General features: G+C 36.0%; 3 protein-coding genes across 3 annotated transcripts in view; all 3 read left to right on the forward strand.

The window, feature by feature from the left end:
* Window positions 1-16111, forward strand: part of LOC113510678 (cytochrome P450 6B1-like) — a 22185-nt gene extending 6074 nt beyond the window's left edge. The window contains exons 3-9 of the mRNA XM_026894176.3: window positions 986-1285; window positions 2941-3059; window positions 3538-3642; window positions 9234-9449; window positions 10547-10686; window positions 12463-12568; window positions 14689-16111. Of these exons, the coding sequence (XP_026749977.3) occupies window positions 986-1285; window positions 2941-3059; window positions 3538-3642; window positions 9234-9449; window positions 10547-10686; window positions 12463-12568; window positions 14689-14885 (1183 nt within the window). The 3' untranslated portion in view covers window positions 14886-16111. The remainder of the gene's footprint in view (window positions 1-985; window positions 1286-2940; window positions 3060-3537; window positions 3643-9233; window positions 9450-10546; window positions 10687-12462; window positions 12569-14688) is intronic.
* Window positions 16112-17625: 1514 nt separating this feature from the next.
* On the forward strand, window positions 17626-38953 carry LOC113510773 (putative uncharacterized protein DDB_G0282133). Its single transcript, XM_031907229.2, has 4 exons — window positions 17626-17865; window positions 26512-26683; window positions 28330-32990; window positions 38659-38953. Exons 2-3 carry the CDS (start codon window positions 26521-26523, stop codon window positions 31599-31601), a joined length of 3435 nt encoding a protein of 1144 aa, XP_031763089.2. The 5' UTR covers window positions 17626-17865; window positions 26512-26520; the 3' UTR covers window positions 31602-32990; window positions 38659-38953.
* An 11897-nt stretch (window positions 38954-50850) lies between these two features.
* Window positions 50851-58877, forward strand: LOC113515067 (uncharacterized). The gene is made up of 6 exons (XM_052902441.1): window positions 50851-52123; window positions 53016-53316; window positions 53892-53988; window positions 54565-54672; window positions 55321-55479; window positions 57029-58877. Exons 1-6 carry the CDS (start codon window positions 51625-51627, stop codon window positions 57068-57070), a joined length of 1206 nt encoding a protein of 401 aa, XP_052758401.1. The 5' UTR covers window positions 50851-51624; the 3' UTR covers window positions 57071-58877.
* Window positions 58878-72089: the final 13212 nt, after the last annotated feature.

Genomic DNA, 72089 nt, shown 5'->3' on the forward strand with positions numbered 1-72089 from the left:
TCATCATCGTCATCTCAGCCATTATCTGTCCACTGTTGGACATGGGCCTTCCCCATAGACATACATATATTAAATGCACATAGACCATATTCTAAATTAATATATAGGGTACTTTGTTTACCGATTATCGCAAGCAAAGACGCGGAATAGAGCTATTATAAATGACATTTCGTAAATTATAACCGTTATGGGGAACATTATACTGTATATATAATAATAAACCGTATCTGTAAATAAATAGAGTTAATAATTAAATAAATAATACCTATGGTTTTTGTTACTATACCCAAAGGAAGTTATGTATTTCTTTAAATAATATGCATACGATATTAAGTTTTTCTACACTTCAGGTTAGCTAGCTCTTTATTTTATAACATTGTTTTCCGTCCTTTATTATTTTGAATTAACTTTTAAAATTCGAATTACTATTAACACTTTCAAAGTTTTATTTTTAAAATTTATGTTAATTTTTAAAAGTTTTTGTATATAACTGGATAAAGGGATTTTTTTTTAATTTTTTTTTTATACAACTTAGAATGGCAAACAAGCTGACGGCCCACCTGATGAAAAGTGGTAACCGTCGCCTATAGACATGAGCAGTATCATGGACATAATAGAGTATGATACCCCCATGCGTTGCCATTTCTGAGGACTCAGATGTTATTCCTCCGTAGCCAGTAAATTCACGCGTAAATTTAATGAACTTATGTGGCGAAACGTTAGCCACTTCGGAAGGTCGTGAGGTTATCCATTATTTCCGGAGTCTTTCGGGCAATCCGGCAGGGTTGGCAACCCTAACCTTCGTACTAGCTACCTTACATGGTCTCGCCCGCATGAAGCATTATATAAAATATCCTATGTGTTAAATTAGGATTATAGTGTATCCATGTGCCATTATCTATTAGTAAAGAAATATCCTTTCATCCATACACCTCACAAGCATTCATATTATATGTTACTAAAATTTTGCATTATTATATTGCAGCCCTAACAAACTGCGTGGAATGTATCCAATCATTGAGAAAGTAGCCGACAAGTTTGTTATTAAAATAAAAAGTATGTTAAACAAAGACAATCGCAATGGGAACTTTGTACGTGAACAAGGAACAGCTGAAGACAATTCTGTCCTGGTGAACGGGCAGAGGTTCTTCGAGGGGTACACAGCTGATGCGATAGTGCCGTGCGCGTTCGGTTTCAAGAGCGATGTGATGGACAATGAGAACCATCCTGTGGCGGTCGCGCTGCGCTCCTTTTATGAAATGTCACTATTCAACATTTTTCAAAAGTAAGTATATATATATATATATATATATATATATATATATATATATATATATATATATATATATATATATATATATATATATATATATTCTTTATTGTAATAAAACATACAGTAATAACAAGAAGTTAATAAAGTTTTTTTTTTGATGGGTGAAAATGGTATGGTAGGGGGAACCGCGAGGAGGTCGACGTGCTTGGGTATATTGCTAGCAATGGGATTCTCAGTCTCTATTACTAACAATCCCTTTCCCCCCAGTTAAGTTAATAAAGTTAGTAAAGACGAACTTATCTCTAAAAGAGATTTCTTCCAGTCAACCTAACACAGTGGTATAGGAAGTAGTGAGTGGGCAGTAGTAGGTACTGTAGTGTAAAACAGAAACTAAAATAAATATTTACATAAATTACAAATATATTATTCAGTTTAAATATTTTTTGTCACATCTGTGTTACAAAAATGTAAAAAATGTTGTCTGTAAGAGATTGCCCTAGCGATGAGACCGCCTTTTGTACCTTTATGTGTATATTTCAATCTGTATTTATGTTACTGTATTTCACTTGAATTGTTCAATTGTCATTGTATATTTTTGTTTATGGTGCAATAAAGAGTTAAATAAATAAATGTCCTCGTTGTAGGTATAATTAAATAATTGACTTGAATTTTGGAAGTGTTAAGATTATCATAATATTAGTTGTCAATTGTCCACTGTTGAACATAGGCCACTCCCATATGGTTTTGTCAATAGTTGCCGTTAGGCATGGTGATGTTTTGTGAGGATCCCTCAACCATCAAGTTCTCTTAGTCGCCTTTTACGATACCCGTGGTATAGGAAGGGGTGGCCCATTCTATGCCGGGACCACACGGCTCGAATGTTACGATAAGTTAAGATAGTTATTATTTATTATTTTTTTATCATAATTGTTTTCTAAGATAATTTCACTGTTAAAAACTGGTCATTTGGAGAGGATGGATGAAAGAAGAATTACGAAAGAGATATATCGAGCAAGAATGAATGGAGATGTCGGTAGGGGCCGCCTAGACGAACGTATGTCGGCCAAATAGGCGACGTGCTGAAGAAGGGCCAAATTAAAAGTACCCGTAACCGGCGAGCGTGTATGAAAAGATTGATAAATGTGGAAGAAGCGAAGGAGGTTTGTTTGAATCAAAGCATTTGGCGTTCCATTGTTTCTGCTTACCCTAATGGGAGACAGGCATGACAGATATGTATGTATGTATGTATTTCACTGTTAAAAACCTGTGAGTCAATTTTATTGAACGAGATGTAGTTTAAGTATCTTTTTGTTTTTAAAATAGAGACTCTGTACAAAAGTCGTGTGCTTGAGCACCTTTGTCCCATTTGTGTTTCTACCGTGAAGCAGTTGTGTTTGCATGGTTATATTTCGATTTCAAGGGCATTTCAAAGATATGGCAGTGAATTTAGCAGTGAATTTAAGGTACAGAGGAATAACACCTGAGTCCTCAGGAATGGCAACATGGGGGGGGGGGTATCATGGGCAAAACAGTATACTTTATTATGTCCATGATACTGCTCATGTCTATAGGCAACGGTTACCTTCAGCTTGTTTGCCTTTCTAAGTTGCATAAAAAAATAGAAATGGAATATATTTTTAAACCGTATTTGATTGTAATACTTACAGAACCGTCCAACAATTATGGCCGGCATTTGCGATGTTCTTTCGCATAAGGATTATACCGAAGAAGACGGAGAACTACTTCTACGGGCTCATCGTGAACGTGCTCAGATCCAGAGAGAAAGGTCAGGGTAAAGTAAATCAATTGTCAGCTTGGGTACATCTGTCCCACTCGTTCTACCATCAAGCAGTGCTCGGTATGGCTGTTTCAATTTGAAGGGTGGGGTGTCATCATATCAGCCTTTAACTGTCCACTGCTAAACATAAGTCTCCCCCTTGGAAGGGTTTTGCTAGTAGTTGCCACACTTGGCAGGCGGATTGGCAGCCGCAGTTAGGCTTTAGAGATGTTTCACCTTCCCTTAGTCGCCTCTTCAACACCCACGGGAAAGAAAGGGGTGGTTTTTCTATGCCGGAACACCCTCGAAACCGAAACACAGCCATGTAAACACAACTGCTTCACGGTGTAAACGCGAATGGGACAGAGGTGGCCAAAAAACGACTTTTGTACAAAGTCTCCCTCTGGTAAAAGGCCTGTTTAATTTGGTACTAGATGGCAATGTGTTATAATACCTAGTGGTATTTATTGGTGTATATATTTTGCAGGAGAGCAAGTTAGGCGCAGTGACTTCATAGAGATGATGATGACCCTCCGAGAGGACAGTAGCAACAATAATAAGAAGAGTGTGGAGCCAACTGATGTTGTTATCAGTAAGTAACTCCTGAAACACAGGTTTTTTCATACCTACCTCAGAAGTTAGGGGCTTCAAACTATGTTGTAATAAAGAGTGAAATAAAGATTTATTATTATTTTATTACAAAAATTCTCATCTCTCCTCTTAAGGAGAGGAGATGGCGAACTAACCCCCGGCAGAAGCACAGTCGGCCGGGGTTCAGAGTCCCAGGGAGAGAAACCGAAAAAAAATCATATTAATAATAATAATTATTATTATTAATTTATTGAGTGGATGTCACCATACTGCATGACGAGAACCTCGTGAAAGCCGAAACTGAGAAAAAGAGAAGATATCTCGACCTGGCTCACGAGATGACCGAAATTTGGGAGATGACGTCCACTGAAATTATTCCAATGGTTTTGTTGGTGAGAGGTCTTATCCCAACCAGTCTGGAACAACATCTCAGACGGTTGGGATTCCGAGGCGGCTCACTCCTGGGAATGATGCAGAAAGCGTTGCTCTTAGATTCTGCCCGCATTGTACGCCGGTTTCTCTCCCTGGGGCACTGAACCCCGGCCGACTGTGCTTCTGTCGGGGGTTACTTGCCATCTCCTCTCCTTAAGAGGGGAGATGAGAATTTTTGTAAAAATAAAATGATATGAAAAAGGATTTCCGATGCAAAGAAATGAAACCCGTACATGGTCATCATTCACTTTAATAGATGCCCACACCGCGTTCTATATCGTCCTGCTGGTTTCCCGGCTCCGATATGTATGTTAGATTAAAAATAAAAAGATGACAGTGCCACTTTCTAAAGTCGGCACTTATTGTAGAAAGTCAATTCCATACAATCGAAGAGATAATTTTTTTTATGCAATTTAGAATAGAAACAGGCTGACGGTCCACCTGATGGAAAGTGGTAACCGTTACCTATAGACATGAGCAGTATCATGGACATAATATAGAATACATAATAAAGAATAATGTGTCATCTATGATACCCTTCATCCGTCGCCATTCCTGAGGACTAAGGTGTTATGTCTCTCTACCCTTTAATTTTATTGCCATATCCCACCCTTCATACCAAAACGGTCATGCAAACACGACTGTTTCACGGCCGTAACATAAATGGGACAGAGATGCCCAAGTAAATGACTTTTGTACAAAATCTCTCTCTGGTACCATTAGTATCATTAATTTGCATACACTAGCCAGCCACTTTTTTAGGGTTGTCAGATGTGATTTTTTTATTTTTAGCAAAATGTTAAAATTGTTTTCTACAAATTCGTTCACATTTATCTAATTAAAAATTTTTGTCAGTTTTCAATATGTTTTGCCATATAATCAATACGCAAATGAAGAAATTAAAGCCCTTCTGGGTACCTGACTTTCGTTTATGGGTATTATATGAGGAGTATACAGCTTTACGGTTTCCTAAGTATTAGAACATTAAAAAAAAATTACTCCAACTTCTCCACTCCAATTTAATTTATCCCAAATTTAATTCATATCAAAAATGTTTACCTAAAATAGTGAAAAAAAAAACCCAATCGTTGACAACGCTGGCCATCTTATTTATTCCTAGAGCAAATAAGTATTTATAATCCAAAATATGTAATGGCTCAAATACTTGCATCCAAGCCAAATTCCAAATTTAAAAAAGAATTATTCTTATTGTTTCAATGATTTAATTTGCCTAATTATGTAACAATGTGGTGAAACGCCTATATATGCTGTCGATATGTTTGGTATATTTATTTTAGTTGTTTTCTTAAATTAATTTTTTATTTATACTTATATTGTTAACAATTTCAAATACACGTTACATATGTATGTTTAGTCGTTTCTAACGACATCCACAGGAAATAAAGGTATGACCTATTCTATGCCGGGACCATACGGCTAAGATCACTTATTATGTATATTTATGTAGCTATATACATAGTCTCAGATTATTTGATACAAATTCCTCCTATTAAATAATTTTCGTGGAATGGAATGTTTCATTAGGGCCGCGATATCTAGACTTCGCGTTGCATGTTTTCGTTTATTAAATAACTAGCATAATTAATAATAAATGTTCTTTCAAGGAATCCCTAAATGCCGCACGTTTACTAAATATTTCAGGTTAACGTTTATGATGAAACTAGCTTTTATCCGCGACGTCTTCCGCGTGATCGGCATATTTTCGTTATTTACTTAGTATACTTAGACCAGCTTCGTACGGTTTTTTTTTAAATAAAATACATGTTAATTATTGATAATACAGTTTTTGTAGTGAAGGACTTTATTTGTATTAGTATTTTCTAATTGATATATTACAAAAAATAAAAATCATTTTTCCTAATTCAGACATTCCTCATTTCATCAGTTTAGACAGATTTTTTTTATAAAACTTAGAATAGCAATCAAGTTGATGGACCAGCTGTTTTTTTTAATGGGTGATAATGGAATGGTCACCCGCCCGCGCTATCGGTATACACTGGCGGAGCACCAGTGAAGGGTGATAGATGAGAATGAAAACAGGCCAGTTAGCTCATCGTGATGAATTCATCAGGAATTAACCATGATAGTTTCCAGGGAGAACCGCGAGGAGATCGACCTGGTTGGGTATATTGCTACCAATGAGATTCTCAGTCTCCATTACTAACAATCCCTTTCCCCCCGGCCCACCATGATGAATTCGACAAAAATTAACCATGATGGTTTCCAGGGGGAACCGGGTGGAGTTCGGCCTAAAAGGGTATATCGCTAGCAATGGGGTTATTAGACCTCATCACTAACAATCTCTTTCCCCCTGGCCCACCTGTTGAAAAGCGGTAACCGTCAGCTGTAGACATGAACAAGTAGCACGGTAATATGGTTATCATAAAAAAAAAACTGTTCTTTATACGTTTTTAATAAAGTTCAAATATTTTAATATAACTTCTTACAAAGTGTCTAACATAAAATTTAAATAAATACATAATATTTAATATATCAATTTGAGGGTTCAACGGATACCCGACGAAGATAATTAACAAGTCAATTTCCCAAAACGACATCCCGGCCTTAGGAGTTGGCCCTAGTTGTGGCAACTTGGAGGCGCATAAATTATTATATTATTATGTAAGTTCTGAAAAATGTCTCCCAACTCGGCCGACTCGTAACAAGTTTAATCTGAACCGCTGTGTTATTCTGTTAACATTAGCTCTCGTTTCGCAACTCACTTCACGTTCGCTCTCACATAAGTTTTCACTTCGTCTAATTTGTGCACTTCTAGACTTTGTACAAGTCATTTCATAGGTACTTCTGTTTCACTCGTGTTTTTTTTTAATAGTTAATAATGTACCGATAACCCCTCCTGCACTACCGGTATACGCTGTCGGGGCACCAGTGAGGGAGGATAGGTGAGAATGAAAAGGCAGGCTAACAGTCTGTATCAATCCTTTCCGTTGTGTCACTCGTGTTTTTGCCGTGAAGCAGTTGCGCTTGCATGGCTGTTTCAATTTGAAGGTATGGCAATAAAACTACAGGGTATGGAATTGTGAACCGTCAGTCTGTGTGACATTCTAAGTCGTAAAAAATATTTATTTAATATTTATTAAATGTTGTGTTAAATTTATGTTAAATGTAAAAATTCCCAAAGAGGGTTGACGTCAAGCAGGCTGCCGGTCGTAAAACTATAAGCCAAATCTTTTTGTAATATGGATAAAAACATATTACGCCGACCCCAAATAATCATTGGGATAAGGGTAGGAAGATGATGATGATTTATTAAATGTAAGTCACTCGCGAATCCGCTAGTGAATTTCGTGTTTGTATTTACCGAATAACGCTATTGCCCTACTTGGGGTAGCAGTATAGACTGGTTAGAAGTAACAGTCTTGAACTAATCAAAGCTTACTAAGATTCTAAATGCGAAAGTTTGTGTGTATGTATGGCTGGATGTTTTTTTTATATTCTTTCAAGCATAAAACACTGAATTAATTTAAATGGAATTTAGTACTTGGGTTGATTATATCCTAACTTAAGTACTTTATATTATTCTCAATTTCGTGTATAATATAGTATATGTTATATATGTAAGTATAGTTATATATATATATATATATATATATATATATATATATATATATATATATATATATATATATATATATATATATATATATATATATTACTACTTACTAGTACCGCATTCGAGTATTCTGACACTTCCCTATGGTTGACTGGGAGAGAATGCTTTAGCATTAAGTCCGTCATGTACACATATATGTACTAATGTATAAATATAATAAATAACTTAGTACTAATTCACTGTGCGGGTACTAATAATATAAAAACATAATAACATATATAATAACACTTAGTACTAATAATTACTAATCATCTATTAAAAAAAAACTTTGTAAATTATAATATAACAAGTAGTGGGATTGTTAAATTGAAATTGTTTGAAATGATGTCCATAACCACTTCTTATCATTTATTTATTTATTTATACTTTTATACATTGAAAAATGTCTACAACGGACATGCCTGATGAAAAACGACAAACAGAGAGAACAAATGGCGGTTCACAGATTTAAGAAAATAGTAAATTAAATAAATATTTTAAGAGATAACAATTTATGATAAATAAACACGCAAACATATAGAATAATATATTATATCGCATCTCCCATATTTAGAACTAACAAAATTTTTCATCGTGCCTCCCACCAAATTGTTTATAATTACTCCTCTCCATCCAAAGGTTGCCTGGAAGAGATCGCTCTTAGCGATAAGGTCGCCCATTGTTTTGTCATTGTGATTATTTCTTGTAATTATTTATATTTATAATAAGTTTACTATTGTAATCTTTTGGAGGAAACAATAAAGAGTATCTATCTATCTATCTAAAATATACTTACAAAAAATATACACATATAAATCACATACAATACATATATAAATAACCATACATAGTATAATATATACTAAATTAATAAATATATAAATAATAACTAATTATATAACAGATTAAGGCTTTTCATTGTTATGATAAATTGTAGTAATGTATCGTCACACATTTCGCCATCGACAAGAAATTCATTCACACACGCTTGAACCTGAATGGTCAGTATATTCTCCCACGAACGCTCAGGCTGTGGAATCAAAGGGCCTACCATTAAGTATTTTCCGAAATTTCGGGGACGAACGAAACAGAAATTTGATGTTAAAATTACATAATACATGCTGTTTAAAAGTATTAAAAATATTAAAAGATCGTTCCTTTGGACTATTAGAATAGGATTTATGATGAACGAAATGTTAAGCTCCATTTACTGGGTCGATTTCGGTACGAACAAAAACACGAAATTTAGCCCGAAATTTCGGAATTTCATTTCATGGTAGGCCATCAGCTCCCTGCCGAGAATTTCTCTACAGACTACAGTATGGGGGTATAAAAAGGGTATATTAAGATTTCTTCGGAGTCGGTAACGTGCACGTGTCACTGTAGTGTTGCAGGCGTTTATAGGCTACAATTTACCATCAGACGGGCTGTATGCTTATTTGCCACCTTTGTGGTATAAAAGAAATATATTCTTTTGAGGTTTTCGTAATATTTTTTAATTAATAAACAATTATAAATCATTCCAGCGGACATGTTGATAGCGGCAAACGCGTTCATACTTCTGCTCGGAGGTTTCGAGACCTCTTCCTCCACCCTGGCGTTCATGGTGATGGAACTAGCTGCTCACCCTCATATCCAGGAGAAGATGAGGGCGGAGGTTCTGGAGGTGATGGAGAGACATGGAGGCAACATTGGTTATGAAGCATTGCAAGAGCTCACTTACATGGACATGGTGATACAAGGTGAGGTGTTTCTACAAGCTTTTGTTTAATTGCAATGTATGCCAATTGGTTCAATTTTTTTTTATTGGGTGAGAAAAGCGAAACAGTATACTCTGTTATGTCCATGGTACTGCTCATGTCTATAGGTGATGGTTACCAGTGTCCATCAGGTGGGCCATCAGCTTGTTTGCCATTCTAAGTTGTATAAAAAAAAATAGAACGGTATCCCCGCTTGCACTATCGGTATACGCTGGTGGAGCACCAGTTACAGATCACAGGTGAGGATGAAAGCAAATCAGTTAGCCCTACGTGAAGAAGTCGACAAGAATTAATCACAATAGTTTCCAGGGGGAACCGCGTGCAGGCCGGCCTGATAGGTTATATTGCTAGTAATGGAATGTTAAAGTCCATTCATCATCATCATGTCAGCCTTTACCTGCCCACTGCTGAATATAAGCCTCCCCCTAGTGGGGTTTGCTAGTAGTTGCCACGCTTGGCAGAAGGATTGGCGACTACCGTTAGGCTTTGGAGATATTTTAAGAGGGACGCTGCTGCCCATCCCTTACCATCCATTAGTCGCCTCTTATGACACCTACGGGAAAGGAAGGGGTGGCCTATTCTATGCCGGGACCACACGGGCATTTTTTATTATATCAGCCGTTTACTGGCCAATGCTGAACATAGGTCATCCCCATAAGTGAAATTTAATCTTGAGGGCTTTGGTGATGTTTGAAGAGGGATGTTGCTGTCTATCCTTCGACCAATAAGTTCCCTTAGTTACCTCTTACGATACCCACGAGAAACGAAGTCGGGGCCCATTCTATACCGGAGCAGCATGGTGATTTTCTTTATATACAACTTAGAATGGCAAACAAGCTGACGGCCCACCTGATGGAAAGTGGTAACCGTCGCCTATAGACATGAGCATTACCATGGACATAACAGAGTATATTGTTATGTCGTATCGGTTTGGAAATACTGCTGCTGGAAGTTGATTCCAACGAGTGGTTGTGCTTGGGAGAAAGTGCATTTTATATTTTCTTTTCATGGACATAACAGATATGTTTACATAAATAAAATTAATCTATTTAAAACAATATCTGTATGTACATTTCCAGAGACCCTCCGCCTGTATCCACCGTTCCCGTTCATCCAGCGGGAGTGCACGAAGGATTATGTGATACCGGGTACACGGGTGGTCGTCGAGAAAGGAACTAGTGTATTTTTCCCCACAATGGCCTTGCATAGGGACGAGCGGGTAAGAACTACTACAAATTGTTAACGTCAGTGTATCCCAACCTTTTTTGTGCCATGCCCAACTTGAATATTTCTAAAATTTTTATGCCCGTATATCTAATTTTTCCCGACAAAATTCGACTCTAATTGTTCAGTTGATATTTTGCTAACGTCAAACGAAATTATACCTAATAAATATTTACAGCATTATTTTAATTTATTTTTTTTTGTTAAATTTGCCACCGATATTTATTCGTAGCGTGGCATTTAAATGGCCCGGAGCAAGAGGGTTAAAATTTTTACTTACACATTTTTAATTCCTTGGATTTTGGAGTGGCGTGCCATGTGTATATATATATATATATATATATATATATATATATATATATATATATAAAAACAACTTTTGCACAGCGTTTCAAAAAATATCTCTTTACACGAATTTACAATCAAATCACAAGGCTTACTGACATAAAAGATAGCCGATTATCAATTGCAAAGAGAGTCATTCACGGATTATTGATGTCTTGGTCCTACGAAGACACAGAAAAAATTTTAAAAAGTGCACTTTAATGTATTGGAACTGTATATTATATATATATATTATATACACACACACACATACATACACACACACACACACACACACACACACACACACACACACACACACACACACACACACACACACACACACACACACACACACACACACAAACACACACACACACACACACACACACACACAACACACACACACACACACACACACACACACACACACACACACACACACACACACACACACACACACACACACACACACACATTGGTACCCAAACTCATGAAACATTATATAATTAGATTAACCCTGTTCGCCGCACCATAACTGTAAAATGACTTGCTTTGACTTCCACGAGACATAGATGATTAATTTTATTCTTATATATATATATATATATATATATATATATATAATTTTGCAAACAAGATATATATAAGTATATATGTTATATATACTTATAGATTGGTCTCCTTAGATGATTATTTTATTATGATTAAAATCAGGTTTGTAGTTTAATTTTTCCAATAAATAAATAAATCAAAATAATTGGTTTTCCACAACTAGTTTTTTTTTTGGAACCCAATCTTAAATTATGTACAGAAGAATTTATATTAAAGCTTATACAATTTTTTTTTATTGAATTGTATTTATTTATTTTAAAATGTACATCAACAGTGTAAATACAGATATTAATATTAATTGATATACGGGGCTTGCATCTTGCATTTACACCAATTACAGATGTACACAACATTTTCTTAAGTCATCGATTACATACCCTTCTTTGCATAATGGTGGAAATTTCCATCATAACATTGAATGCCCAAAAATTATATAAAAGAACAAGTTCACTTTAAATTGCTCGTGTCTGGATACCTTTTTAATGTCCATCGCAGAAAAAAACAACATAGCTGTCAAATTTATTTTTTAACCATTTTTCTTTTAATTTTGAACATGAATTATTTATTTTGATTTATTTATTTTCATGTGACCTTATCACCTTGATTTATTTCACCAATAAAAAAAAACATGCAAAACTGACACCAACAAAACAATAAAAAAAAACATACTAGTGATAACATAAGAATACTTTATAAGAATTTAGTTTATAAATAAAAGCTATCTAATTTTAATTTCATCAATTTAATTAATTTTAATTAAATTACAAATTAATATAATTTTTCGTCATAAATAAGACAATAATTTTTCATGTCTTGTTCTTTATGTTTGTAGTACTTCAAAGATGGCGATGCGTTCGTACCGGAGCGCTGGGCGTCAGACGAGACCCCACCCGCTGGTGTCTACATGCCATTTGGAGATGGACCGCGTTATTGCATCGGTGAGTTAACTCTGTTAAACAATTTTTTTTAATGGATGATAATGGAATGGTAACCCTGCCTGCGTTATTGATATACGCTGGCGGGGCACCAGTGAGCGGTGATAGATGAGAATGAAAAAAGCAGATCAGTTAGCCCATCGTGATGAATACATTTGGAATTTAGCGCGATGGTTTCCAGGGGGTACCACGGGGAGGTCGACCTGTTAGGGTAAATTGTTAGCAATGGGACTGGTAGTCCATTTTACTAACAATCCCTTCCCCCTGCATCGGTGAGTTAACCCTGTTATAATTTTATTTAATGTTGGAATGGTAGCCTCGCCTGCGCTATCGGTATACACTGGCGGGGCACCAGTGAGGGATGATAGGTGAGGATGAAAAGGTCAGTAATTTTTTCCACTGCTGGACATAGGCATCCACTGACAGGAAGTCAGTGGATGCCTATGTCAGAAGCAATGCATTTGAGATCGTCACTCCATCTAGTTGGGGAGTCGTCCTACACTGCGTTTGCTTGTACGGGGTCCCCACTCAAGAACCTTTCTTCCCCACCCCTACCGTTAGCGCAAGCAGGGGTACTATTTCATTCCCTCTATGTAGGTATCCCTTTCCTCCCTCTGCCGGGGGTTAGTTTGTCAACACCTCTAATTAAGGGGGAGACGTGAATCTTATAAAAATAAAAATAAATGAAATTATGAAATTTATTTGCTAGAAACATTGTAGATACAATATTGCATTTGTCAAGTTTACAAGATGTTCATTATGTTTCGCCACATCAAGTGGCATGCAAATATAAACCTTATGTACAGTGATAAGAGCTTTTATCACCAAAAAAATTATATATCAAGCAACCTTTGCACTGCTATATGTATGTATTTATATTTTTAAATTAATAAATTTTTAATAAATTGTTAGTTTATGATATTTATATATTTATCTTGATAATTAATTAATTAGGAATGTTGATGAATTCATGATTCAGAGAATTATGCTATCAAAAATATTAAGAATGACGTCATTCTGTGATTTATTTTAATGGGTGAAAATGGAATAGTAATTCCGCCTGCGCTATCGGTGATAAGTGATAAGTGAGTATGAAGTCTGATCATTTGGCCCATTATGTCTAATTTATTGAGAATTAAACCACTATGGTTGGGGGGAAAAGGGATTGTTAGCAATGCAGTTTGACAGACCCATTGCTAGCAATATGCCCTATTAGGTCGACCTCCACGTGGTTCCCCCAGGAAACCATCGTGTACAATTCTTGTTGAATTCGCCACGATGGGCTAACTGATCTGCTTCATCCTCACCTGTCATCCTAAACTGGTGCCCCGCCGGTGTATACCGATAGTACGGGTGGGGTTACCATTCCATTATCACTTATTAAGAAAAAAACCACTATGGTTTCCAGGGGGAACCGTGTGTAGGTCGATATGACAGGGTATATTGCTAGCAATGAGGCTGTTAGAACCCATTACTAATAATAACTTTCCTCCTCCCCCAAATTACAAATTTTTTTTTATAATGGGTGATAATGGAATGGAAATCCCGTCTGTGCTATTGGTATACGCTGGCGGGACACCAGTGACAGATGATAGGTGACCATGATAGTACGATATTTAGCCCATTGCGACGAATTCCATTAGAATTAACCACGATGGTTTCCAGGGGGAACCGCGTGAAGGTCGATCTGGCAGGGTGTATTTTTTTTTAATAGATGATAATGGAATGGTAATTCCGCCCGTGATAACGGTATATGCCGTCAGGGCACCAGTGAGGATTGATAGGTGAGGATGAAAAGACAGGTCAGTTAGCCTATCATGACGAAATCAACGATAAATTAGTCACGATAGTTTCCAGGGGGAATCGCGTGGAGGTTGACCGGATAGGGTACATTGATAGTAATGGGGACTAACCTCCCCATTACTAACAATCCCCCCTCCCCCCAACTACTCGTATTTATCCGTGCGAGGCCGAGGTGGGTTAATAATCTGTAATAAATAATATATCGTCATAGTCGTAGAATTCTGACGGACGGATGACGGACATGCAATATTCGTCAGATGCGTCAGTATTCTACGCCTATGACGATTTATTTATGAAATGTATTCTTCTACTCTTTGCAGGCAAACGTTTCGCGAGCATGCAAATGAAGTGTTGCCTGGCGCGTATTCTGCAACACGTGCGGTTCAGCCCGGCGCTCGCGAACAAGCTCGGCGAGCAGTCCGCCGGGCGGCGCGGCGAGCCGTTCGCGGCTGACCCGCGCTCCCCGCAGACACTGCACCCCGCGGACTCGCGGGTTCGAATTAGCCTTATCAACTAGGGTTTTAATAGATGATAATGAAATGGCAACCCCACCTGAGCGGGGGGAAAGGGATTGTTAGCAACGGAGTTTGATAGCCCCATTGCTAGCAATATGCCCTATTAAGTCGATCTCCACGTGGTTCCCCCTGGAAACCAGCGTGAACAATTCTTGTTGAATTTGTCACGATGGGTTAACTGACCTGCTTCATCTTCACCTATCATCCTTCACTGGTGCCCCACGGGGTATACCGTTAGCGCGGGTGGGGTTACCATACCATTATCATCTATTAAAAAAACTCACCTGAGCTATCGATATACACTGGTAGGCACCAGCGAGGGATGATAGGTGAGGATGAAAACAGGTCAGTTAGCCACCGTGACGAATTTGACAATAATTAATCACGATGGTTTTCAGGGGGAACCGCGTGGAGGTCGACCTGATTGGGTATATTGCTAGCAATGGAGATTAAAGTCCCTGTTATTACCAATCCTTCTCCTCCCTATAAACTAGGGTTGCCAACAAGGAAGATACGTTATACAGGTGAAATTTGCAACATACCGTTTAAATGCATTCTTATTATTATTAATGCTGCTGGTTATTAGAGACTGGAATAATAGCAGTAGCGAATGCTGGTCGACACTTTCTCTCATCCTTTTGACAATACTTGAAGGTAGAAAATAAAGGTGAAATAAAATATTTCCTAAATTCTGTATAAATATTAATTGAAAATAAGTAGTAATAAAATGCGTAGGTACACCCCTTATACGCTATGAAAACAAGGAAAATATACCTTCAATTAGTTATTTAAAAAAAAAAATTAAAAAAAGGCATTAATTATTAAATTAATAGGATCTAGTTAATTGTAAAACGCGAGACCTTAGAAACTGGAAACAGGTTGGTTAGTGACTCTAATATAAATCATGATTCAATGTGATATAACTTAAAATGATATAATTAATTTGATAGTGTAAAAGTTTTTATTAAATATGTGACAAAGTGTGACAAAATGTAACAAAATGTGACAAAATGTAACAAAATGTAACAAAATGTAGCAAAATGTAACAAAATGTAACAAAATGCAACAAAATGTAACAAAATGTAACAAAATGTTTAGTTGTTCACAGGAATTACAAAACAGATAAGTCACATTCCTATTATGTTAGAAATAGGAATGTTTTGTAACAAAAATTTGGTCACGATTTTATTTTTTATTTACTTAGTGTATCGAAGAAAAATGAAAATATTATATAATTAATGAATAAAGATAATTTAAATAGTAAAATGTCTTTTAATTTCAAACGACTTTAAAAGAAGGAGATTCCCAATTACGTTGTATTTTTTTTTATGTTTGTTACCTCATAACTTCGTCACATCTTCTTTCTATTCCAATTTTCCAAATTTTTCAAATTTCTTCTAGACCAATCTGTCATCTTTTTAGATTCTAAAAGGATGACAAATTAGTCTTGTAGAAATTTTATCGAAATCGATTCAGTATACAGATAGTTCTTATACCTGTCTCAGGCACCAGTCTCTCACAATTATATTTATAATTTGATTATTTTAATATAAGCATGTCTCATTGTATCTCACTGTGATGAATTGTGAAGAGAAAATAAATCTATTTATTATTATTATTCTATAATAATAATAATTATTATAATAATTTAATAATAATTAACTATTAGTAGAATTTTTAGATTAAAATAACCGGTTTTGTTCCAAATGAAGTTGGTTTTTTTTGTGGGACACAAAAGTCACTACTTCTTTACACATTACATATTATTAATGTAAGGTAGGGAGCGAGTCACCAGAAGGTGACTTTGCACAAAAGTCGTTTGCTTGGCCACCTCTGTCCCTTTCGTGTTTCTACCATGAAGCAGCTGTGTTTGCATGGTTGTGTTTCGGTTTGAAGGGTGGGATATGGCAGTGGATTTACAGGGTACAGAGGAACAACATCCGAGTCCTCAGGAATGGCAACGCATGGGCGAAAAAGTATACTTTGTTATGTCCATGGTACTGCTCATGTCTATAGGCGACGGTTATCACTTTCCATCAGGTGGGCCATCAGCATGTTTGGTATTCTAAGTTGTATAAAAAAAATTAAGGTACTTATTGATTTTTAATATAAGCACAGAGTACATAACTTCATACAGTTGAAATTAAAATTACTGGGATTCTTTTCACTACAGTTAAATTTCTATTTCCAATTCAGTTTAATTGAGTAAATCTTTTCGTAAATCGCTTAAAAAAAAAGCTCTTAGAATGTCAATCAATCAATCATTTATTTGCATAAACATAGGAACTGTTAAAAAGTTATTGTTGTATAAAGTTGTATAAAGGAAAGGTAACTTTATTTACTAGGTATTTAATTTTTTTTTGTTGTTCTTGTTTTATTTAGATATGTATTTTTTTATGGATTTGAAAGATATGCGATGTGAAAGTGTGATTTGATCAAATTTGAAGATAATTTATTCCTTCTTAAAGAATAAGTCGATAAAAATTATTAATATAAGTTTAATCAAATCAATCAAAAAGTGATATGGACTTCCACAAAATAATCTAATCGGTAAATTAATAAATTATGATTTAATTAGTAATTAATTATAATCGGATAATTAATAAATTACGATTTAATTAGTAATTAATTATCCGATTAGGTACTATTGTATTTATTTAAGTAATGTTTAAATTAAATTAGAGTGTGTATTTATTTATGAAGTGATCACAATGTGGCATTAACTATTTTATATTTTGGTTGCGCGTCATCGGGCCTCGCCCTGGCTAGTGAGTATAAAGGCAGCGCGTCCCGACTCACCATGTCAGTGTTGATCACCACGGTATCATTACAACTAAAAATTTAATGATACACTAATGAAATTGCTTTTACACAAACTTAATTAATTATATATAATTTAAAATAATTAGTTTCATATATTTAATGATTATTAAATTTGAATAAAAAACAAGAGGATAGAGCTGCGTTTTGGGTTATATTAAGGTACGTTTTTTTTTTCTAGATCAATGGATATATTTGTTATTCTAATATGTTGTAAAGCACCGGACCCAGTCGTTACTCTTATTTACAGACCTTATAAAATCGTGGGTTCGAGTCTATACGATATTCGCTTTGTCATTTTAAATTTTCGTCTAACGTTTCACTGATGGAACCGTTAAAAATCGAATTGAATCGAATGTCGCCGGTAAGCTCGTCCACTGTCATATTTGTTTTATATATACTCGGAGAAATGTGGGCTTACTGTGTCACGATTACCTCAAGGAGATCACTCGACAAATATCTTTGACTATCTCGTGGCGTAGAGCATATTTATACAAGACTAGTTTTTAACCGCGACTTTGTCTGCGTGACCGGGATAAAAAGTTGCCTACATCTTTCTTCATTCTATATTGCCAACCAATGACTTTGCAATTTGGTATATCTTTACTAGTGTATACCAAATTGGTTAAGTTGCTAAGGCGCTATAAGGTAGCAAGGAATCAAGATTACTTTTACATTTATAATATTAGTAAGGTCTAGCAGTTAGACCTTAAAGGCCTCAAAGAGCTAGACTCTAGCTCTTTAAGGCCTTAGCCTTAAACCCTTAACTATAACTCATTATGTACTTTGTACGTATGTATTTCAGAAGTAGGATATTTATTTATTTATTTTACAATTTATTGCATCAAGTTAAAAATAATAAATACAAAATACAAAAGGCTCTAAGAAATCTCTTCCAGACAACCTTTGGATAGAGGATATTGAGAAAAAGGCAAAGGGTAAGTGGCGCATCATAACCGACTTTCAGAACGGGAAAGGAAGGGATGGCCCATTTTATGTGGCGACCACACGGCTACGGAATGTTTCAGTTCGCTAGAGAATGGTTTAAATAATCAGTTATATTGAAAATTTGACAATTGTTTTAGGTTGTGACGGATAATTGCGATGTTGAAGTTGACAAGTGTTCATCCTTAAGTGTGTTCATCCTCAAGTGTGAAGATGAACACTTTTAAGATAATGATGATAAAATGTAACATTATTATTTCAGCCGTTAACTGTCCACTGTTGGACATAAGGCTTCACCATAAGAAGAGTTTTGCTAGTAGTTGCCACGCTTGGCAGGCGGGTTGAAAACCGCAGTTAGGCTTTTACAGATGTTTTAACAGAGACGCTGCTGCCCATTCTTCGCCCTCCCTTAGATTCTTTCGATACCCACGTGAAAGGAAGGGGTGGCCTATTCTATGCCGGGACCACACAGTGTAACATACTAAATATAAATATTGAGGGGGAGAAGGGATTGTTAATAATGGGGATTAGTAGCCCCATTACTAGCAATACACCCTGTCAGGTTGACCTCCTCGCGGTTCCCCTTGGAAACCATTGTGTTCAATTCCAAGTGAGTACATCACGATGGGCTAACTGACTTGTCTTTTCATTCTCACTGGTGCCCCGCCAGCGTATACCGTTAACGTAGGCGAGCTTATCGTTCCATTATCATCCAAAAAAAAAGCCGGTCAAGTGCGAGTTGGACCCGCACAACGAGGGTTCCGTACAAAATCATCAAGTTTAAAAAAAAATGTGTTTTGTCAAATTACTAAAATTTTATGGTTTTTTCCTTTTGGATTTTTCCTTCACCTACATGACATTGCATCTTGTCAAATTTCATAATCATGGGAAAGTACCCTATAGGTTTTGATACACTTGGACAATGATAAAATATGTGATATAAATGGAAGATAAGAGGCCGTATCTTTTGATTGCGTTGATTTAGAAGCTTGATATTTTCACTGCTTTAAGAGATTGCAGATTTGAGTATACGGTATTAATTTCAACTTGATAACTTTACGCGTTTCTAAGAAAAAGGGTCTTGACAGACGGACGGACGGACGGACAACGAAGTGATCCTATAAGGGTTCCGTTTTTTTCCTTTGAAGGTATGGAATACTAAAAAATATAAATATTTTAACACATTCAAATAACGATTTATATATTGTAAAAATCGCTCAATTGCATATTATTTGTTGCAAATAGTAGGATGCAGTAATAAAACATATACGTATTTGTGAAATAAAATAATAAGTTTATTGAAAAAAAAAATACGAGACATGTCTTATAAAAATCTGATATAGAACCAACAAAAAAAATAACTTGTTCTAAAAAACCATAGTGTCAACAGCCAGTATTAAAACACCATCAATATTATCTTGTTTGCCAAATAAAATAAAGCAGTCTTGCTTCATATCACTTGCTGTCCCTGTTACTCACGTTGTCTAACGCCAGTGGGCGCTCTGTACAGGATGGATGTATTATGATGGATATATTACAGACTGGATGATAATAAATTCATACTTTTCCTGTCAAATCGTAAAAATATTGATACCAAATATATATGCATTTTATGATAATTTATTTTTAACCCGACTTTAAAAGAAGTAGAATATTTTTGTGTAAACAGGGTGTCTCGTAAGCCATGCATCAAAAGGTTTCTAACGTTAGAGGGGGCCTTATCAAAAAATAAATAAATAAACAAAAAATAAGTAAACCAATAGTTACAATATAGTGGGGATTTTTTTATTTTATTTTTTTAAATATTTCTACTGAGATTACATACTTTATAAATATTTAATAAAATTGTGCATTCCACAAAATTCTTTTTATGTAAAGGGAACAACATATAATGTGGCTTTCCGATGAAAATGTTTGTTTAGAATTTTCCTATTATATTCCGAGTTATATGAAGACAGCACGCGAATTTCATAAAGTAAGTACGAATAAAAATTAAAGTAAGGATTTAAACAAATTTAGGTATTCATCCTTCGAATTGGCCGTAATTAAAATGCAATGAAAAACGCCAGTCATCTCGAAAAGGGCTCGTTTAAAAAAATAAACAAACCTGTTATCACGTGGCCTGCCTCCTTTCACGTCACTCGCGGGCGAAATGCTATCGTAATTGCAATCTGACGCCGTGAATGCCTCGTGTTTAGATAAAAGACTCCGCGCGTTCCGCTCCGTTGAACGAGCGAGCATTGGACACAATATTATGGCACGTTACACAGACATACATGGGCATAGATGACGTAATAGATGGACAATAATTGGACTTTCTTCCACGCACAACCACTCTTTGGAATCAACTTCTAGCAGCAGTATTTCCGAACCGATACGACAACATAATCTTCAAGAAAAGAGCATATTCCTTTTTAGAAGGTCGGCAGCATACCAGCAATGTCGTTGGTGTTGTGATTATGGGCGGCGGTAGTCACTTAAAGTTTCTAAGTTGCATAAAACAAAACATGGACGGGCCATAGACGACACAAGGGATAGCATGACTATTTATAATAGTTCATTAAAAATTGTATGTCTTATGCACTTATCTGTTTTTAAGCGACTTTTAAAATAAATAGAAATCTAACTTTATTAAAGTTTCGGTGATCGCGAGTACGTCGCCCATTGGAAATAGATTTTAATAATTCTTTTTGTTCAATAATTCATTCGCATTTTTAGTCACGATTAAATTAGCTATTTTTATCTAAATACATTTGTGTAAAAATGTGGAAAAATGTGAAAATTATGTTGCTACATCTATTTAAATCAGAATCAGTGGTACGTTACGAGGTTGATCCACAAATGTCATCGTGGGAACATTGATGTACATTGTGAGTGGAGTTTTAAGCAGTAAAGGCATATGTGATGAGAAATAAACGATCTCTTTATAAGCGGTATCGAACCCTTAAGTCTTAGCAGAGATTTTGCCTCACTCTGCGTATTCTACCGCTAGTACAACAGATTAGTTCTATTAGATCAGTGCAATCTCTTGCCTCGTTCAAGACGCAGGTAAAATCTCATTTCCTATCTCTCTAATTAGCTTTGACGTTTACTATGTGTGATTTATCTTGATCTATTTAGTATATTTATGTTTATGTATTATTATTTATATTATATATATGTATGTTTATGTATTATTATTTATATTATATATGTATGTTTATGTATTATTATTTTTATTATATATGTATGTTTATTTAGGTTATGTAATCTTATTTTTATATTTAGAATTTTTTGCATTTTGTCTGATTCTTTTTATGCATTTACTGTGTCTGATTTGCGCCATCTACCTTTCTCTCTGTACTTATCCATTCTTTATGCCAGGTTGTCTGTAAGAGATTGCTTGTAGCGATAAGGCCGCCTTTTGTATATGCACGTTCTGTATAAATACTCCTTGTATACATCTTTACTGTGCGCAATAAAGAGTTTATTATTATTATTTTTTAAATTTCACTAAAATTCTATCTCCCCTCTTAAGGAGAGGAGACAACTAACCCCCGGCAGAAGCACAGTCGGCCGGGGTTGTGCTCAGGGAGAGAAACCGGCGTACAATGCGGGCAGAATCTAAGAGCACCGCTTTCTGCATCTTTCCCGGGAGTGAGCCGCCTCGGAATCCCAACCGTCTGAGATGTTGTTCCAGACTGGTTGGGATAAGACCGTTCACCGACATAACGATTGGGATGATTTCGGTAGATGTCACCCCCCACATTTCGGTCACCTCGTGAGCCAGGTCGAGATATTTTCTCTTCTTCTCGGTTTCGGCTTTCACGAGGTTCTCGTCATGCGGTATAGTGACACACCCTCGAGGTGCCCGATCCATCACCACGATATCAGGTTTGTTCGCAAGAACGGTCCTGTCCGTGATGATGGATCGGTCTACTTACGCTGTCGCTTTCGAGGACCGGCTGGGGCTCGTACTTATAGTACGGCAACCTCTCATTCGCGAGGCCGTACTTCAGAGCTAGCTCTTGATGGAGTATTTTGGCTACCTGGTTGTGTCTGTGCAAGTACTCAGTGTTGGCAAGAGCTGAACAACCCGAAAGCACATGTCTGAGTGACTCTCCGGGATGGCGACATGCCCGACAGATGTCCTCAGTGCCATCCTTCAGAATGTGCTTTCGGTAATTGTTCGCCTTAACCACCTGATCCTGTATTGCACAGACAAAACCCTCGGTCTCTCCGAAGAGATCACCGAACTGTAGCCAGTGCACGGAGGTCTTCGTGTTTACGTACGGCCCGTGAAGGGCTTTGAAGAACCTTCCGTGCAACTCCTTCTCTTTCCATTATTATTATTATTATTATTACAACGGATTGTGCTCAGAGGAATTGTACAATATGATGCCCACGGCCATTTTCTGCCATGGTATGGCTCGCCATCAACAGGGAGTTCACCCTCATATCCTACAGCCTAGATGGTCGCGTACAACGCGGTTTCAAAGATGTTTTCTCCTACGAATACTCAGGTTACGAAATACGCTTCCTGCCAAGGTTTTCCCAATAGACTACAGCATAGGGTTTTTCAAAAGGGCGGTAAAAAGGTTTTTCAGGGTCGGCAATGCGTACGTAGTACCTCTGGTATTGCAGGCGTTCATAGGCTACAGTAACCGTTTACCATCAGGTCATCATTATTATTATTAGTAAAAAAAAAAAATGTATAGACTCACAATGCGTGGCTCTCGCATCGCATTGGAGTCATGAATGGAGTCGCACTGGAGGCACGGATGTAAACATAATATAATTACTCCTGCGTATACGCCAGTTCAGTTGGCTACAAAATGTATCACGGAGCGATACCCTTTTGTTTCCTCACACATTATACTCATTCGCTCGAGAGCCGGTATCAAATCGATTCTGCATTTTCTTGAGCATCCTGCACACCACCTAACCCTTGGTAGAGGGGGAAAGGGATTGTTAGTAACGCTGGATATTAGTCCCATTGCTAGCAATATACCCTGTCAAGTCAACCTCCACGGGGTCCCCCCTGGAAACCATCGTGCTGAATTCCAGATGTATTCATCACGATGGACTAACTGACCTACTTTTTCATTATCTACCTATCATCTTTCACTGGTGCCCCGGCAGCGAATACCGTTAGCGTAGGCGGGGTTACCACTCCATTATCATCCATTAAAAAACCCTTGGTTGAAGATGCAGGCACTTACCCAACCGGTGCCTTCCAAAATCTTTTTATGTTAACTCATTCAAGCAGCTATGTTATGGAGCTGGGTACAAAACAGTTAATGTTTCGAAACTAATAATTCGAAACGAATACCAGAGGAGACTTTGTACAAAAGTCGATTGCTTGGTTATCTCTGTCCCATTCGTGTTTCAACCGTGAAGCAGTTGTGTTTGCATGGCTGTGTTTCGGTTTGAAGGGTGGGATATGGCGTGAATTTACTGGGTACAGAGGAATAACACCTGAGTCCTCAGGAATGGCAACGCATGGGAGGTATCATGGGCGAAACAGTATACTCTGTTATGTCCCTGGTACTGCTCATGTCTATAGGAGACGGTTACCACTTTCCATCAGGTGGACCGTCAGCTTGTTTGCCATTCTAAGTTGTATAAAAAAAAAAAAACTAACTCGTAGACTGCGCTGAACTGTACTGACTTTATTGTTGAAAATGGTCAATATATATTAAAGAGTTATCTCAATTTGTATTTACGTATAGTTACAATATTAGTTAAATACACACATACTTATTACACATACATATATACACATATTTATAGAAAGTACAGTAGACAGTAACAAATAATGATAACGACTTAGTAATTAAGATTGGATGAGACAGACAAATACTTAACTATTTGTACAAAGAAACATATGGGAATATTAAATAATGTGTTCAGATAGAAACTCTAGAGTCTTAGGTCACGTACACTTACTAATACAGTGGTACAGGGGGGAAAGGGATTGTTAGTAATGGAGATTAAAAATCCCATTGCTAGCAATATACCCAACCAGGTAGACCTCCACGCGGTTCCCCCTGGAAACTGTCATGATTAATTCTTCATGATGAATTTATCATGATAGGTTAACTGGTCTGTTTTCATTCTCATCGATCACCCTTCACTGGTATTCCGCCAGCGTATACCGTTAGCGCAGGCGGGGTTACCATTCCATTTTTATCCAACAAAAAGAAAATACAGTGGTACCTGTATATGTATATATATATTATTTATGCATCATTTATGTAAGTATGTATCTATATTATACAATTTTATCTTTGTCTGTTAAATCGGTTGCACATGTTACACTCTGGGTTTGTTGCACGCGTCCGTGTAGCCTAACTTAAGGCTGTAGCCGAAAATCAGTGCTTTGCTTTTAAGCAAAATTATCACTGAGCTGTAGCCTATTTGGGTCACTGCGACACACTTGGTGAAAACATATTTCCATACTTCATCTTTTGTTTTATATTTGAAAAAAGTGTAAATAATCTGATTGTATAAACTCATTTGTTAATTTACATGTGTCATAAATGGCTCAAATAAAGTGTTTATCTATCTATCTATCTATCTACCTCGGTATACGAGTTTAATTCGTTCCGTAACCTTGTTTGTATGTGAAATTGCTTGTATCTCAAAACAATTTTCCCCATTGAAATTAATTGAAATGCCATTAATCTGTACTCCCATAAAACCGCCTCTGTTGTTTTTGTTAAGTATTAGTCAAAGGTGGGAGAAACTGTTAGACACCAACATCCACCCCGCATGTTGGGGTGGTGTGCAGTTTGCGATTCCTCGTATCTCAAATCATGCTCTCATTTCGAAGCAAAATATCGGTCGCTCGGCGGCTCGTATCACAAAACACTTGTATATCGAGGTACCACTGTATTTCCTTCGTTTAACTAAGTTGTCTCCAAGCACGGTAAAGATAAATATTGAGACTTATCAATATATATAAATTAGTATAAAAGGCCCTCATCCTCAGTTCTTTCTTTGAAGTTTGTCTCGAAAGTGTCGCTCGATAACTCTACTTCTTGGTTATTGGCTTGGTTTTGTAAAGTACCTATATTTATATCTGTGTAAAGGTAAATAAATGTGTGTACCAAGTAATTAATATAAGAAATTATTTAACATCACGTAAGTTTGTATTTGATTGTTACTGCCGTTGTAATCACGTGTACTATTGAGGGGAGAGGAGGGATTGTTAGTAATGAGGATTACTAGACCCATTGCTAGCAGTGTACCCTGATAGGTCGACCTCTTCGCGGTCTTCCTTGGAAACTATACTAATCTACCTGAGGGAGACTTTGTACAAAAGTCGATTGCTTAGGTACCTCTGTCCCATTCGTGTTTCAACTGTGAAGCAGTTGTGTTTGCATGGCTGTGTTTCGGTTTGAAGGGTGGGACATGGTGTGAATTTACTGGGTACAGAGGAATAACATCTGAGTCTTCAGCAATGGTAACGCATGGGGGGCATCATGGGCGAGACAGTGTCTCGTGTTTTATATGTATTGTAAAAAAGACATATAAAACACGATAATATATATATATATATATATATATATATATATATATATACATATATATATATATATATAATATATATATATATATATATATATATATATATATATATATATATATATATATATATATATATATATATATATATATATATATATATATATATATATATATAAAGGTACGATACTATAATATACAGTTTAAATTAACTTTAATATATGCGTAATATGTGTTTGTTTTGTTTCATGTATAAAAAATTTTTGTGCGTGTTAATCTCGCAAAAAGAGTTAGATATATAATTATAATTGTTTATATATATATATATAAGTATTCATTACTGTTTGTCATCAGATTGTAATAATGCCGCCCATGAATGCAGTCGACGAGGAAGAATTCAGCGATATTATATCACTGTTCAATAATGATCAGGAAGGATGTAGCAATAGGGAAACATTGATCAAATATGATCAGACGGGATGTAGCAATAGGGATATAAGGAATATAGGCAATAAGGAATTAGTTGGTAAGTTTCACTAATAATATAAATACTCTGTTATGTCCATGGTGCTGCTCATGTCTATAGGCGACGGTTACCACTTTCCATCAGGTGGGCCGTCAGCTTGTTTGCCATTCTAAGTTGTATAAAAAAATATTAATATATATATATATCCCACGGATTTGTTCGCATGGTTTAGGATAAAAGTATCGTAATGTTAACTTATGTTGAATATGATTTATATTTGTATCAAATTTTGTTCATATAGCACTTAAACTCGTCATCATCATGTCAGCCTTTAACTGTCCACTGCTAACATAAGCCTCCCCTTGAGGGGGGGGTTGCTAGTAATTGCCACGCTTGACAGGCGGATTGGTAACCGCAGTTAGGCTTTAGAGATGTATTAAGAAGAACGCTGTTGCTCATCCCTCGCTCTCCCTTAGTCGGCTCTTATAACACCCACCGGAAAGGAAGTGATGGCCCATTCTATGCCGGGACCACACACGCGATCACACGGCCTTAAACTAATGTAAATTTCCACGTCACTGTTAAGATAACTATATTAGTTTACATGTTACGTATGTACTGAGATCCTTGACTCCTTGACTCCTCCAGACAGAGACAATAGTGTAATTAATAATATAAAGTGATTCATCAGTACAAATAATTCTGGCCACGTTTATATGAATCATACAAGACCGCAAGCAAACAATGGAACGTAAACGATTTATTGTTTACTTGTTCTCGCTCCAGGGTTGTCAGATGCGAATTTTTATTACTTCCCAAATGGGTAATTGTTAAACAAGCTTTTATTTAATACGGAAATTTCAAAGTTTACTTTTGTGTAATTAATTTATAGTAAATAACAAGAAAAAAATAGCAATCTGAACCCAATGGTGGAGTCTTAAAAAGAGAATATTCATAGATAGATACTCTTTATTGTTTTCTCCAAAAGATTACAATAGTAAACTTATTATAAATATAAACAATTACAAGAAATAATTATAATAGCTTATAAACAAATTTATTTAAATAAAGATTATTTCTATTATTTTTTGTTTTATCCTAAATTTTTTAATTTTAATTTAATTTTAATTTTTTGTTTTATCCTAAACCAATTTTATCCTAACTTTCAAAGGCCCATAACTCTGAGATCAGAGTTAGCATTTATCTTGATAATTTGTATCCAAAACTCAGCTGCACCTCTAGCAAATGATTCCAGAAACTCAGTTTCTAATACAAATGTAAACGCAGCCGTAATGTAAATATTTGTACAGTTTACGCTAGTTACATAAACTTGAGATTTCATTTACATAAAGCACCAGCAATTTAACGAAGTCTCCTCACGTTTTGTTAAAACAGTTTAATTATTTTAAATTTAAAATACAAAGTCGTGGATTTGTAAAATATTTTGTTAATATTTTCCTTTTCTTATGTTCGATGTAGTTGTTTGTAAATCCTAATTAATTTTTGATTAATTCGAAGTATTAATCCTGGACTGGTTAAAGGGTAATATTACTACATGTATCATTTAAATTATTTTTAATTTAATTAAATTTATGTGACTATATATCCTTTTGGCTTTAAAACTAATTCTGGTGAAAGAATTTTGTTTTACACTGTTTAACAATTTTGATATATATAATTTGTAATAAATATATAATTTGTTACAGATATCGATGAGAATAAACACTCAATAGACGAAATACAAAATAACAAGGAAGACTTGATACCTGTGTCTTCATACAGAAAAAAATCTTTTGTGCCAATATCTTTCCTTAATAATACAAATAATATTAAACTATTAACCACTTGTTGCCCACTCAGCATCAAAGTTATCGATTGTGTTAGATTTCCTTTAGGTAGCAGAAGATGGATTAATAGAAGAGCAAGTCTTAATAGTAAAGAAACATGCACCAATAGACTGATAGGTGTTAAAGTTATACAGACTAACATTGTTATTGATTCAGATACAGACGACGAAGTGAATTGTGAGCAATATGTGCAAAATGGAATGGATTTAGATAACCATAATACATATTCAAAAGTCGCTACGGCATTGAAAGGTATTGGAACTACTATAACTTCAATCAATAATAGCCATAAGACTAAAACACTTGTATCTAGTGGTCTCAATGATGAAGGAATAAGTAAGAAAGAAATGTGTAATAAGATTAGTACTGACACATTAATACATACAATGTGTGAAAAATTTTTTAAAGATAATAATGATTTAGATAAATCAATCAAACAAAAAATACAATCAAATAAAAATACTAAGAATGATACGAAAAGTAAGAAATATGATAAAGATCTTTCAAACAATACAAAAAGGAATATTTTACACAACGTTGAAACTGCAAATAGGAACATTAATGATTCAAAAAAAGAAAATGAATCTCCGTTTTCTGAGATTGAACTAAATAAATCATGTGATAACGATGCTTCCAATCATAAATATATCTCATCGAATGGGAATTCGAAACATTTACAAGTCGAAGGAGAATCTCATGATGTATGTGGAATCAATCAATCAAATCAAAATGGAATGAAACAAATCAATTCTTATCAGTCTAGAGAAGAGATTTCAATGAATAAAAAAATACTAACAATAGATCGTAAACATGACACGGAAAAAATATTACCAGTTTCCAGATCTTATACTGGTTCCAATAGAAAACCTCAAAACACAAATTATCTAAGTCACTCGAATAGAAATGATGCAAAGAAATTGGATAAAAACAGTTTAGAGTCTTGTAATAATACATTTACCTCACGTCAGCCTCCGCAATTGTTAACGATGCCACAGAAATCACCTTCAGCATTACACCCTTCACAGTCACAAACTTTACAACGTTCACCTCCAACAGGACATCTACAATCGCAGATATCGTTTCCAGGTTCAGTACCTGCTTTATATAGTTTTTTACCGGTAACCTCCACAGTAACATCTGAGCCGCCATCATTATGTGCTACATCAATCTTGAATAAACTTAGTCTTTTACCTCGCCAGCAAAATATTGGCAACCAAAATCAAGATGCACAACAAAGTTATTCATCATTACCATGTTTCTCTAAGAGTACTGAAATGAATAATAATGTAGTCTCATCTATGAATACGGATTCATCTTCTATGAATGATGGACAACGAAAAGAAAATCAAAACAATGAACTAAATAGAGTTGCAGTAAGCCCTCAGGATCAAGGTTTTAGTAAAGATGTATGTCATGGCCAACAGACAAAAACAGGAATACGAGTAAAAGACAGAGATAAAATAAACGAAACATTGACTTTTACATTAGTATCTGGTAGTAAGCAACATCAAGACGCACAACAGCATGATTCATCTTCACCATATTTATCTAATAATACTAAATATAATAATTTTAATAACAATGTGAATGAAAACACAACAGGACAGCAAAATGAAAATCTTAATAAGGAATTAAATAGAACTACAATCCGCTATGCAGATCAAGTTTATAATAAGGGTATGTATCAGATACAAGAGGCTAAAACAGGTATACGAGTAATGGAGAGAGATAATGAAACCCTAACTTCTGGATTAGTATATGGTAGCAAGCAACATCAAGATATACGACAACATGATTTATCTACATCACATTTATCTAAAAATGTTGAATATAACACTTTGAATAACAAACTAATCACACATGAAAATACAAAAGGACAACGAAACGAAGATCAAAATATGGAGTCAAGTAGATTTCCAATACGTTACCAAGATGATTGTTATAATAAGGTTGCATGTCAGACTCAAAATGCTAAAACAGGAATACGAGTAAGAGACAGAGATGCGATTAATGAAACTGTAACTTCTGCTTTAGTATTGGGTAGTAAACAAAATCAAGATGTACGACAAAATAATTCATCATCATTACATTTATCTGAAACTTTTGAATTTAATAATTTAAATAATAAACCAATCACATCTGAAAACACAAGAAGACAACAAAACGAAAGTCAATATAATGAATTGAATAGACCTGCAGAAATTTATTCGGATCCAAGATATCATAGGAATGTATATTCCACACAAAGGGCTAAAACAGGAATATATAATAGAAAAAAAATGAGTAAAAATATGTCTTCACTACCAGTATCTGAGGCGTCATCGTCACGTGATTCATCAAAATCGCATCAACTATCCCATGTTACTCCACAACCAAAGAATAGCAAGCAATCCCAAAACGAACGACAACATTATTCCTCGTTAGCATCTACCTCTAAGAGTATTGAGTTTACTAATTTTAATAACTACCCAGGTTTGTCTGAAAATATTGATAGGCGAAGAAAAATAAATCAAGACAATGGTAATAATAGACTTGTAGTAAATCATCCTAATTTAGAATACAACAATTACGTAGATCACACCAAAAAAGTAAAAAGAAAGATAGAAGACCTTAAACAAAATGATAAGCACAAAACTTATAATTACAAAAGTAGTAACAAATTTCAAGTAAATCGTTCACAAGATAATAGAAAAATACAGCGTACTAATGGATATAACACGATGAGAACGGTGTCTGAACATACACTACCAAAATATATCAATCAATCAAGGCACATAACATTAAATTCAATTTATCCGCCAAGTATGCAGATTTCAAATGATAGGAATATTTCACAATTAAAAAATAATAATAGTGGTGATTACAGGGGTCATGAAAAGTATAAATATAATAATATAAATGTGAAGAAACATTCGCAAAATACGGGTACCAGTAATGGTGAATATAAAGAAAAAACAGACAGTCATAAAGGCAAAGAAGTGAATGAAGAACCAATAGCGAAGAAGATAAAAGGAAACAGATACGAGTATACTAATAATGGGCAGTCTTCTAACATCAGTCGAATTCATAAAAATAATGAAAATGATAAGGAGCAATCTGGATATAATTCTGACGACACTATCATACTTTAATGCAATATTCAGATTTTTTATGAAGTTAGACCTAATCATTATTATGTCAGTCATCTATTAACTGTTTATTGCTGGACATAAGGGGAGGGGAGTGCCAGCAGCTGCCACCCTTGGCAGGCGAGTTGGCAACTACAGTTAGAATTTTATAACGTTTTAAGAGGAACGTTGTCTCTTACGACACCCACGGGAAGGAAGGGGCGGCTCATTCTATGCCAGGATCACATGGCAAGTTAGATAAGTCTTATTTTATTTTATTATTAATAAAATTTCTTATAGTCTTATTTTATTTTATTTATTATTAATAAAATGTATAAAAAGCCTTTGTTTTTTTGTGTGATTTTGTTTGTATATATAGAAGATAAGACATGCACCATTTTTAAATAATATAACTGTAGATCGTAATCTAATGTTGAAATATTTAAACTAATGTTAAATGAAGAAATATATATATATATATATCGTAATGCAATTATTACTAAAGATAATGCAGTTAAGTTTTCGGTAAGATTCATATTAATATTTAATGGAATAAAGTTAAATAAAGTTTTTATGTATGAACTCAGATGTTCATGTAGCCTGCCTCACGCAATTTTGTTTGCTTTTTTGGGTTGTTATGTTACACGATTACGTTGTTAATACTGAAATGATTTTGATATGGGTTATTTCCATGTTTATCTATTATATTAATATAAGCAGCATATCTAATGTATTTTGTACAATAACATTACTGCATTTTTCGAAATCTATATAAATAAAAATCAATCTCCAATTGTATGAAGAGCATCATTTCGGAATGTTGACACTTACTTGATTATTTTTCCTGTTTTTGTAATTGTCAGGACAAGATTTGTATGAGAATGAATGTTTGAAAAATGTGTGTACAAATTAATGAAAAAATTGTATTAATTGTAGCTAGAATAAACAATTCTCACGAATTTTTTTTTTATACAATTTAGAATGGCAAACAAGTTGACGGCCTACCTGATGGAAAGTGATAAGCGCCGCTTATAGATATGAGTATAACAACATGGACATAACAGAGTATGTTATTTCGCCCATGATATTCGTCCATTTCTGAACCGATACGACATCATAACCTTCAAGAAAAGAGCATATTCCTTTTTAAAAGGTCGGCAGCACACCTGCAATGCCGTTAGTGTTGTGGGTGATCATGGGCGGCGGTAGTCACTTACAATCAGGTGAGCCACGCTCGTTTGAGCCATATGTTTTAAAAAAAATTATACCCCCCCCCCCATGCGTTGCCATTGCTGAGGAATCAAGTGTTATTCCTCTGTACCCTGTAAATCCACTGCCATATCTCACCCTTCAAACTGAAACACAGCCATGCAAACACAACTGCTTCATGGTTGAGACACGAATGGGACAAAGGTCCGTCTTCTTCTCATGCTCTCCCCTAGGGGGAGCCGGGGAAACCTGTCCGGGGTTTTTTACCCCTCTCAGGTGGTTTCCATCCGCCGCTCATTAATATGAGCGGGTCGTTGGGGTGAACCTGGTTCTTAACGTGCCGCCCCGTTCACTCTGCGCGGTCTTCGCCTGCCGGGTGAGACCCCGTGGGGGGAGGCCCAGCAAACTGCCAGTGTTTGAATGATCGGGACGGCATTGTAACCCTCATCAGAGGGAGGGGAGGGGTCTTCATGTGTCCATGACGTCTTCCTCTGGGTTTTCTTGCACGCGAGCTATCAGTTCGCGTGCGTATTTTATGGTCCGGAGGTCGCGCGTGCAGGGGCGCTATTCCCTTTAGGTGGTCCCAGCCCGATGCGTCCGCACGCGCGAACATCTTCGCTGCGAGGCTGCCGATGAATTCGTTCAGCGGAGGGATCTTTAGGTCCCTCTCCAAGGTGGCGTTCCTTACGTATTTATGCGCGCCGGCGATGGTGCGCAGTGTAAGGTGTTGTTGCGCGCTGAGTTTCTTCTTATTCGACGCAGATGCGTAGACATACCATGCCGGCGCTGCGTACGTAAGTCGCGGTCGGATGTAGGTCTTGTATATGGCCGTCTTTATTTGGAGAGGGAGTCTTCCTGTCAACGCTGGGCGAAGGAGGTGCCTGGCCACCCTGGTCTTGTTGCAGACCCCCTTGATATGGGTGTTAAAACTTAGACGCCGGTCGATGTTCACCCCCAGGTAGGTGACGGTGGTAGACCACTCGATCGGGGAGTCGCGCAGGTGCAATTTGGGAGGGCAGTGACGTTGTCCGAAGTAGATCGCCTGCGTTTTGCGCACATTCACCGACAATCTCCAGTCGTCCAGCCACTTTGGTAGGGTGTCGAGTTGCCGCTGCATTTTCAGCGCTGCGTGCTTCTTGCCGATGGATGTCACTATGAAGGCGGCGTCGTCGGCGTACAGCGCGAGGAGAGACTCGGGGGTAGTGGGAATGTCGTCGGTGAACAGCGCGTAGAGCGCAGGCGATAGGCAGCTTCCCTGTGGTACACCCGCGCGGATGGGTCGCTCTCCCGAACAGGTTTGTTCCACCGTCACCATGAAGCGTCTTGATGGAGGAATATAAGGCCACTATTCGGACCAACCTTCTTGGTGTTTCGGTCTGAGTGGCCATTTTATACAGTAGACCGTTGTGCCACACGCGGTCGAAGGCTTTCTCCATGTCCAGTAACACTGCAATAACGTGCTCGTGCTTATTGTGGGCGCTCGTTATGACGTGCAGGACTCTGGTCAGTTGCAGTGTCGTGGAGTGTTCCGCTCTAAATCCAAACAGCTCCAGGCGTGGTTTTAAGTGTGGTTGTAGATGTTTGAGGAGGAGTTTCTCAAACACCTTTGACATGTGTTGCAGTAACGTCACTGGCCGGTACGATTCCGGTTTCAGTACGTTCTTGGTGGGCAGCGTGATGACTTTGCCTATCTTCCAGTGGTCTGGGAAATGCCCTGTGCGTACTATTCCATTGTACAGGCGCGTCAGTGCCGCTATAGTGCACGGCGGCAGGTGACGCAGCGCCGTATTTGGGATGTTGTCGCTGCCGGGGGCTTTCCGAGGCTTCGTCTTTCTGATTTCACGCTGCACTTGTCCCGGTGTAAAGACAATCGGATCTTCGTGAGGTGATAGTGGCGATGATAGGTACTCCTTCACGAAGTTGTCTATCCGTGCAACATGATCACTATTTGAGGATGGATTGAGCTGGAACTGGCCCTCTAGGTGATCCGCGTGAATCTCCGCTCGGTCTACTGCGCGGTACCTCGGTGTTCCGTCGTTCGCCAGTAGGGGTCGGACTGGGGGGTGGGAATTTGTTAGCCGGCGACACAGGCGATGAATGCTGTTCCAGTCGTCACCGGCTTCCTCTACGTATCTTTCCCAACTCTCCTTTTTATGGGACTCGATGTCACGCTTTATTTCTTCTGCAAGCTTGTTTAACCTCGTTTTGGTGGTGGGGCATCTGGTGGCCTGCCAGTCTCTGCGCAGTCGGCGCTTAACGGCGAGCTTTCTCTTTATTGCAGCCGGGATGGTATTAGTTGTTTTCGCTACCTTTCCCGGCTGGGATGCGTTTTGCATGGCGGCCTGTATGGAGACTGACAGGTCTCCCGCAAGCTGTTCGACGTCGGCGGAGGTTAAGATTGCCCTCGTTGGCGTGTTGTCCTGCATGAAGTCCGTGAATTTCCCCCAATCCGTCCGGCGGCGCGGGGCCTGCGGCGTCAGGAGCACCGGGGTCATCAGGATATCCATGCACACGGGAAGGTGGTCGGATTGGACGTCCTCTGAGAGGACTTCCTGCGTCAGTTGGCTGTCCAGTCCCTTGTAGAGGGCAATGTCGAGCACGTCGGGTATTCTTGTGGCGTCGTGGGGATAGTGTGTAGGTACCTCTGGACCATGCACAGCGATATTTAGTTTCTCTACTATCCCCAGGAGTTTTCTGCCTTCGGCGCTGATTATGTTGGAGTTCCAAGCCGTGTGTTTACAGTTCCAATCTCCTGCGGCGATGGTCGGCAGCGGCTCCTTGAAAAGGGCCTCGACGTCGGCCGTTGCAAGTTTCGTTGTCGGCGGTTTGTATACTGCAAACACACGGATGGGATTTCTATTGTTGCACATCTCGATCCCAAGTGCGTACATCGATCCAAGTTGCACCTGTGGGAGCGGCTGGTGGACGATGTTCCTCCTTACTAGGACAGCCAACCCGCGATACACCCTTCGGTCGTCCGTAAGCTAAACGTCCTTGCGGTATGCATGGTATCCCGGTATGTGGAGTGCGTCGGCGGCCCCTAGCATCGTCTCCGAGATGAGACACACGTCGACTTTATACTCCACGAGCATCAGTTTCAGTAGGGGCAGCTTCTTGCGGATCCCGTCCGCGTTCCAGTGAACTATTCTTATCATGTTAGCTGCGATAGTTTCACCAGGCCCGCGGTTATTACCGGTAAGGGGTCTGCGCTGGTTTGTACCGCGACTAGCACCTCCATCAAGATGTTAATCATCGCCCTCATCAAGTGGTTGTTGTTGGAGGTGCTGGATTCCAGTGGCTGCTTCGCCATCTTCCCCTTGACACTTTCGTGTTGTGGCGCCGCGCTTGATGCGGCCTTTTGTGTGGCGGTTTCATATTTAGTGGGGGCGGCGACCGCAAGCGGACGGGTTGTTTTTGCCGAAGCCTGTGTCTTGGTCGGCGCGGCCTCAGTGGGTGCGTCTTTGCGTTTCCCTTTCTTCTTCTTCTTGCCTCTCTTCTTTTTCCGGGGTTTTTCGGGCAGCTGCTTCCTCTTTCTGTAGCCGGGTTTGCCGCGGCCATCAGGTTGGATTCGTTGGTGCCGCCTGGGAGCGTCCTATCTCGCCCGGCGAGTTGGCCTGTTGTTCTGGGCGCCGTGCCCGCCTTTCTGTTTCTTATTTCTCTTTTGAAAACAGGGCACGGCGGGGTTGTTAGCGGTGTGGTTTTCTCCGCAGTTTGCACAGGTCGGAGGCTCCTCTCTGGGCCGCGGGCAGTCCCTGGCTACGTGTTCACCCCCGCAGCGGACACATGCCATCTTCCTGTGGCACCCATGGGAGGACTGCCTGAAACTTTGGCAGCGGTGGCATTGCGCGGGGCCGTTCTTGCCCCGCCAGGCAGATTTTCACCCCCGGCATGCAGAGTAATTCATCAATAGCGTATATGCCGGGGGTGATACCTGGGGTGCGCTTGATCTGTGCGTGAAATATGCACCCCGGGCGGCCCTGACGTGCTTTGATCTGACGGATGTACTCAGGAACGTATCCCAGCTCCGTCAGGGCGTCGGCAATGTCCTCCACTGGAGTGTCGGCTGGTATGCCCCGGATGGCCACTTTCAGACTCCTCTCCGCTGGCAGTTGGTAGGAAAAACAACTTATTTTTTCCGATTTCTCGAGGTCGGAGAGGTACCTCTGGATGACACGGTACTCATCCTCGGACCTCGGGGTGAATCTCACCCCCTTGCCATAGGGGCGGGCGTTCGGGGCGCAGTTCAGCAACTTTTTCAAGTTCTTGAAGTGGCGCACCCAGTCGGGCAGGTATTCCACTATTAGCGGGGGCAATCTAGGTCTTTTTGCCGCTGGCGGGGGCGGAGGCGGTGCAGTGTCTCTTGCTGTGCTTGAGGCCGCGCCTTGGTTTTTCGTCATGTCCGGTGGTTGCGTAGGGGCCCTTACTGCGCCCGCATATGTCTGGCCCTGTGAGTGGGCTGGCACTGGGAGTTCCCTGGGTCTCAGCCTTGGGTCTCTCTGTGGCAGTGGAGTCGATATCTGCGGCGGTGAAGGCTCTTGGCAGGGACGCTTGTGTCCCTCGTTTGCCGTGAATCTGGGCTTCTGGGTATATATCGGGCTGGTCGTATGGCTGTCAGTTGGTACGATCGACCCATCTCTCTTGCCAGCTCCATCTCCTCTATTGGAGGCGACGGCTAAATATATATCTCCGCTTCATCCCCCACCAGAGCGGCGATCCTCTCTTTCATTCCCTGGGAGAGGAGGTCCGCGGATATTTAATGCGCCAAAATCAACGAGTCTCGCTCTAATGTTGATTTCGGCAGATGTTCGACGAGCCCCCGCTCCGAAACTCGGAGAGGCTTTTTTGCCGCCCCCGGCGGTGGCATGCCGCTCGAGGTTGCCCGCCTCCGCAAAGTCTTTGGCGACGGTGATGCGGGCGATTTACGGCGACTTGTTGTTATGAGGGCCCCTCTGTGGTGGTCCTCGTTGCTGGATGCTGCTGTTGATGCCGGTGATTTGCACTGGTGACACTGTTTGCACTATCACTCGGCACTTGTTCGCCGCACTGAGCTTGATGCACTAGTGTCGCCGGTAAACCGGCGCGAGGGATGGTTACGCCTACACGGTTACTGCACGGCGCGGTTGCATCGTCGCGTGGCGGGTTTGTCGTACCCGTGGCACGTTGCGCGGCGCAAGTTGACGCTCTCTCCCCGCGATGGAAAGTGATACGCGGGCGCTGCGCACGGGCGCGCGCTGGAGGGCAGCGGCGGTTGGCCCCCCTCCTGCGGTAATGGTACACTGTGGCCCTGATAAGGGCCATTTTTCGTCCGGCCGCCTGGCCGGAAAAGAGCATTCTCCGAATTCTTCGGATTCCCTTCCTTCTGCTTCACAGGTCGTCCTCTCAAGCAGTCGTCCGCGATCCCTTCATTCTGGGGATGCCTGTCCCCGGATGGACTTCAATCTTGGGTAAAAAGTACACTATATATAACTGTCCGCTCCGATGACAGCCGGTTCGTTGCCTGGTACGTTTGCAACAACAAACGCACCAGACAACGTCTTCTCTCCTTGGTGCTGGCTACGGTGAGTTCGTTGGATCCGTGCGGTGCGACGTTGAGGCGATGGCGGTGCACACGCGATGTTGCTGCTTCGGTGGTGCTAGTGCGGCGGTGCACACGGTGGAGCTGGTACGGTGGTGCACAAGATGGTATAGCCGCGTTGCTAGTACGATGGCGCTGCCGCGGTGCTGCTCGGTCGAGTTGCTGCGGTGGCGCACACGCAGGTGTTGTAGCGGTGCCGAAGCGGTGATGCTGCTGCGATGTATCTTCAGTGCTGCCAAGCTGCTGCCAAACTTTCTCTTCTTGTCGCTTCGACTGCTGGCCGATCCCGGGACAAAGGTGTTCAAGCAAACGACTTTTGTACTGGTACCCCCTCTACCTGACTTAGTAAAATATTATATAAAGCAGAGAAGCTATTTGATTGTCATTTAAGCCAAGCCATAAGCCAAGTGTTTTATCGTAATAATATGTGTAGATAAATAATTCAGTACGTAAATATGTTTCATTAATAATTAATACTGTATAAAGTTGTATTACCTACTGTTACTCATGAATTAGCATGTAAGTGAATGAATACACGAAGCTTTAATTCTATTTCACTGAAAATAAATGAAGAGAAAATGTTTTAGATTTATTTTGTGTTTTTTTTTACGATTATAATTTTATTTTATGCCGTTGAAGTGGCAAACAAGCACACGACTCTCCTGTATGTAAGCGGTTACTGTAGCCTATAGACGTCTATGAAAAAACATCCTTGGTCCATCCGTCGTCAAAGCATTTTTTATTGTTGGCGTCATACCCATGTGTGACATTAAATTCTCAGATATTATTCTTTGAAAAAAAGAGTACCACGGTAACTAAGATATATCATGTATTTTTTTTAGTTTACTTCGTCTTATGTCCGTTCAATTTACATGTACTTTTTATTTATCAATTACAATTTAGTTATTTATTTATTTATTTAAACTTCAATGTACAATTATATAATACAAGTAAGAGTAAATATGGCGGACTTAACACCTAAAGGCGTTCTCTACCTGTCAAGCATGGGGTAAGCAGGAAACTAAGTAGGCGGTGCATTTTGTGTTTAGAATTTAGGATATAGATGATAAAAGCTTGTTAGGTAAGTAAGTATTCATATTTTTTTATGCAATTTAGAATGGCAAACGAACTGACGGCCCACTTGATGGAAAGTGATAACCGTCGCCTATAGATATGAGAAGTACCATGGACATAATAGAGTATATTGTTTCGGTCACGATAATCTCATGCGTTGCCATTTCTGAGGACTCAGGTGTTATTCCTCTGTACCCTGTAAATCCACTGCCATATCCCACCTTTCAAACCGATATACAGCCATGCAAACACAACTGCTTCACGGTAGAAACATGAATGAGACAGAGGTGTCCAAGCAAACGATAAACGACTTTTGTACAAAGTCTCCCTCTGGTAACATTTATATTAGATTTGATAACAAATATTATGATACTATGTTTATAGGTCAATTATAATAAATAATGATATAATTTAGTGATAATGTTCGAAAAAAAAATGCTTATTAAATGGCTTATCTAAAAAGTAAATTACCAAATTTTCATGATGTCAAATGCATCATACACGCGTCAAAGATAAATATCTATTTATTGCTATGACTACGCGCATATAATTTGTATTCGTTAATTTTTTATTATTATTTCAGTCGTTAACTGTCCACTGCTGGACATAAGCCTTCCCCGTAAGGGGAGTTTTACCAGTAGTACATGCTTGGTTGGCAACCGTAGTTAGGCTTTTAGGGATGTTTTAAGAGGTACTTTGCTAACCATCCCTCGCCCCCTTAGTCGCCTATGACGACACCCACGGAAAAGGAAGGGGCGGTCCATTTTATGCCGGGGCACACACGGCGATTTGTTCATGTATATTAATAAAAGAGGAAAAATTTCAATCTCAAATCCCAACTATCTGGATGAGTGGCGCACCAGGGAGGACCTGGTGCGTTTTTGAAAGCACTTTCTTTTACGCACATAAAACTTTGATATATACTAGAAATACCCTTTTCCGTTTGCCTTCCCTGGGATACGGCAAACGAAAAAGAGGCAGACCCTGCATAAGATGGGATGATGACATCAGGGAAGTGGCTGGAAAAATGTGGGACAGAGTGGCTCAGGATAGGCGAGAGTGGAAACGGTTGGAGGAGGCCTTTGCCAAATGGCAAACAGATCTTCAAAAAATAAGTAAGAAACAATTATTAGAATAAGTTATATTAAGTTTTTTTTTAAAATTTTATGTGTGTTTTTAATGTACTAAGTTGTTCTGAATAAAGGCTATATTATTATTAGAAATAACCACGCATTACGATATTAAATAAATGCACACAATACATTCAAGAAAAGAGCTTCCTTTTTAAAGGTTGGCAGCACTCCTGCAATGCTTCTGGTGTTGCGGCGGTAGTCACTTACCATTAGGTAAGCCGCATGATCGTTTTTAACGTAAAATTGTAAAAGATACACGTAACCTGGCACCGGTACTCGTTCACCATTCATCGACATTTTATTCATTTTCTTTTGCGAAACAAAATACATTTTTTGATTTTGCGTGGAAAAAAATATTCCTAGAATTTAATCTATGGTTTATCGGATTATTACGATGACTACAGAGTGAAATGGCGATAACGGAGTAATTTAATTACTTTATAAAATAATTAATATATATTTGTCATTAGTATCTTTCTGAAACTTGTAATATCAAGGTATTTGCATTGTTTTGCTGTCGCTGTACCGGTATGTATTAAAATTAGATATGTATAAGGAATTGATATCTGGTTATCTTTGTCTATCTATGGATTTGTTTATCTACTGACAACGCTATATTATAACTTTTTTTTTAATGGTTGATAATGAAATGGTAATCCTGCCCGCGCTATCGGTATACACTGGCGGGGCACCAGTGAGGGATGATTGGTGAGGATGAAAAGTAGGTTAGTTAGCCCATCGTGACAATTCCACTAGAATTAACCACGATGGTTTCCAGGGTAAACCACGTGGAGATCGACCTGTTAGAGTATATTGCTAGCAATGGGGCAATTAAACCCCATAACTAACAATCCCTTTCCCCCGCTATATTATAACTGCAAGCAGGTAACTCGGGCGCATTTATTTATTTATTAAACACAGGAAATTTACAATGTGAGTACATTGGAGCCCGCACTAGGCGAACCTGTATCGCGGGAGTCCATAAGAGATTATCAAGTCACGGTGATTTACAAATATAGATTTTTTTGATTGGTGAAAATGATATGGTAACCCCGCCTACGCTAACGGGATACGCTGGCGGAGCACCAGTGAAGGGTGATAGATGAGAATGAAAACAGGCCAGACAGCCCATCATGATGAATTCATCAGGAATTAACCATGATAGTTTCCAATTGCTAGCAATGGGATTCTCAGTCTCCATTACTAACAATCCCTTGCCCCCCACAAATATAGATCAGTGAGTCAATTTTACGGAAACAACAAGTTAGAATGACATCATTATTTTTTATCATTATATTATATCCTCGCTCATCTTTTATTTAAATCAAGATTCATCAAAAAAAAAAAAACTTTATACTTATCAGTAGTGGAATTAATTGATTAGGCTATTACAGAACTAAACTTAGCAAAGTAAAATTTACGTATACAGGTGAAATCAAATTTATTAGCCATATATAAAAATAGGAATCCGTTTTATTTGTTATTTTATTTTCATTTGGCCTACCAGTAATTGTTACACTGGTGTCATTTAATATATTACTATTATATATATATATATATATATATATATATATATATATATATATATATATATATATATATATATATATATATATTTATACATAGTATACAATCATTATAAGGGAAACACAGTATGTCAGTTAATAAATAAACAATAATGTATTTACACTTAAGGCCTTTAATATATAATTTTATCCAATGATATGAAATACATTAAGACAGAACTTTCGTGAACGAGAAATAATGTAGAGCCTACATAACATACTAACGTAACATTAGGTCGACAGAAGACTCAAAGTTTTAATGGCGTTTTTTAAACCCATATTTATTTGGTGTAAATGTTGAAGAATGCTAATGATTTTGACTTCATCCTGTAATATACAATTGTCATTTGTTCCGGCATAGAATGGGCTGGCCATTCCTTTCCCGTGGGTGTCGTGAGCGGCGACTAAGAGAACCTAATGGTCGAGAAGTGAGCACCTGCGTCCCTCTTAAAACATAACATCACCAGCCATGACGACTACTGGCAAATCCCGCCTTTATGGGGTAGGCCTATGTTCAGCAGTGGGCAGTTAACGGCTGACATGATGATGATGATGATATACAATTATTTATCCGTCTCACCTTCCAAGTACACCCAAGAGGGCTGGTGCCGCCGCAACACACCAGGCGACTGTTAAGCGCCGCAAATATGTATCCCTTGGAAATGGATATATATTTGCAGCGTTTGGAGTTGAAACTCTGAGTCAGACCAACGCATTTCTATAGCTATTCAGCGTGGAAATGCAGTAAGTTTCCTAGGTATCTTACCAGCTGGCAGTGATCTAGAAGAAATTTTTTAACTTTAACTATTTAAATATATTCTATTTTCATATAAGGATAAATATTATTTAAAAAAAAAACTCTCATGTCACGGTTTTCGTTCACACTAATCTTCAAAATCGCTAATCCGATTTGAATTTTGTAATATAATGCATAACGTTCGCATTCATTTGCGAATTTTGTATTAGATAAGAAAATAAATATTACTCATAATACCTATGTTTATGTTTTAATGTCGTACTTGTATATATGTATATATGTATTGTATACAACCGAAAGATAGTACAACTTTGTTTTTTTTTATTTGCGTTAGTAGTAAGTAATAAATTCAAAAATGTTATTTAGGTGTTCTTTATATATAAAAGTTATAGCTATATCAATATATGTCATTTATAATAAATTAATGTAATCTATTTTTTAATTTTACTTATCGGAATTTTTTAATGAATATTGTTATCGATTTTAGAATGCTGTTATAAAGAATTTTCTTGAAATAATTGTTATCATACGATATCGACTTCCGATTTTTTTTAGATATGTAATATCCTACGAGTACATTTCAATTTTATTCAACGGAAATTTCTAGAGATTATTTTTATCATTTGTAGAATGTTGATATTAAGAATTTTTTAATTAATTGTTATCGTACGATAGTATGATAAGGATTTTCTTGAGAAACAGCGATTTATATATCTAAAAATCGAGATTACTAAAAATGTATTGTGTGAACATTTTTAGATAATTTTTGAAAACACAGTGAATTATGTGACGTCGGTAGTACATACTTTTTATGCTTTGTCACACTTGAAGATTAAGATGTTACATCTCCATACCCTGTAAATTATATACCATATACATTCAAACTGAAACACAGTCAAGCAAGCGTAGTTGCTTTACAGCAAAAATATAAATAGGACAGAGGTACAAAACTAAACAAATTTTTGTACAAAATCATATTTAGGTATTTTTTTTTAATGTTACTGATAGATGTGTAAAATTTAAAGATATGTTATTGATTGTTGCAGATAACGACGAATATAAATAAAAAAGAAGTAACAAAGTAATAAAGAACATCTAAAGGCACGTGTCTTCGTACAGAAGAAAACAATTCGTGATCGTCTTTATTAATAACAAAACCCATCATCAAACTGATCAATTGCACAAAAATTCTAAATGAAAATTTACATAACACAGGCAGTACTTGAATATTTGATGGTGGTCTATAAAAACGTATCATGTCAGAAAACAAAGAACATAGTAAAAGACAGAAATATAGTCAAAATAAACTATTGATAGGTAAAAAAATTACAGCAAGTAATATTACTATTATAGACGAAGAAACTAATACAAATAAAAAAAATCGAAATAAAAGGGGTTTCAAGAAAAAAACAACTGATTTAGATATTATTTCTACGAAACTAAAAAGTCTCGGAACTGTTATGACACCAATTCGCAAACTTCAGACTACTAAAATAAGTAAATCTAATAAAAAAAGACATTGTAATAAAAATAGTAGAAATATTTCAACACTAATACAAAAAAAATTAAGTGTCAAAAACTATAAGAAACAGAACGAAAAAGTCAACATTAAAGCAATATTAAATGGTGATAATAAAACATTAAAAACGATTAAATTTGCATCAAAAGAAGTTGCAGATAGAGCTGCGAATCTTTGTCGGAATCAAGAAGTTATGCAAAAATCTTCTAAGGATGGAAAAAAGGACAAAGAGGAGAGGAATCGTCATTCAAAAACCACTGAAGAAAATAATTTAAATGAAAATAGTTTGCAGTTTATGACATTAAGCTCGTCATCACATCTACCTCAACGATTTTCTATGTCCTCAAATTCGCTGCATTCTTCACAATTATCGCAATCAAAAATTTTGCAAAGTTCACTGCAACAGCCAGAAAGACTACAACCGAAACCGGGTGTATTGAATTCTATATCTATCTATTAGCAAGGATCTATTGTCATCTTTGCGTGCCTCATCTAACTTACATAAACCTTCTTACTTAACCCAAAATCAAGATAACAACAGCAATCAACAGCGTTACTCATCGTTAGTATCTGTGTCAGATAAACCTGGGAATACAAGTGGACAACGAAAAGATATTATGAAAAATATGACTGTAGTAAACAAAAAAGAAATATGTTCTAAATCTGGCGTGAGAGAAAAAGAACCACAATTAAAGGATAACGAAAATAATCCCAAATGAAGTACAAGAAAGTAAAAGTAATTATCATTTAAGAATTGAACATTTAAGAAAATTCAATAATGTTACAATTAAAAAAATCTGTGGTGGCACAAGAGCACCGAGTTTGAAACGAAATGGAGAACCAGCATCTAAGAAGATGAAAGAGAACAATTTCGATTATAGTCAAAGTGGACAGACTTCAAAAACTGTGTCAGAAAATAAAAATGAAACTGAAGTTTGCAATATAATAGAAGATACTACCACGGAATTTTGATATCATTTTGTAAACTATACAAAAACGTTCTGTCGAATTTTGAAATTTTGTAAACCTACATACAGATCACATAGTCCTTCTTCTTTTTCAAGTTACATTCCTGTAGAATGTTGGAAAATGTAAGGACAATCTTAATTTTGAAAACTGTTGGTCTGAAGAGCGTGATGGTGCTACGGCCAAACTACTCCCATTGGTTCTTCAGCCAGGAGTGTCGCCTTCTTCCAGTACTCCTTTAACCAGTAATTTTGTTTTGGATGATTAGCTGAAGTATTATGTACTTATCATGACGTGACCGAAGTATGAATTTCCCGACACTTAATAGTATTCATAAGCTCCAACTTTTTTCTAAGCCTGTCTAATATTTCAATATTTGTGACTTGGTCACGCCATGAGATTTTCAAAATTCGACGATATGTCCACATCTCATATATTATGTAACGTCATAAATATTACTAGCTATAGTTTGTGACCTCACTTGTTCATTATGAAGGTATAACAATATAATCCTTAGGAATGGCAACGGGTGCAAAGGCAACAGGAGTGTAACAATAAATTCCATGAAACCAGTGCTATGAAGTAACCAGTTCCATGAAACTAGTACCTCCATGGAGGTACTAGTTCCATTAAGTTGTATGAAAAGATACTCGTATTAATAATAGTAAATACAAATAGAAATGAAATGTATAACATATAATTTACTTTGCACAATTTTTTATGTATACATATGTATGAATTCCTATTTTATGTATGATCTTTGAGTGAAATAATTAAAGAGCTTTTCATCCTTACTCTTTAACTATGTTTCTATCATAGAAAGGGTGCTGTTTTTTTTATTTTACGTATTGTAACTAGGTATTTATTATGTTATATTATTTTTGTATTGTACTTAATGGTTGAGAGATTGGCAGCAACGTCTGGTTTTTTGTGGGATACATAAAATAACTCTGATAAATGTGAATTACTTTTTAGACTTTGGAGATGTACAAGTATCATAAAATGCAATGTATTTTTATTTTGCTTTAGACCAAATATATTTTAAAATAAAAATGAATTTATATTTCTTTTTTAGACCAGATATACCATAAAACTCCATAAAACAGTTGCATAAAAAGATGTTTTCAAACTCCTGGGCTGGAAAATATATGGTAGGAACATCAATAGTGAATACATCACTCACCTTCGATTTATTGACGACATAGTAGTCATGACGGACTCGCTGGAGGACTTGTATACTATAGTCAATGATCTTTATAATGTTTCTCAACAGGTAGGTCTTAATATGAACATGGACAAAACTAAAATCATGTCTAACGTCCATGTCACATCTATACCGGCTATAACAGAGAACACCAAACTCTAAGTAGTCGATGACTTTGACCGACAAGTTAATCGACGACTTCAACTCGGCAGTGTAGCGTTCGGAAAACTACGCTACATTTTTTTATGCAAAATACCTCAGACTTTGAAAATAAAGATCTTAACCAGTGCGTGTTGCAAGTGATGATACGCAATCGAAACATGGTCCTACACTGTTGGCCACATGCAAAAGCTTCAAGTTACTCAGCGAGTTACGGAGAGAGCTATGTTCAGAGTTTCTTTGCGTGATAGAATCAGAAATGAGGATATATCTGATTCTATCCCAGAAGGACCGTGGTGACCAATATAATCCAAAGGAAAGCAAGCTGAAGTGGCATCGGGTTGGTTGCATGGCTCGAGGAACTGACAATCGATGGGAAAGAAACATTCTCGAGTGGCAAACTCACTATGGGCAAACATAGTGTAGGATCATCTCCCACTAAATGGGAGTTCAAATGCATTGCAGGGAGATAGTGGTAATGCAGGTGGCTTGGGACCGTTCCTTAGTCAGTCTACGGGGAGGACTATGCTCAATAGCGGAGAGATAATTACTGATGATGATTCCATTAGATCATGATTAAAATGAAAAATATTTACATTTTACTTCTGATGTACTATACGAGCTTATAACATTAATTCTGTTTTAGTTACCCCACATAGTCACGGAAAGATTATACGGATCTCACAACTCTTTAGAGCGGCGGATAATATTGGTTTTGTAAATAACTAAACGGAGAAAGGATTACCGAGCGAGTTGTGAAATGTATCCCTAGTTTCGCATAAATTAACTCGGATCCTCTGTACAGCGACGCGATATGTAAATTTTGAACGTTTCTATGGCTGTTTCCTAATATTAGAACAGTGCCTACATTAGAATTTACTTAAATGTGGCAACATCGGAATTATCTGTCAATTTAAAAAAAGTCGAACAATTTAATTTTTTTCTGATTATTTAAAAAAACTGGTTTGATAATAAACTGTGATATAAATATACCTTAAAAAATCTTGTCTTAGTTCATATTTTGCTTTTGAAATATTGAAATAATTTTATGCCATCAAAATTTTTTTTTTTGTGATAGCATAATAACAATTTTATTGTATAAGTAATTTTATACTACTACTTCCTATGCCACTGTGTTAGGTTGACTGGAAGAAATCTCTTTTAGAGATAAGTTCGCCTTTGCTAACATTGTTATTAACTTATTGTTGTTACTGTATTATATATATATATATTATAGTTAATTATCAAAACTTTTTATAAATTAAACAAAAATGAATAAAGTAAGAAATATTAAAGGTAATTTGTTGACATTTAATTCGATCAAGTTAAAAAAATTTGCATAAAATGTTTTTACATAATACACTATTAACAATAATTTATCTAAATATATGTTATGTATTTTATATATTTATTTATATAATGTATACTATTATAAGTACTTAGATGTATGTAATGTATGCATATGATTATTTGTGTATGTTTTATTTACATGAGCATGGGGGGGGGGGGGAAGAGATTGTTCGTAATAAATAACTAGCAATTTACTCTGTCAGGTCGACCTCCACGTGCTCCCGAACATTTTTATAGCATCTTTAACGCCAATAGCTACCGTCTTTTTCTTTTTTCCTCTACCCAAAGGTTGTCTGGAAGAGAATGCTTAACGCATATAACAGTCAATAAAATTCAGAAATATGTAATTACCTAAATTATTGATATTTATTACAAAATATTGTAAAGAGAAAAAAGATATTTAGATTGTGTGACGGCTTTATATGTGATTCAATAGTTTATACTTGAAATTGCGCTGTGAGTCATGGAAAATATCAAAGTCCTTTATATGAAGTATTACATATACAATATTTTAAACCCTTACCTATAAATAGGTACAAAAGGCAGTCTTGCATCGCCAAAGATAGGAGAAATTAATCAAGCATATAATAATGATACCTTTTGCTAATCTGTATTTAGATTATATTGTATAATAGAGTATCGAGTCTCAAAAACCGGCCAACATTTTGTTAGCTAATTGTCAAATTAGCTGCATTGTTTTTTTATCAGTGTTCTATATACTTACGCATACAATGTATCTTGACGTATTATTTAATAAATAAAATGAGTTTTTACGCATTAAATTGGAGGCAGAAATTATAAGACAAAATAAATATAGAAGTTATAAAGGAATCACTTATTTATCACACAAAATTGTATGAAAAAAGTTGGCCCGCTTTTCTCGAAGCATTTGTATGGAGACACTCTATCTATATAATCTTAGTCTGTGTAGTATAACCATAGGGTAAGTGTTGGTATTACTGCGGGTGTAGATGTTACTGCGGATTTTCTTGTTTTAATTATCAATAAACTAGCGGCCCGTCCCGGCTTCGCACGGGTGGACATTTTTACAACATTTTACATTTTTATCTGTTCCTACCTAGCTACCTATTTCATAGATGTGCCCGCCCCCACCTGCCCTTCTTCCGCACCGCTAAAATAAGTATGAATAACATGTACAACGCGACAGCGTTATTTTTTCTATTTCTATGACTTATTAAATTCGTAATATCTATTGAATGGAATAGCCGATTTGAACAATTCAAAAAGCAATCAACATAAATTGAAACAGTTTTTTATCAAAATTGCAAAGAAAATAGCCAATCTTGTAACGTTTCTTTAACCTATGACTATCCATATTTCAAAAAAGTAGTATTAAATTTCAATAAAAAAGGTAGAGTACTTTGTGAACAAGTTACCTATGCATGTATTAACAGATATTCAAATTTGCGGCTACATTATTATCAGGCGTTCTCATCATAATGATTACTTATTCTGAGGCGTTCGCATTTTGTTATAAAGATGTTGCGTTTCTCGCTCGTCGTGTATAATAAAAAAATATTATAATGTACTTGCCAATATATTTATATTAGTATAATATAATATGTTTCAATTTTCCTTCCGTTATAAGCTAGCTTTTGCTTGTAAAATTGTATGTTAAATAAATATTTAAGATATCTACCTAGTTTATGGGATGGGGAAAGGGGTTGCTAGCAATGGAGTTTAACAATCCCATTGTTAGCAATGTATCTATCAGGTCGATCTCCACGTGGTTTCCCCTAAAAACTATCGTGAATAATTCTTGTTGAATTCGTCACAATCATCTCTCACTGGTGCCCCGCCAGTGTATACCGACAGCACAGGCGGGGTTACCATTTTATTATCACTCATTAAAAAGTTTATTTTTATTATTATTAAAAGATACTTGGATCAATCGCCACATAATCATCATGATCATATTACCGTTAACAGTCCACTGTGGGGAGTATGGATTGTTAGTAATGGGGAGGTTAGTCCCCATCGCTATCAATATACCTTATCAGGTCTACCTCCACTGGGTTCCCCCTGGAACCCATCGTGACAAATTTATCATTGAATTCGTCACGATGGGCTAATTAACCTGTCTTTTCATCCTCACCAATCATCCTTCGTTGGTGCCACGCTAGTGTATACAGATAGCGCGGGCGGAGTTGCCATTATTATCCATAAAAAAAAACAGCCCGCTGCTGAACATAGGCCTCTTCCATAAGGTGGGTTCTGTGAAGCTTGGCAGGCGGGTTGGCAACCGCAGTTAGGTTTTTGGTGACGTTTTAAGAGAGAGGTCCATCCCTCCACCATTAAGTTACCTCAGTCGTATTTAGGGATACTCATGGGAAAGGAAGCGGTGTCACATTCTAAGTCGGGACCACACGGCAAAAGTATGTGTAGGTAGGCCTAATTTCTTAATAATTAATGATTACTCCAGTCATTAAAAGCGTTAAAACAATAACAAACAAACAAAAAACCCACTATCACATTTACCAGAGGGAAACTTTGTACAGAAGTTGTTTGTTTGAGTACCTCTGTCCGATACGTCTTTGCCGTGAAGTAGTTGTGTTTGCTTGGCTGTGTTTCGATTTAAAGGGATATGGCAGTTAAATTACAGAGTATAGAGGAATAACACCTCAGTCCTTAGGAATGGTAATGCATAAAGGCATAATATACTCTGTTATGTTCATGGTACTGTTCATGTCTCTAGGCAACGGTTACCACTTTCCATCAGGAGGTACGTCAGCTTGCTTGCCATTCTGAGTTGTATAAAAAAAAGCAAGAATATTTATCAACACTTTTTAAAAAATGCACATCGAATATGTGATGGTTAAGCAATTATTATAATAGATTTTTTTGTAATCAGACTTCGCCAATTAAGTTCAGAAATTATCATAGAAGTTTCGTCTTTCACTGATAATTTAATTTGTACTTTTGTAAGTTCATTTTATAGCGTTAGTTTAATTTATTTAAGTTACGAACTTCTTGGAAATAAATGCTTAAATCAGAACTTCTATGAACAAGTGTAGCATTTATTTAACTGTATAATTAAAAAAGAAAAATATAAAAGACTGTTGTAAATCCAGATTTCTTATTATATTCTTTTTTTACAATTGTTATAGATATAAACAATCATAAGAAATGATTACAGTGAGAAAACAATGGGCGACTTTATTGCTAAAAGCGATCTCTACCAGACAAACTTTAGATGGAGTGGAGTAATTATAAACAGTTTGATCGGAGGCACGAAGAAAATTTTGACATTTTCAAATGCTTATGGAGATGTAATCCATGCAATAATGTTATTTTATACAAACAGACAAAGAGACTTCACGTATACACCATTATGTGCAGCCTTCTTACATTACTTAACAGTTTAATTTCAAACTTTAAATTATTGTAATTCAGTAAGTACGACTGACAAAAAGTTTTCAGTGGTCGACCCAAAAAGTAAAAGTAATTTCAAACTCCAATTTTAATAAATCGGAGTTTACCTCACTATCTAAAATTTTACTTGTTCAAATTGTAAAATGTGCTTGAACAAAATGGACGAATCCATAAAGAAGACTCATCCGGAAAAACGTCTTATGAAATTTATTTGTAAAAACCTGTATTATTTGGGTTGCGGGCAATATTGGTACGAATCGATAGATCGGTCTAAGTTCGAGACAAAAATGTATGTATTATGGGCAATTATAACAAACGTTTACTTGTATGGCATTATAGTGAACGAATGTCTTGGCCATTTGAGATCTAATTTGACTGTTAAAGAGAAAAATGATTTAATACAATTCACTTGTGGACACCCAGCTGTTGGTTTGAAATTTATAATTTTGTTCATACGAAGGGATCAAGTTAAATATATGTTAAAAAGATTATTGGAAGGTACACGGCCTATATTTTCGTCGTTGGATATCGACAAGGCGTCTACGCAGAAAGCGGTCTTTTATTGTATTACATTGGTGATAACCACGTATAGTACTGTGATGTTAACGGATTTAGAAGCTGTTGTTGCATACTATAAAGAAGGTAAAATATAAAAATGTCATATCAGTTCGTGTTGTATTAACCGTTACTTGTCCACTGCTGAGCATAGCGCTTCCTATCATAAGAAACGGGGTCGTTCCTTATGGTAGTTTACCTTTGGGGGGGTTTGCCAGTAGTTGCCACATTTGGCTGGCGGATTGGCAACCGTAGTTAGGCTTTGGTGATGTTTCAAGAAGGACTCTGCTATCCATCTTCCGATCATTAAGTTTTCTTAGTTAACTCTAACGACACCCACAGAAAAAGGAGGGGTGGCCCATTCTATGCAATACTATCACATGGCAATACTACCTGTAACAACAACTATTTATGAGGGCAAATTAGAAATAGAATAGGCGGCAGACATGGGCGGTTTCTTTTGGCAACGCAGTTCTGAAGTTCAGTCGAAAGTATTATTAATGATGCCTAGCACCTGGAGCGCATCCTTAAACATCGACGTCCCTGGGCTTTCTAGACTCCTCTCCCTTATCATTGCCATTGAAAGTTGGGCTATTTCAGGCAAAAACTTGTGGTGCTGATCTATTTCGTCCACCTTTTATCAGAGTTTGCTTCTAATTCCTATCAGTGACAGGAATCTTATGATGTTCCAAGTTATACCAGCCATGAATTGTCTACTGTTGAACATAGCCTCTCCCATAATAACGGGTTTGCCAATAGTTTCCACGGTTGGCAGGCCTTAAAACATCTCCAAAAGTCAAGCTGCGGTTGTCTTTTGGAGATGTTTTAAGAGGGACGCTGCTGCTCATCCTTCGCCCTCCCTTAGTCGCCTCATAGGATATTTACGGGAAAGGAAGGGGTGGCCTATTCTATGCCGGGACCACACGGGGAAATAAATAAATATGTATACGACATTTAATAACTTATTTTACATTCCCAGGTATACCAATCCGGACAGAAGTGACATATTTCCCGAAATCAGTAGACACGGTTGCTGCAAAAATTTTCCGATTCTTCATTGAGCTGCATTGGTGGTTTTTTGTTACAATCATGATCCAAGTGGATTGTCTCTGCTACTGTGCTCTGGTCTACATGAGCTTCAAATTTAAGGCTCTGCAGTTATACTTTGAAGAGCTCGGCAAGATTTTCTCGAATTCTGGTAAAAGGTCACGAAAAGAAATGGAAAAGGAATTTAAAGAAGCGTTCATAGTTGGTATGGGTTTACACGAGGATACTTTAGAGTGAGTATTGTTTATTTAACCGTCCACTGCTGAACATTAGCTTTCCCCATAGGGGGAGGTTTACCAATAGTTGTCATGCTTGGCAGGCGGGTTGGCAACCGCAGTTAGGCTTTTAGAGATGTTTTAAGAGGGACACTGCTGCCCATTCCTCGCCTTCCCTTAGTCGCCTCTTATGACACCCACGCGAAAGGAAGGGATGGCCTATTCTACGCCGTGGCGCACATAGCGAGTATTGTACTCGTATTTAATAAAATGCGAAAAGAAGGAGGTATATGTATCACTGATATACGCCTACATAATTACATAACTAAACATCATCATCATATCAGCTGTTAACTGCCTCTGCTGAACACATACCCCCCATAGGGGAGGGGGGGGGGGGGGTGACTCGGTTATAGTTTTGTAAGATTTTATACAATCACGCTTAAACTGCAGGACAGATTTGAATGTAATTGGATAAACGGGTAAGTTTACCTAATTTATATAATTCACATTGACTTATGTAGGCAAAGCCGCCGCAAAGAGTTAGATATTTTATAAAAAAATTATATTAATACTGTATACTGTCATTTTAGCTGCGCGAAGACGGTACAGAGTACTCTGGGAGCGATTTACAGTATACAAATATTCGAAAGTCTGTCCCTTATAGTCATGTGTCTTGTTAAACTCGTGGTAAGTATGACTTGAATTTTTTTTATTTGATCCACGCAATAGAAGTCTTTTTTACTGATTTTATAAAAGAAAAGGGTTCTTAATTCGGTTGTATTTTTTTGTTTCATCATCATCATCTTTATTTCAGTCATTATCCGTCCACTGCTGGACATAGGCCTCCCCATAGATAGCTATAAGGAACGGTCTTGAGCTACTTACATCCACTGACTCCCTGCAATGCATTTGAGGTCGTCTCACTTCATCTAGTAGGGTGTCGTCTTACACTGCGTTTGCCCGTACGGGTTCGCCACTCAAGAAACTTTCTTCCCCATTGGTTGTCGGTTTTTCGAGCTACATGACCAGCCCAATACCACTTCAGCTTGTTTATACTTCTTATTTTTTGTTTGTTTCCTCAAAACTCTGTTATTTATCAACCGATTTGGAAAATTATTTTTTTATCTTAAAGGATATACTTTTAGATTGGTCCCATAGGAGTTTTATGAAAATCAGTTCAAAAGTTGTTTTCAAAATCTCGTGTTCTTTGTGGAACAAATTTTTCTATTATATAATTATTTGCACTTCTATTTTTTATTTTAGCACGCGGAAAGAAACTTAATGTTTCTCCTTGCTGATCTGTCTTACATAACGGTGATGTTGGTATTAACCGGTGTTTACATGATGGTGTCTGGAGATATCACACATGAAGTAAGTGATGAACTTCAGAGGCGAGTAATGGAAAGATGTAACGTGAAGAGAAATGATTTATATCGATTTATGATTATTTATATTTTTATAATATGCCTACAAAATATAATCTATTTGAATGCCGCTTGTCTATAAATATTGTTGTGAATGGTGGGCTATCAAAACTGTTTTCTTATGATACTTAAAATTAGACATGAGTAGTATAGTGTACTTACACTGCGCATGTTGTGTATTGTGTTACTCTAAATGTCATTTTATGATCTCGATGGACCGGGCTAGGTGATGAGGTGCTACTTGATAATCAGCGTTTCTGCTTCTGCATGAACTTCAAGCTGAATTGGCATCCTTTTTCATTTCCATAACACTGACTGATTTCAACTACTCTTTATATATAAATGTAAACTTTTCTTTTCTATATATTTTTTTATGTTGTTATTACCTGTAATCTGAGTGTTCAATTAATAACTGTTACACAAACTCCTTGTTGGTTATTTATACAAAAAAGAAAAATAATGGTTTTATATATATTATTATTTAAGATAGAAATTTATATTTTGTCATTAATGTTCCTTTGAACCTCAATCATTCTTCCTTCTAATGATAATACTAGCCATCACGAGTATTGAGTTTTGTTTAAATTAATTGCAGGCGTACGAGCTGTCAACGTCTATATTTCATTGCGGTTGGGAGATGTCCAACAACCGTGACATACGCGCGTTAGCCGTGATAGCCATCCAGAGGAGTCAAGTGCCTGTCTATATGACTGGTTTAGGCTTAATCAAACTGTCGTACGCTAACTTCATATCGGTAAGTGATTAGTCATTAGTCATTTATTCAAAAATTAATGTATGTACATTGTGTCTGAAACTATGTATAATTATACAAAAAAACATATTAAATTGAATTGAATATTATTATTAAATATATCGTTAATATTATAAATCGATTATAAATTATAAAAAAAATCTATCTTTTAAGTTGGAGCAAACAATACTCGTTTATAAAATTTCATTAAAATGCCCGTTGGCTGGTTTCGGAGATCAGTAGGCATGGGTAACTGAACGATTATTCTTGCGTTAACTTAGTAAGTCAGGCGCACTCTACTGCGCCGGCGCATTGAGTTAATTCAAAATTGTAGCTACGTTACACAGGGCAACATACATAGGTGTGCTGTATATTTTGGTTGAGATTAGCATGAAGGAACATTGTAACCAGTGGCGTAGCTATCGGAGGGCTAGACAAGACAGTGCCCCGGGGCCCCCAAGCACAAGGGGCCCCTCGGACTCTGACTTAGAAGCTACAAATTGAACTAGTGAGAATTTCTCCAACATTCTGAATATAAATTAACCAGATTCCAGGAACGCGACTTTAATAATGGCAACTTATTTGAAAAAAATACAGGTGAATTCCTAACAAGTCTTGAATATCTCTGTATAAAACTTGCGGGGAACTTATCCTGTATTTTTTAGCTGATTTATTTTTTGCCCCAGGGCCTGGTTACTTAGCTACACCACTAATTGTGACACTGAATTTTTATATATTTATTAAGACTAACATAATTAGATTTTTTTTAAAGGAACACAGTTTTCAACCGTGGTGAAACCTGTCATTTTGATTAAAAGTAAACTCCTGAACCGATTTTGATAAAATTTCCACGGGACTAATCTGAATGTACATGTATTACTTCATATAAAAAAGAATTTTCCAAATTGTATGAACCGATTTGGAACATTATTTTTTTTTGATGAATGACGGAGTTATGAAGTAGAAAACATAAAAAAGAAAATACACCGAATCGAGAACCTTCTCCTTTTTTGAAGTTGGTTAAAAATAAAATTTATTTATTTACGACTTCGTGCACGACCAATATATGTTAATTGTTCGGGATGGATAATTTTTATTGCTCCGATAGGTGGCGGTATTGTCAAAATAACAGTTGAGTTTACTGGAATAGATACACAGAACGACAGGCGACAGATGCCTCTGACTACCCCACTGACAACTGTAGTCATGAAAATATGTTTTTTTATTTTTACAACAAATCATTGATATGTTTTTTTTTGTAATGGATACCCACCCGCGCTATCGGTATAACCGGCGGGGCACCAGTGAAGGATGATAGGTGAGGATGAAGTAGGTCAGTTAGCCCTTCGTGATGAATTCAACAAGAATTGTTCACGATTGTTTCCAGGGGGAACCACGTGGTGGTCGACCTAATAAGGCATATTGCTAGCAGTGGGGCTATCAAACTTCATTGCCAACAATCCCTTTCTCCCCATCATCGATATGTTGTTATTTATATTTTGGAATATCAACTTGTGCCTATTTACTGACGCGTGCATTGCTTCACTTTCAGGTGGTTCGGTCATCGTATTCTTTCTTTGCTGTTATGTACTAAAAATGGAGCACCATCGTATTGAAGATCAAAAAACATTTTGTTCTAATTTATTAACTAGATTTTGATTTTGATTTTTTTAAGCAGTGGACAGTTAACGGTTCAGCCGTTAACTGTCCACTGTTGAACACAGCCTTCCCCATAAGGGGAGTTTTGCCAGTAGTTGCCACGCTTGGCAGGCGGGTTGGCAATCGCAGTTAGGCTTCTACAGATGTTTTAAGAGGGACGCTGCTGCCCATCCCTCGACCTATCTTAGTCGACTCTTACGACATTTACGGGAAAGGAAGGGGTGGCCTATTCTACGCCGGGACCACACGACGCGGGTTTTGATTGCAGAAATGTATTTAAAATATTTTGAAGCAAAATATGAAATAGGTGCAAAAGATGTTTCAAGTGTAATTTTAATTATATTTAAGTACATATGTTTACCACTATTATATCTGTGTGTACAATAATGTATAAATAAATAAATTTAAGTTCATAAAAGACCCCGTTGTATATTATATTTTTATACATTATTTAGTTATTAAAAAAACTATAAAAAGTAGAGAGCACATTCTATAAAATTATGTATGGTATCCTCAGAACAATAATGTTATGGTTTTGTACGCTGTAATTTCATTGCCATTTTTATTTATTTATTTTACACTTTATTGCACCAAGTAAAAAAATATTAATTACAGAAAATATTAAAGAGAAGTGATACAAAAGGCGGCCTTATCGCTAAGCAATCTCTTCCAGACAATCTTTGGGGAGAGGACATTGAGAAAAAGACAAAGGGTAGGTGGCGCACTATTTTATAGATACTAATGTATACAAACATACATATATAAAAACAAATATGTACATAAACATACACATATTTAATAGCATAAATACACCAGGAGATAATAACGGAAGAAAATGAAGAGAGAACACAAGAAAATAGTACTAAAGGGAGATGTAGTAGGATTTAACAGAGGTTTTGAAGCTAGTGAGAGTTTGAGCGCACCGAGTGAGTTATACAGGCGAACTGCCTGCACAGTAAAGGATTTAGAATAAAAGGAAGAAGAATGAACCATATGCCATCTTTTAAACCAGAACATTTAACTGTTTTATATAGTATAATAATATTTTATCCATTTATTTATAAATGTATTTATTGTACATATATATTTTTTATTTAATACATTATGTGTATGTTTATATTATGTGAATTTATCAAGTATTGCTTTATTTTTTCTTTATTTAAAAATGCACCACCTACCTATTTCTCGGTTTGACCAATGGTTGACTGGTAGAGAACACCGTCCGGTGTTAAGTCCGCCAAATGTACAAAGAATTTTTCTGTGCATTAAAGTTTAAATAAATAAATAAACATCGACAAAACAATACGATAATAACTGCAAACACGGGTGGGACAGAAGTACTTACACAGACGATTGCCATACATATTGTTTTTCACCGGAAAATTATTTAAAAATACTTATTACAGAGCGTCTATAGTTTTCTTTACGCGGTGCGGAGTATTGGCGAGGATTTCCAACCTTTTGTGTAATTTGAACGCTAAGGAGCTATCTCGTAATTAACTTTTCTATTAAAAGGCTATAACAGGAGGATCGTGTAACTAAGGGATTTTAGAAATTTAATAAAGCTCCCATTCATTCCTCATTCAGTAGCTGATAGCAAAACAAAGCATAAAATGGAATAAGCAGTTGTATTCAATATGAAAATTCGGTTAAACAGGATTAGTGATGTGCCGAATCGGTCTTTATTTGTATTCGTTGAAATAAGAATCGAATCCCTACTCGAATGAGAACTCGGACAAATAGTCGAATACTTATACATGTATTCGAGTATCAGTTTCGAGTATTTTTAAATTAAATTCTGATTTGTTAACTGTAATGAAGATAATAAATATTCAGGAATTAAAATCTTTTTATAAATAAAAATGTTCATTAATTTTTCCTTTAGTAATAAAGGAAAATTTTAATAAAATGTTGGAACAGATATACAAAACTTATGTTAATATATGTATTAATATGGAATACTACTTATGAGTAGTATTTCAGTATTGACATGATAGAGTATTCAAGGTCCTTGAATATTGTATTCGAATACACACAGTATTCGAATACTGTGTATCTAAGTTGTGTACATTGAGTACTCGATTACTTGAGTAACTACTAAGTGTTCGATTTAGTACTGACTCGGCACATCACTAAACAGAATCCTCGGAGTAACTAAATCCCATTCGTATTGCTGACTAAGCGATTTCAACCAGATTTTAATAGAAAGAGTATTTTGTATTTAATTGTCTTTTTTGATGTGGTATAGATGTTACCCGATATTTAAGTAGTTTTATTCACTAGTTGTACCCGCAACTCCGCCCGTATAACTAGTAAAAAAAAAAAACCGACTTCAACTGTGGTAAAACCAGATATTTTGATTTAAAAACTAAATTACTGAACCGATTATGATAAAATTTCTATAGGGTCTATCTGTGAGTTATAAGGTAACAAACATAAAAAAATTACAATTGAATTGAGAATCTTCTTCTTTTTTAAGTCGGTTTACTAATAAATTGATTATGTTCACTGTACAATATTATAATTTATAATATGCTGTTCATGTCTATAAGCGACGGTGGTCTTTCCATCAGGCGGGTTAATATAATTTATATAAGTTACATATAAAAAGCATAAGTACATGTTTCGCCATACATAGACATATTAAATATTGGGTTTCCGATAATAATTTTATTTTATTGTAATTACCCATTGATATAGACTTGGACAAAATACACCTAGTTCTGTAAAATATTTGTAATACAAATTTTCAATGATATACATTTCATGGTAATCATAACGGTGCAAGGTAGAGGAGGTGGCGGTCATTTGTATTGTTATCAAAGTGAAATAAGAAACACTTCTAGTCTCAGAGTTTGCACATACTAAAGATGAAACATTGCAACATATTACGCACAATTGTCTAAATGAGAGGCTTGGTGCGGAAAATAGAGTCCAATTTACATTGCAACATATATGTTACGCTTCATACATAAAGCTTACAGATACTTTTTCCTTTGGAATTCACAAGACTGACTAGAAGAAATCCCTTCAAAGGAAAAGTCTGCCTCTGTACATATTCATTATAATCTGATTGATATCTATATAAAAAGTGAATGCACATAAGCATTTAAATAAAGAAATAAGCAAATAAATAAATTATTGATTAAAACATTATAAGTTTCATTTAGAATCAATTATTTAATTATGTATAAAAGATCTTCTTTTCTCAGTATTTATTAATGCTATTACTCAAGTAATTTCTTCTCCCTACCATCTCTATGCAGACGATTTGCAACTATACCAACACTTTGAACTCTGTGACATCTCTGAGGCTATTGATCATATAAACCATGATTTAAATAAAATATCCCATTGGGCAAAATCCTACGGACTTCTAGTCAACCCCCGTAAATCTCAGGCATTAATAATCGGGGGCATCGGAGATATACTGCTCTTGATATTGATGTTTTACCTTCTATTTTCTATGAGCAATCTCCAATTCCGTATGCTAGAAGTGCAAAAAATCTTGGAATCATGTTCGACAGTAATTTATCCTGGGGTGAGCATATCAATGGAGTAAGTAGGAAACTATACTTTTCTTTTCACTCGCTCAAACGTTTTCAGAAATTTTTGCCCATTGAAACGAAAATCACACTCGCCCAAGCTTTATTACTACCTCTTCTAGATTATGCTGACGTATGTTATCTAGATGTCACAGAGGAACAATTAAATAGGTTGGAGCGGCTACAGAATTTATGCATACGTTTTATTTATGGACTTAGAAAATACGATCATGTCTCCTCTTACAGAAGTATATTAAAATGGCTCCCAATTCGTCAACGTCGTGATTTTCATCTTTTATCTTTCCTGTATTCTGTACTGTATAATTCTTCCTCTCCATCTTATCTTTGTGAACGTTTCACTTTCCTTGACCCCACTGGCATGTCCAGTAGGTCGAGTAAATCCCTTATTCTTAAAATCCCTCCTCATACCTCCTCATGCTATAGTGGATCATTTACGGTTCATGCGGCTAGACTATGGAACTCTCTTCCACTGCATATTCGTGAAAGTCAATCGCTGAATATATTCAAGAGCAGATTAAAAGAGCATCTTCTGTCCTCATAAACTTATTATGTCTATGTATGTATATGTACCTATTTTTTTGTATGTAAAGAGATATTTTATGTCTATGTATATATGTATATGTATACAGATATGTATTTATTTTGATTTTAATTGTATGAGTTATTTATGTAGTCAACATATTTCATATGTTTTAATAGAAACATCAATAATGTTTCCTTCTATTATTGTACGCATACTGCCCGCTAATAAATAATTAATGCTCCTTTCCACTCAGGGTTTGCTGGAAGAGAACTCTTACAGAGTTAAGCTCGCCTATTGTACACCTTTATTTTATATATATTATATGTAATATTTTTTTTGTGTACAATAAAGAATAAATAAATAAAAAAAGAAATACAAATTATAAGAGTAAAAAAAAAAAATAAACAAAAAAATAAATAAGTAAATAAATTTTTACGTATTTATTATTACTGTATAAAGATCGGTCGGAGCCGTCAGCTTGTTGTCCACTCCAGGTTTTATAAAAATAAAACGTTCATATACATACAAATAGTTAAGTTATTATTACGTTTGCGTGCAGTGCATTCAAATATATAAATCCTTTTCACGCGGCAACAAGAATGCAGGATTCGCGGCAAATAATCTTAATTTTGATGCAACTACAAGTTGTGGGCGCTTTGTGTTGCAAACAAGCAATTTGCAGCGCTGACTTTTACTTGCGATATTCTTCCGTTGGCGCAACCATTCTGTGTTCCAATTGGCAAGTATCCAATGGCGCTGCGTTCCAAGATACAAATTCGAGAGCGTCGCAGCTCCAAGTTTTGAATTGAAAGATGAATGTTGCCATTTTTGATTTAATATGAAACATAGCCATGTTGTTTCGAGATTGTGAGTTATTTTATGATTGTTTCTGATATATTTATTGCTTTTAAAAAGATTTGTAACCAGCCAAGGACTATATTTTCCGTGTCAGAGTTATTGAGGTACGCAATTTTTAGTTTAGTTCACTTTTATATCACTAGATGTCGTCATATCATTTTTGTAACATTTGTGAAGGTTATATTCATTAAAAGCATATAATAACTGTAAGTATAGGTACTTAAAAAATATGGGAAGCAAAATTCTTCAATAGAGTCCCCGTATAGGAAAATGCTGTGTAAGACGACCTTCTCGTGTACCAAAAGATGTTTTTGTGTTGTAGGGAATCAGTGGATGCAAGTGGCTCAGGATCTTTTATATATAATAGTCTATGAAAGTCGAATTGATGATGATGATGATTGAAAGTGATTTGAAATCTTCTGGGCGCTTTATTTATACTTTTTTTTTACATAATGTTACATAAGTCATGCGCAATAGTTTTCTAAGTTACTCATTTAATATAGGGATACCGTTTTTTTCTTATTTTAATAATGTGTTATGTGTATAAATCTTTATACTAACAGATGTTATATGTATATCTGTCTATCATTTGTTAATTTATTTACTTAGTTTTATATTTACCCAGATGAAATACTGTTACATGAAAAGTTTATTAACTCAAATATTATACTTGATAGTAGTCGAATTCATATTAATATTGGGGTAATTATTAGTATGAGAACAAATAACGATCCTTAGTTTAACCCTATTAATTAGTTAGGGTTTGACCCAACCCCCTTAATACCTAGTTTGTAAGTTTAAAACTGATAATATACAAATTTGACGATCCCCGTGCTACTGCAGTGAGCACGTTGCTCTGTGTAAATGAGGTCCCGGGTTTGATTCCGGTCGGGCCAATTTATACGAATTTCTCTAAACTGGCTCGAGTTTGAGGGTTTTGGGTTCTGGCACTTATTATTATTATTATTAGGCGACTACAAAAAAATAAGAACGTTTTTAATTCGACGGTATTTTTTTTATATTTGTTACTTCATAACTACGTCAGTTATAAACCGATTTGAAAAATTTTTTTTTATTTAAAAATATATATATATATATATATATATATATATATATATATATATATATATATATATATATATATATATATATATATATATATTAAATTGGTCCCATAGAAATTTTATCAGTTTTTAATTGAAAATAACTAGTTTTGCCACAACTGAAGTCGGTATTTTTTATAGAAAACAATCTTAAATTATTCAGCAAAGTAAGTTTGTATTTTGAAAATAAAATATTTGAAAATAAAATAAAGACATATTTTGAGCAACATCCTTTTTACAACGTGACCGAATACCTAAATGTCGATATTAAATTATGACATATTATTATTTATTTACGTTTAATTGTAAGAAGTGTGACAATTACAATTTTATAACTTGAAGTTATCATTATTGGCGTATAGTTACCATTATATTGACATGTAGTAACTGATTTATAATGTTAATTATAATTAATTTATAATGTTACTTTAATTTTATAATTCAAATGTTATTATCCTTGTTATTATTTATTTTATTAATTTCAAAATTATAATGTAAATATTAACTTGCCATTGTGCGACGAAAACTAAAACATTAATTAATAAAGAAATATAATAATAATATAATAATATTTTTCTTTCACAAAAGGCAGTAAAAGGTAACAAGTTGAGGTAAAATAAAATATGTGAGGTCAATTTTGTGAGAGACCGGTGCCTGCAGTAGGTTTTGAAGAACCCGTGTTACAAGTCACCAGATCAATTGTGAAAAAAACCATGTATTTTGGATTTAAAATTAACCACATTGGTAAGCTGATGATTCGGGATTTATTAAGAGCTAAATCATTTAGAACTAGCAAGCAACAAACATTACAGTAGGAGAATATGTCTATGATGGTGTTTTTGTTTATAGACAATGATTATGTTATTGTTTTTTTTTTATTGGATGAAAATGAAATAGTGACCCTGCCTGCGCTATCGGTATACACTGGCGGGGCACCAGTGAGGGATGGTAGGCGAGGATGAATGCAGGTCATTTGACCCATCATGACGAATTTAACAATTATTAACTACGATAGTTTCCAGGGGGAATTGCGTGGAGGTTGACCTGATAGTGTATATGGCTAGCAAAGGGGCACTTAGACCCCATTATTAACAATCCCTTTACCATTTTTTGCCATTTTAAGTTAAATAACAAAAACCTATTTTTAATCTTTGGCAAACTAGAAAAATGTTTAAACCTAACTTGCCTTATTACTCACCTTATTTTAATAATTTTTTTTTATTTCTTTACTGCAGCTACTTATTATAATACTATCCCTAATCTATGGCTATTATATTTTTTTCTTTTATTTCTATATAGGTGATTAATCACCTATTTCTCTTAATCTGTAAATGAATGTAAACAATGAAAACGGAGGTACGTCATGTAAACTATATATTTTAAAAGTAATAGAGAAAAAGGTTTCCATAAAACATATATTAAAAAGAATAAGTTAAGGAATAAAATTTGCAATGTGTGCCCTGGCATAGAATTGGCCACCTCCTTCCTTTCCCGTGAGTGTCATAAGAGGCATCTAAGGGAGAGCGAGGGATGGGCAGCAGCGTCCCTTTTGAAACTTCTATAAAATCCTAACTCCGGTTGCCAACCCGCCTGCCAAGCATGGCAACCACTGGCAAAACTCCCCTTATGGGGAAGGCTTATGTCCAGCAGTGGACAGTTAACGGCTGAAATAATAATAATAATAAAAATTAGTAAAAAATAAATATACGGGTATGTATACGTATCAAAAACACTGACCGCCCAAGTTGCAAGCAACACAAGCTATTTATTTTTGAGACTACTAGAAAACTGATAAACATAGGCCTCCCCCATAAGAGGGGTTATGCCAATAATTGCCACGCTTGGTGGGCAGGTTGGCAACCGCAGTTAGGTTCTGAGTATGTTTTAAGAGGGACGCTGCTGCACATCCCTCGACCATTGAGTGTCCTAAAAGACGACTAAGGGTAGTCGTCTTTTAGGACACTCATGGGAAAGAAATGGATGGCCAATTCTATGTCGGGGAGGGAGGGAGGGAGACTAAAAAAAGACGACTAAGTTGGTAGTCGTCTTTTATGGCGTGACACTACATGGGAATGGAAATGGATGTGCCAATGTCCTATGTCGACGGTTACCACTTTCCATCACACGTCTGTCATTCTAAGACACACTCGTTAATTATGATTCGACATTATAAGTTTTAAGTTAAAAAAAAAGTAATAAGTAAACATCAAAAGTCTTTTTTCACGAGTGCTGCTTATGATAAATTTATGAAGCAATTATTTGTTGGTTAAGAGCTAAGAAGTTGGGCCATAAATTGCGGCCGAACAAGATGTCTTCCTTAAGTACATGTTTAAGTAGCAAGTTGGTATTATATGGTGTATATGTCGCAAGAAAACCAGTAAATTGGGATTTTGTAAAATATTGTACAGGCAAAGGTGTACACGAAATAACAAAAAAAAAAAAAAGATTTTATTATAATTTAAATTTTCCACATTTCATACATTCTGAGGATATAACAATTTGTATTATAAATTTAAATTTAGAAATACAGAACGCTGAACTGTTGCTCTATGATTGAAACTTACTCTGGACACAATGTCAAAAAGTAGAACGTAACATATGCATCATCATGGTCTATGGGCAGTGTGTTCTCTATTTGAATGTTAATACATTATTCTTTTTTCTATTTATAATTTTATTTTAACAACATAAAAGGTTTCATTCAAAAACGAGCGAACTTCTTAATTACAATATCTCTGGTAACCATGAAGTTTCGTATTGGTATTGGTGACATTGGTGAAATTAATATATGGTAGATATATTTAATAAAAATAATAAAAAAATATTTTTCGATTTAATCTGTCAATATAATTTTTCCCATATTATACCGAGTAGTAAATGAACATTATAGTATTTTCTATTCATGCAAAAGAAAAAAACAGTTGACCCGTTTTTAGTGAAACATTTGTATGGAGACACTATATTATATAAGTATTAATATGTCATATATTATATATAAGTATCATACATTCATATTTACACGACTGCTTAAAAAAGGAGTATAATGTTTTCAAGGTTAATGTATGTTTATTTCTAAATTCCAAGATAACTTTTTTTTGTATAAGATACACCATCTTTGGAATCCTTACTTCATCTGGAGTGACATTAGCAAAATTTTTTTGGAAATAGCTTGTTATTGGCAATTCGTTTATTCTTTCAATTGTTTTTATTCGTTCGTTCGTTTAGTTTTTTAATTTTCGGTGCGAACTCTTTAATATATTTTTTCCGTGATATCGTGGTTACATCAGGAATTTAACAAAATCTCTAGTAGCCACATTTATCTGTAACATATGTACGTACGAACTGTGAATCGTATTTACGTAGGCAGCCTTTGGGGATCTGTAAATTGGACCGGAACGAACTATATCCTAGTTTCTCTAACGGTTTTCTTTTTTTTTCACTAGACATTTCACAAGCCTCGACTTCGTTTTATTTAGGATACGAAAGGTCAGTGAACTTTTTTTTGTTTTAGATATATGCAGTGATTCGTGTATAACTACTTTAACTTGTAATGTAGGATCTTTAATAAAAGGAAGAAAAAATGCCACGGGTTATTTTAATTGATGTAAATGAAATGGAAATTCCGCCTGTGCTATTGTGTGTGTATATATATATATATATATATATATATATATATATATATATATATATATATATATATATATATATATATATAAAGTAAGTAACTATTTAGTTTCTTGCAAGCTCTTCTCAACAGATAACCAATTTTCAAACGCTGCAATAGATTTAAAAAAAAAAGACCATTTAAAAATGTTTGAAAACAAGTCTATTTGAATAAAAATGATTTGAATTTAAAGTTTAGGATAAACAAGTTCAGCTGCTTCAGAAATATGGGTGGTAAGAGATATCTAAGGAGATAACTTTTGTACATAACTAGTCTGACCATAAATACTGATACATAAAAACTTTTCTCTTTTTCAACTTTTTAATTATTTTGAATTTGGAACACGTTTATTATTTAAACGAAAGTAACAGAACTCATGGCAGTCTGTTATTCACCTTGAGCTGTAACTAATAAAGATTGAAATAGATTACAGCAAATATGTTTTAATAACATTTAGTTTTATTTTTTTTATTTAGACAATAATTTACTACCATTATCAATCCATTGGGAAGCTGTTCTTGCATGTGACCGCATTTTTTATGTTAGACCTTGCACATATGGTAAATCGGATTGTAGTATCGTCAACTTGCGCAGGTCATTGGTTCATATTAAATATGTGGCCATATTTAGCTACTATTTAGCAATTCGATATTTAAAGTTTTTTTTAATAGAACTCAGTAAAAAGGTATAGGTAGATAGATACTCCTTATTGTTTCCTCCAAGATTACATCTGTTAATTTATTATAGACACAAACAATTACAAGAAATGATCGTATTGAAAAAATATTGGACGGCTTTACCGCTAAAAGCAATCTCTTGTAGACAATCTTTGGATGGTGAGGAGTAGTTATAAATAATTTAATCAGAGGCACAAAAATTTCGCCATTTTTAAATACTTCGTCATCTTTATCATATCAGCCGTTAACTGTCCACTGCTGAATATAGGCCTCCTCCATAGGGGGGGGGGGGGGGGTTGCCAGTAGTTGCCACACTTGCCAGGTTGGTTGGCAATCGCAGTTAAGTTTTTGATGACGTTTTAAGAGGGACATTGCTGTCCATTTCGATCATGAAGTTAAGTCGCCTCTTAAGACGTCCATAGGAAAATAAGGGCTATGTCGGGGCCACACGTCAAATAAATATAATATCTATGGAGATGTAATACACCCAATCAATATATATATATATATATATATATATATATATATATATATATATATATATATATATATATATATATATATATATATATATATATATATATATATATTAATTATAGTCTCTTGCTCTTTAATTTTCAATGTCTTCCTTGACATCACGCCGGGTAACGTTGAAAATGTTGGATTTAGTCCAACATTTTACCTCAGTAAAAGGACCTTCGTCGTCTGTTGCAGCGCCTTCCATAATTGTCTAAGTCTAGATAGGGTAAGGCTGGCTCCGCTTTACCCTTAACTCCTTGTAATATAACTAAGGCCACTTTTTTATCTAGTGCGAACTATAAAGTAAAATCTACCACGAGCTCATTGCTCTTTCTCGTCGTAGGCTCGTTTTTTTGTTAGTAAAATCCTTAGATTATATAGATAGTGTCTCAATAGAAATGCTTCGAGAAAAACGGATCAACTTTTTCATACAATTTTGCATGATAATTAGTTATGAGTGACTCCTTTATAACTTTTATATTTATTTTGTCTTATAATTTTTGCATCTTTTTTAATAGATAGATTGATACTCTTTACAAAAGATTACAATAGTAAACTTATTATAAATATAAATAATTACAAGAAATAATACATCAAACTTTTTAATACATTATATTTATTAAATAATACGTCAAAATACATTATATGTGTAAGTACACTGATAAAAAAACGAGTCAGCTAATTTGACAATTAGCTGACAAAAAGTTGACCCGTTTTTGAGGCTCGATGCTCTATACAATTTAAGGTGAAATTATATTTGTGGCCCGACCATGTACGGGGTGTTTTGTAAAACAATGTATGTATTCGCGCTTGATTCTCGCTAGCAAAATTTTATCCACATCAACCAAGATTAATGAGTTTTTGAGTAATTAATTGCGAGCGTGGGCAATATACTGGGCTAAGCGAGACATCTACGAGGCATGACCTTGGACCCTATGCGAGGTTAAATCAACGTTAACTTCATAACTTTATAGGCAAATATTTCGATTGTTGCTAAAATATGTGGTGCGATTAGCAGCCTCGTGTCCAGCTGTGGGACGATATTTATTAATTTTTATTCCGACAATTTATTTATTTATTTGAAAATTACTCACCACACTTACAGTCTCCCAAAACGTGTAGTGAGCCATAGGTTTATTTTACAAACTTACAAATTTTGTACAACATTTTAAAAATATATCCATTTTGTCATTAAATATGTCAATATCTGGCTGCTGAGCAATCAGACAATTGAGCAGAGAAAAAGCCTGATAAGTGGGAGCAAACTGAGCAGTACAGGTGCGAACCGGAAATTAAAGAATTATATACAAATTCATTATCATCATTCTCATATCAGTCATTAACTGACACTGCTGAACATAGCCCTCCCCAATAAGGCCCGTTAGTACAATAATAAATTTACATAAATTTAAATTTATTTTCATACAATTAATATATAATTAAATAGAGAGACGCTGTACGAAACTCGTCTGCATAAGTACTTCTGTCCAAATATGTCCAAAGCTGTGCTTACATGGCTGTGTTTCCGTGTGAAGGGTGAAAATATGGCAGGAATATGACAAGGTATGGTGAAATAACACCCGAGTCCTCAGGGATGGCACCGCATGGACGTTATGAATTTAGAGGTTTGAAAACATTGAAAACCAGCGTGTCGGCTTTGCCGAGCCGTGACATATGTTGAGATGGGTGATAAGTGACGTCACAGACAGAATCAATCTTTATCTTTGTATTGTTTCTTCTTTCTTTTTTTTGTGTGTACACACACATGCACGCACGCACGCACGCACGCACTCACGCACGCACGCACGCATCTAGAGGATAAGAGGAACTATGTAAGCATTATTTAAATTACAAATTCTGATAATTTTTAATAATAAAAATTTATTATTATTGTTACTGTATTTTAAACATTCTCTGTCTATTTATATTCTACACGTATTATATGTACAGCACTTGTGCATTTCAGTTGCCCGCTAACGACATGCTTTCCAACTGTATTGAGTCGACTGAAAGATATCTCTGTCAGAGACAAGTCCACCGTTTCTCACAATATTTATAAATGCATCAACTATATACAAGTGCAACAAAGAATATATAATTTTTACTGAGTTGTATAAAAAAAAATAGAAAATTAAATTATATTTTCTACTTTATTAAGAACATTCAATTACGATTACAATTTTAAACATTTTTTTTTAAGACATGAAATGTTTGAAAATTTGACAATAGGAAAGTGTCATATTATACTCTATCTATCTATAGTGTATTCGCCGTGTGGTCTTGGCATAGAATAGGCTACCCCTTCCTTTCCCGTGGGTGTCGTAAGAGTCGACTAAGGGAGGCCGAGGGACGGGAAGCGGACGCTGCTTAAAACATCTCCAAAGCTTAATTTTGGTTGGCAATCCGCCTGCCAAGCGTGTCAACTATTGGCAAAACCCCCCATGGGGGAGGCTTATGTTCAGCAGTGGCTGAATAAAAGGCTGATATGATTATAATGATATATATAGTAATGCTCATGATAAGAAGCGATGGTTACCATTTTTTATGTTTTATAAAAAAAATTTAATATAAAATTAGAATTCACTATTTTGTGTTGAAAATTCAGATACCATTTAAATGTAAAAGTTTATTATGTTATTAAATTTCTGGAAATCCGTCGGCGCAAAACTGTCGCGCCAGTAGTTGCTTGCACTTGTATATCGGAGAGAGCCGTGCACTTGTGGCTTCCAAACTTGCAACTTGCAAACCGAAGTTGTGAATTGTTCAAATGTTTCCAAGTGGTTTTATTACATTTTCAGTTAGGAATTTATAGTGTACGGAGCTTGTATGAGTAGTTACAGACCTGATGTGGTATGGAGGCTGTAATATGTGATATTACATCAGAGGGAGACTTTGTGCAAGAGTCGTCTGCTTGGGTACCTCTGTCCCGTTCGTGTTTCTACCGTGAAGCAGTTGTGTTTGCATGGCTGTGTTCCAGTTTAAAGAATGGGGTATGGCAGTGAATTTACAGGGTACAGAGGAATAACATCCGAGTCCTCAGGAATGGCAATGATTGGGGAGTATTATGGGCGAAACAGTATACTCTGTTATGTTCATGGTACTTACTGCACATGGCTATAGGCGACGGTTACCACTTTCCATCAAGTAGGCCGTCAGCTTGTTTGCCATTCTAAAAAAATTTTGACTTATTATTAAAATTTCTGTATAATATTTATAAGTTTTTTTTTTTTATTAGATATACTTATTGCGCCAAATAACTACCGTCGTTTTTCTTTTCTCCTCTACCTTGTTGGTTGCCTGGAAGAATAAACTTTAGCGATAAGACCGCCTTTTGTAATTTATATGTGTAATATATATATTTATTATATTATTATGTATTATGTAATTATTTACATATGTATGTGATTTATGTATGTATAATTTTTGTATGTTACATTCTGTATGTGTATTTATCTTAAAATATATTAAAAATGTTATGTCGCAAAATATCTACCTTTTCATTTTCACCTATGCCTCACTGGTGCCTCGCCAACGTTAGCGTTAGCGCAAGCAGGGTTACCATTCCATTATCATCCATTAAAAATAAAAAAAAATACTGAAATTCACTACAAAACCTATTTTAATTATCAGTTATTATTTTTTATTTTTCAAATTGAGAATTTAGAACAAAAAAGAGAACAAAATACTTTGCCAAAGATTTCTTGTTCTTAGTCAATAGCTGATACGAATTTTATGAGGCCTTTGACGTTTCTATGAATAAGCGGTTCTTTTACAGCCTATTTCATTAAAAGTTAATAAAATTTTAAGTAATGAATAATTAAGCCGTAATACAGTCTGATGATGTTTAAGAGTATTACAAATTAATGATTGATTATTCGATTCAATATTTCGAATCGATAGTAATTTCGTTTAGACAGAGTTTGTGTGATAATTCCAACAAAATTTAGCTATATTTAAATTTAAATTTTATTGAAATAGACTGTAGATAACCATATTGATATTTCTATTGAAATATGTATGTAACTTAGAGATAGTACGATAAAA

Source organism: Galleria mellonella, unplaced genomic scaffold, assembly GCF_026898425.1.
Source record: "Galleria mellonella isolate WM207_F2 unplaced genomic scaffold, CSIRO_AGI_GalMel_v1 utg905, whole genome shotgun sequence".
Lineage (NCBI taxonomy): Eukaryota > Metazoa > Arthropoda > Insecta > Lepidoptera > Pyralidae > Galleria > Galleria mellonella.

Coding starts and splice junctions, on each gene's coding strand:
- LOC113515067 (XM_052902441.1), top strand. CDS start 51,625: ATGTGCTTGAACAAAATGGACGAATCCATAAAGAAGACTCATCCGGAA. Junction 52,124..53,015: donor TGTTGCATACTATAAAGAAG/GTAAAATATAAA, acceptor TTACATTCCCAG/GTATACCAATCCGGACAGAA. Junction 53,989..54,564: donor TGTGTCTTGTTAAACTCGTG/GTAAGTATGACT, acceptor TTTTTATTTTAG/CACGCGGAAAGAAACTTAAT.
- LOC113510773 (XM_031907229.2), top strand. CDS start 26,521: ATGCCGCCCATGAATGCAGTCGACGAGGAAGAATTCAGCGATATTATA. Junction 26,684..28,329: donor AGGCAATAAGGAATTAGTTG/GTAAGTTTCACT, acceptor AATTTGTTACAG/ATATCGATGAGAATAAACAC.